General features: G+C 39.2%; 1 protein-coding gene across 1 annotated transcript; it reads right to left on the reverse strand.

The window, feature by feature from the left end:
- Positions 1–17,248: 17,248 nt before the first annotated feature.
- On the reverse strand, positions 17,249–56,859 carry SEC11A (SEC11 homolog A, signal peptidase complex subunit). The gene is made up of 6 exons (XM_036737045.1): positions 56,737–56,859; positions 44,638–44,747; positions 34,637–34,786; positions 25,528–25,647; positions 18,060–18,117; positions 17,249–17,781 (listed from the first exon to the last, which is right to left on the reverse strand). The coding sequence occupies exons 1-6, from the start codon at positions 56,785–56,787 to the stop codon at positions 17,731–17,733; spliced, it is 540 nt and encodes a 179-aa protein (XP_036592940.1). The 5' UTR covers positions 56,788–56,859; the 3' UTR covers positions 17,249–17,730.
- Between the last annotated feature and the right edge of the window lie 880 nt (positions 56,860–57,739).

Here is a 57,739-nt window from a genome sequence, read left to right on the forward strand (position 1 = left end):
TCTTTTCCATTTGATGAAAGGAGACTTCCTAACAATTGGAACCATTACAAAATGGAATGAGCTGCTTCAGTGAGCAGAAGGATCTCATCATTAGAAGTTATCAAATAGGCTGGGTAAGTACTTACCTAGGGATGTTGTAACGAGGATTCCTGTTTAGGTTGGTTTGGAATAGATGACTTCTGAGGTCTGTCCTACTCTGAGACTAATCATTTGGATGAGGACTGCATCAGGGCCAATACCGTCTCCTCTGTTACCTGTTTCTGCTATCCCATCAGCTGGTAGCCATTTCTCTTTTTGATCAACTTTCTCTCCCCCTCCCCATTCTCTTTTCTTGTATTGAATTGTTTGATCCATTTATATAAGATTATGATGGTTAAATTTGTGTTTTACTCTATGTATTTATTTCATATTGCTTTTTATTCTCTTCTTTAAGTCTCAGATAAAATCCCATCTTCCACAGGAAGTTTTTCTTGACTCCTGTTGATTATTGTCCTAGGCACATTAATAATACATTTTTAGTGGAGCTGTGAAATGGTACAGTCATTTTGGAAAGCAATTTAGAATTATACAAATAAAGTGACTAGAATGTCCATACCCTTTGAACCAGAGATGCCATTAAGGTTTATACTTTAAGGAGGTCATTGATAAGAATATAGTCCCCATATACTCCAAAATAATTATGGTAACACTTTTTGTTACAGCTAAGACTTGGAAACAAAGTAGAAGCTCATCAACAGGGAAATGTCTACCCAAATTCTGGCACATAACTACATTACTCTGTATACTATTGTGCTATATTACTGTGTACTCATTCACCTAAGAGCAGCAAAGAAGAAACACAACAGAGAGGGAGGGAACAACAGGACCATGAATCAAAGGCCACATATTAGCCAAGATGAGGAAAGTAGGCTGCTGGTCTACCTACCTCTCTTCCCCACTTAGATGCTTACCACTAGTGGTTCTACCCTCGATCTCCACCGAAGAAGAGGCAGATGGAGTTTCTCAGTTTTGAGCCTTTTATATTCACTCTCAGTTTGGACTCATTACCCAGTTAAAAGGCTTTTCTATACCACCCAGCAAGAGCACAGGAAACAGTCACAGTATGCTCTCACATGCTCTGAATTGAGGGTAAAGCCCCTCTGTTACAGTTCATCACACTTTCGGAAGCTGGTTCACTAAACTCCCCACAGGGGAGAGGAGCAGACAAAATCCGCTGTTCATGCTTTGAGGACTAGACCCTCATTGGCCAGTTCCCAACCCCCTCCCAACAACTTACATATCCCCTCAAAACCCAATACTATGCTCTGTACATAGTAGGTGCTTAATAATGTTTTTTGAATGGATGAACTATGTGGATGATCAAAAACCCAGCCTTGTTAGGTGCCCTAGAAGATACAAGAGAAGAAATGGTCTTGATCTCAAGAAAATTACAATCTAGGTGAAGATGTGACACTTATGCAAATGAAACCATTAGAAAACAATTTCAGATAGTATATAAGCAAAGGGCTAATTTATATGCAATTAACTATACTATAGTGCTAAATTAAGAGGTGTTAGGAACACTGGGAAAGATATAAATAACACCAAATGGACCAAAAAGAGAAAAAAAATATGAAGAAAAAAATGTGAAGTGGAGGCAGAGGAGGGATAGGAAGAAATATCTGGATTAAAGGCAGAGAATAAAGTTTCTGGTTGTAAAGGAAAAGAGGGATGAGGAAGCAGAAAGTTTTAGAAAGGTGGAAGGAACCTGAGGTGGGCAAGGGGAGGGAGGAATCTATCTAGACATAAGAGGCCGAGAGGCAGACAGGCAGGAAGAAGCCTGAAAGGAATATGCTTTTCCAAGAGGGAGTGCGTGGACCCAGATTACAGTGAGGGGAGGAAAAACATGACAGGATAGGATTTAGGACTAAGTCTATAGACTGGGAAAGCAAGAATCCTGAGGGAAAATCTTAGGAATACAATATTCAGAACATGGTGGATATTCAATAAATATTAATATCTGACAAATACAAGCTGATTAGGAAGACAAAGGAACCAGGAAGAGAAGACTAAAGAGCCAGGTGAGAAACCAAGAGAAAGAAATTAAAATCAGAAAATGGGGCTTTCATGAATAGAGAAGAGGTGAGGAAGAAGAAAGTAAACAGAGGGTGAGAATGGGTTTCAAAGATCTGGGAAGAAAAAACACCCCACAAGGAAAACATTCACCAAAGGAGAGAAGAGAAGAATGAAGAAGAGAAAGAACTGAACATTTCTTTAATAGAAAAATAACTTCCTCTCTCTGGGCTAGTTTTCTTATCTGTAAAATGAAGGAACTGGACTAGGTGATCCCTAAGGTTCCTTCTCTTCCACTTTCTATATTCAATGATTCTGTCAATGATGAGCTCATAGGACTACAGATTTTAGAGCTTGAAGGGGCCTTAGAGACCACTGAACCAAGCCTGTCTCATTTTACAAATGGGTAAATTGAGGCACAGAGAGGTTAAATGACTTGGCCAGCATCACATAGCTAATTACCATCTGAGGCAACATTTGAACCCATGTCCTCCTGACTCAGTACAGTGGTTAGAACTGTGGACTTTGATGGCCTTTAAGATCCCTTCCAGCTTTAAACTTATGATCCTGAGATCCTATGACTCCCACTCCAGCCTTCTGTCCATGACAGCTTGCTGCCCAATGGCAGCACAGTAAACAGAATTAAAGGAAGGGGGCTGACAAATAGCCAATGTCCATAAACAAGAAAAGGAGCCCTGTGGTCAACCTAATTGCTCCCACAAAACTTCTGATCCCCAGACTAACAAACTCTAGTTTGTCAGGGACCATAAAGTGATTAATCCCATGTGAGTGGCCCTGATAACAAGAGATGGGCTGGGACTAAAACTTCAGCTGTAAAATTTTATTTTAACAATTTAATTTATTATTTTTACTATCTACTCAATATTTCCAAAAGACACCAGTTAACAATCCAACACTAAATATTCAATCAACCTTCAAATCTGAACTGTTTGCATCTTAATCAGGTTGAAAGAGATTAACCATCGTCAATATTGTCTTGTACTGGTATTTTAATATCCTTAGTCACATGATCACTTGTTTTCCTCCTTGAGAAGGGTGGATTAAAGTATTAGATCACCGGTCCCCTTTCAAAAATAGGTCCATTAGGACCTAGGAAACACCTTAGTACTAGAAGGGCAAGTAAGGGAACTGTTAAGGTTCATGGGAACTTTCAGGAGCTCTCTCTATCACTGGAAGCACTAACTTAAATAAATACCGGACCTAAACACTTAATTTTAGGTTTATAAAAATGCATGTACCCAGTATTCCTAATTCACAAGGGCATACACAGGGTTAAGGCAGCACATATAGAGCCAGAGAGAGAGAGATATAATTTTCAGTGAATTATGGAATTTTATAATTAGAAGGGACCCTAGAACTATTCTCCTCATTTTATAGATGAAGATATTCCCCTCTTGTGATAATCTCCAATTCATCCTGTATATATCTTGTTTCTACATAGTTGTGTGCATGTTGTCTCCCCCATCAGTGAACTCCTTGAAAGGAGGGATAGGGAGAAGATTCTGGGAAGATGGTAGAGTAGGTCAGAAATTTTTCAAATTTCCTCTATAGAAAAAGACAGAACATTGCCTCACAGGGCATGTAGAGCAGTGGAAATAAACAAAAGTCAGAGTAAAACTGTTGTTCCCCATCCCTGTCCTAAGTCAACCTAACAAGACCCCAGGAAAGACCTGACCTCCAGGGGCAGAGGTTCAGCCTGAGTGAGGTGTGAACACCTCCAGGCCAACTCTCAGGAATCAATAAACAACAGACCCTGGGGGCAGCTGGGGTCAGGAGGCAGTCTCAGCCTTAGAAACTTTTATCTCAGGGACAGCGTGGGGGTCTGAAGGCTGAGGAGAAGATTGAAGGACCTTCCATTGTCAAGGGACGCCAAGCACAGCTGTGCTAACAGATGCATCCTGGGCTGGGCTGCTGCTGCGAAGGAGAAGGAGCTAACACACACTTGGTGAGTGCAGTAGCAGAGGCGGAGGGGACCCTGTTGGCTATGGGCACTTGCAGGAGAGCAGAACCCCTGGTTTCAGTTCTAGGGCTGAGAGGACAGCTGTAGTTTGCAGCCACTGGAGGGACTGCAGGTAACAAGATCATTCGTGGGACAGAGTGGCTGGGGGCCCTAGCTGTGGCTTAGGAGTGGAGAGATGAGCTCAAGGTTTAATCCTGTGACAAGCCTCAGAAAATAACAGTAAAGAAGGACCAGAGGCTTAGGGCATTATTCCCCATATCTCAGGCCTAAAACTTGATCACACTAATAGCTGCAAAAAATAAAATAAAACAAAAATAAATAAATGAAAATGAGCAAGCAAGGGAGACAAAACCCAACCATAGATAGCTATTATGGGGAGAGAGAAGATCAGGGTTCATATTCAGAGGAAGATAATGGAGCTTAAAAAGCCACTCTTTTTCAAATGGTCCCAACTACAAAAAGATTTCTTAGAAGAACTTAAAAAGGACTAAAAATCAAATGAGAGAGATGGAGGAAAAATTAGGAAAAAGAACTAAGAGCAATCGAAGAAAATCAAGAAAATTATAAAAAGAAAGTCAACTAACTTGAAATAGAGAAGCAAAAACTTAAGGAGGAAAATAATTCTTTGAAAACTAGGATTGGGCAAAGGGAAGCTAATGATGTTCTAACACACAAAGAAATAATAAAACAAGATCAAAAGAATGAAAAAATATAACAGACTATGAAACATCTCATCAGAAAAACAACTGATCTGGAGAACAGATCAAGAAGAAATAATATAAGAATAGTCAGACTGGCTGGAAATTATGATAAAAGGTAGAATCTTGATACAATATTATAAGAAATTATCAAGAATATTGCCCTGAAGTTCTAGGACAAGAAAGCAAAGTAGAAATAGAAAAAACATAGCGATCACCACCTGAAAGAGATCCCAGGAAAAAACTTACAGGAATATCACAGCCAAGTTTCAAAGCTCCCAGGTTAAGGAGAAAATATTAGAAAAAAGAACAGTTTAAATATTGTGGAACTACAATAAAAGATCACACGAGACCTAGCAGCTACTACATTGAAGGATTGTAGGTCTTGGAGTACTATAATTCATAGAGTAAAAGAGCTGGGGTTATGACCAAGGGTAACTTACCCAGAAAAGCTAAGTATAATTTTGAATGGAAAAAAATGGATATTTAACGAACTAAAAGTTTTTCAGGTATTTGTGACAAAAACAGCAGAACTTAAGGAAAAAACTGACATATAACATGTAGCAGAAATATAAAGTAAACATTAAGGACAAATTATAAGGGGCTCAATAAGGTCAAATCATTTACTTCTTATATATGAAAATACTATCAATTCTATTATGACTGTAATTTTTATTTGGCTAGTTTGAAAGAAAGGCTTGGGCTGAGCTGAATATGATGGGATGATTCTAAAAAAGATAAAACTGTAGGGAGAGATAAAGAGGAACAGTTATCTCACACAAATGAGGCAAAAAAGGAAACATTGATTCTGAAGAAACTAGTAGGGGGGAGGGTGGGTAGTGCTGAAACCTTATTCTCATTGGGATTAAACCCATTCTCATGGGTTAAAGAGAGAACAACATATATCCAGAAGAGTATAAAAGTCCTCTATATTCAGAAAAAAATAAGAGGGCAAGGGGATAGGGTTGGGTGAGAGGATACCAGAGGGATTCTGGGTAGGTTAAAGAATAGGAGGGCAAGGTAGCGGGGTAGAAGTAAAGCAGAGGAGTGAGAAGGATAGTGAGGAAAAACAGAAAGAAGGAAAATAGACAACAAGTAATTACAGTTTAGAATGTGAATGGGGTGAATTTACCCACAAAATGGAAACTGATAGCATATTAAAAACTTGAATTCAACAATATGTTCCTTTCAGGAAATGCTATTAAAAATGAGAGATACACACAAACATAAAAGAGGTCAGGAGTGGAATTTATTATATAAAAAAGCAGGGGTAGTAATCATGATTTCAGACAAAGTCAAAACTAAAATAAATTTAATCAAAAGAGAAAAATAGGGAAACTACACTATGTGTCAGCCATATTATTCAATATTGTTTTAGACCATTTAAAATAACTAGACAGTATAAAATACCTGAGAGTATACCTGCCAAAACAGACACAGGAACTATATGAATACAAACATAAAATACTTTTTATACAAATAAAGTTACATCTAAATAACTGAAGTAATATTTATTGTGCACAGGTAGGTAAAATCAATATAATAAAAATGAGAATTTTACCTAACTAATCTATCTATGTAATGCCATCCCAATTAAATTACTAAAAAAAATTATCTTACTGAGTGAGAAAAAATAATAACAAAGTTCATTCAGAAGAACAAAAGGTCAGGAGCTTCAAAGAAACCTGGGGAAAAAAGAAGTAAAGGAAGCAGATCCAGTAGTATCAGACGTTAAACCATATTATAAAGTGAGAGCATTGTTGAAGTATGAAATGGATAATTTTGATTATTTTAAATTAAAATTTTCTTATATAAATAAAACCTATGGAGAGCCAAGAATAGAAGGAACGCAGAAAATTGGGAAAAGAACTTTCATAGAAAATTTCTTCGATAGAACGGGATTGGGTTGTAACATTGCTGTGGTATAGGAAAAGTTGGTTGATTTAGAAAAACATAGAAAGATTTGGACTTATGAAGGAAGATGCTATTCACACTCGGAGAAACAGCTGACAAGTAGAAATAAGCATAGTATGGTCTTACATAGATGTGTATGAGTATCTATGTGTATGTTTATAGGTATCTATGTATATGTATAATATATTTTTATATATACATACACACATACACATACACACACACACATATATATATACATATATACATATTTATATCTGTGATTAATTGTAGCCTTCTGCGGGGGGAGAGAGGGATGGGAAAAAATAAAGTAAAAAGTGCACAGGAGAGAACAAAAGAAAACCTACAAGGAAGCATAGGAAAGCTGGACAACTTTGAAAACACTGTGGTATTTATTATATAGGTTTTCTTGAAATGGAAATTTATTGCTTTATATTGAATCCTCTCTTATGTTCTTCTGTTTACATGGCAATGCTTTTTTATTCCTTTTCCTATTTTGTACTTAAGTTTAAAATAAATTTAAAAACTTAAAAAAAGTACGCAAAAAAGGAGGCATAGTTTTGTCTTTCTTTGTATTCCCAGCACTTAGCACATTGCCTAGTATATAGTATGTGCTTAATAAATGCTTGATTACTTGACTTGAGGAAACTGAGGCTCAGAGAGATTAAGTAATTTGCCCAAAGTCACTCATTTAGGTCATGGCACAGCCAATTAGGACTAACACCTAGGTCTTCTGATGCCCAGGCCAGTGTTTTAACTCAGTAACATATGGGGAAGGTCACATAATGTTCATCTTAAATGGTAATTCCAAGGGCCAAGGGATCGTCTAAACCAACTGAAGGGTTGCCTTGACTTCCCAATGTGTTTTTCTAGGCTGCCTTTCTCTGAATGAGAGAATGGGCTGTGGAACCACTATATAGACCCCAGTAAAATCAACCCACAATTTAAAATTGAAATTCTTCATGGTAGGAAAAGAATATCCTAGAAAACAAAGGTGAACCCAAAGTAAAGTTAATACAATAGTTTAAGAGCTGATCAGATCCTCTGACCCATACCATCCCTAGAATTCTTTTTTTAAATAATATATTATTTTTTTCTCAATTACATATAAAAATTTTTAACATTCATTTTTAAAAATTTTGAGTTCCAAATTCTCTCCCTTCCTCTCTCCCTCTCCTCTCCCCTCCATGAGATAGTAAGCAATTTGATATAGGATATACATGTGCAATCATAAAACATATTTCCACATTAGTTATATAGTGAAAGAAGACACACACACAAACACATCAAAAAATAAAGTGAAAGAAAATTTGCTTCGATCTGCATTCAGACTTCATCAGTTCTTTCTCTGGAGGTAGATAGCATTTTTCATCATGAGTCCTTTGGAATTCTCTTGCCATCTCTAGAATTCTAAGGAAAAGCCTTCAAGAATTTTCTGAACCCAGCTAATGATATCCCCATTCTCATAAACTGATACATGAGAAAAGAGGACTGAAACTGTATTTTGACAAACGTTTTTAGCTTGCTAGTTTGCTCTCCCAACATAATCCTTTCACTGGAGACAATGACGAGACATCCTCCAGTAGTACATTAATACTGAGCTTCCCAGGCTGGGGAAATTGGCCAATTTACAGATACATCCTCTAGAAAGGTAAGCTGGAAGAGTCCTAAGAGATTGGTCCACTAGTTCGTTTGTTTTTTAAGTTATGTAGATGTATCTGCTAAATCCTTGTACTTTAAATCTCTCTAAGGCAGGTAATCACATCAAATTCCATCTCTCTAAGGCAGATTTGGCACAGGTAATCTTTGGTTCTGTGGGAGGTTTCACAGAATATAACCTCAGGCAAAACCTTCAATTGCCTATGAGGAATTCTTTTTTTTTTTTTGAGGGGGGCCTATGGCCTTTTTTTTTTTGAAGGAGGAATTCTCAAAATGACATCAAAGTATTGTTTTATTGTTGTTGTTGTTATAGAGCAGAATTTGGCATCAGGTGGGTTATTGTGGACCCTACCATGTGAGTGTGAGTCCTATAGTCTCAAAGGAGCCTTGTTCGTAGGCAGTTATGCCATGATCCCTAGAGAAAACATTATATCAGACCTCTGGCATGTTATCCCCTAAAGCCTTCAACTAAGTAAAAATCTAAAAATGGCTGATAAACGTGCATACTATGAAGTATTAAGAGACCAGTATCTCTCTCTCTCTCTCTCTCTCTCTCTCTCTCTCTCTCTCTCTCTCTCTCTCACACACACACACACGCATTTATTTCCTGGAAGAATTGTCATCATAGTTTCCCTAAGGGTCTCTCCATGACCAATTCCATTCCCTTCCCCAGAGCTCAGTTTTGGGTTCCTGTTTATGTGTTGAGAAACATACATATGATCTATGAGAAGAAAAAGAACCAGGACCATCCAAACACGGTCCCAGAGCTCAGCGAGGAAACTGCAAATCGCCAAATACTACACTGACAGTTGGGGTGCCTCGATCTGGAATAGCAATGCAGTCCCAGGGTCTGATGAGCATAACCTTGGCATGTGCCCAGAATGCAACCACAACAAAAAGTTGATGGGGCAGCAAGGCCTGTGGGCACACAAAATATCATTCCATTTGGGGCTGATTTATTTGATACACTTCTGATCACTAATTACTCAGAAATAAATAAATGGATGAAAAAGCATTAAAGTGCTTACTATGGGCCAAATACTGGATCAATTGTAAGGGATACAACTACAAAAAGCAAGATAGTCCCAAGACAGTCCTTGCTCTCCAGGAAATTACATTCTAATAGAGGAAGACAACACATATAGGAAGGTGGTAGCTAAGGAGTAGTATTTTGGTCTGTAAAGTTGCAGGAAAGGTGAGTTAAGTCATAGGGCGATTGCTTGAGTACTCCTTTCCAGAAATGGTAATATTGATTTGATGATTGTTGCCATAGAGATACAAAGAAGTGTGTCAGTGACCAACCACAATTCCAGAGACCACATGATGAAACATGCTGCCTACCTCCTGATAAGAGAAGTGATAGACCCACAAGTGCAGACTAAGACATAATTTTTTTTGGATGTGGCCAACACAGGAATTTATTTTGCTTTAATATACATGTCTGTAAAAGAGATTATATTTTTCTTGCTTTTTCAATTGAGAGGGGTAGAAAGAGGGAGGGAGAAAAGACAGATCTTTGTGAAAACTAAATCTAATTTTTAAAAAAGGAAGAGAGGAGGGAGGCATTTGAGCCACAACATGGCAGGAAGATGACCCTGAGCAGCATGGTGGGTCTAAGGCAGGCTAGATATAGTGAACATTTTCCAATCAATCCTCATCTTCCCTCCCCCAGATCTCTCTCTTTCCTTCCTCTGCCCAAATCCTGCCTTTTTTTATCTGTTATCCACAATCCACACCTTTAGCAAAACCCCTCTGCCTAGCTCCCTCCCCTCACAATTACATCTCTATCCATTTTAATACTAACCTTCCCAAGCCTCACAGTCCACCTTACCGTCATGCCCTTCACAACCTGTCCTACTGTGCACCAACTTTGCACTGTCCTTCAGTTTTTCCATTCCCTTTCCTTTCCCCACCTCCCTTTTTGCCTGAAGTGAAGCTTCATTTTCCCTAGATGGTGCCACTTCCTTGACAACTCTCACTCATGAAGGCTGCCATTTCCCCCACTCCCTTTGACTCTTTAGGTGAGAGAGAAGCTGGAGTGAGGGGTAGGGACATACTTACTCTCTACTGCTCTTTCTAGAGTATTGTACTTCTACCATCTTGCAACAACTTAGCCTCTTTTGAGGCCCACACTATCTGCTTTTATCATCCTCTTCCCATCTGGTAGTTTCCCATCCTCTTCAATGAGGAAGTGTGAGTTTGAGTTGATTTTATCCTGAAGAATGATGAGTTTCTGGAGATCATGAAAACCAGGAGAGCATCTGGGTGGAAAATGATGAGATGAATTTCCTGGGTGCCCTCCTTAAATGGTGGAGGATCGGGGAAGCCTCTAATGCCACTCCTTTATCTTCTCCCATAGGAAGGAGGAGTCTCAAACAAACACTGCTTGTTTTTCTGGGTTTAGGATTTTGATTTGGGGTATTTTAATATAGTACTTCCAATTTTCCATAGCATACAAAAATGGATATACTAGATCAGACTCAAAGTTCTTCCTGTCTAGGCATTATTTAGTCTCTGAGAACAGCATCAAGGGATGGGTTTTGGAATATCATCACTGCCCTCCAAATATACCTCAAAAATTAGGGGACATAGTCTTAAACTTCCTTGTTTCCTTTAATAACCGATTGTGGCCAGGGTATAGCAGTGCATGCCTATAATTTCCTCCTACTGGTGGTGGGGGGAGGGGGGATGGGAAGGCTAAGGCCAGTGAACTACTTGAATTTGGGGGTTTTGAGCTGAAGTAGGGCTAGAGGTGATCAGGTGTCCACACTAAGTCTGGCACAAATATGGTGACCTGCTGAGAAAAGAAGACCACCAGGATGCCTAAAAGGTGCAAATAGACTGAGGTTGAAAGAAAATGGAGGTTTAAGCTTCAATGCCAATCAGGATTAGGATTGGGTCTGTGAAAGGCTGCTGCATTTCTAGTTTGAGCTAGTTAGGGACCCCCAGTCTCAACCTCCAAACTCTCTCCCCTACACCCCACAAAAGATTATGGCACTGTTTATCAGTAGTATTTTAGAATTTATAGCCTGTATCAGCTATCAGGTCTCCCTACAGGCTACGTTGTGGAAACATCCTGGCCTTGCAGTCAGGTCTGGGTTTGAGTTCTGCCTCTGCCTCTTGGGGGTGGCATTGGTAGGAAGGAGGGGGATGATGGGAACATATAACTGAATTCATCTGAGACATGATTGTCATGGGGAAGAGAGATCTGTTATGTTTTGTCCTAGAGGGAAGAAAGAAGTATAATGAATGAATAAGAAGTGCCAAGAGGCAGATTTCAGATGTTTTGACCCTTAGAATTGTCCATAACTGGAAAGGGCTGTCTCAAGGGTAGTGAATTCTAAAGTCACTGGAGGCTGTCAAACGGATAGATGGCCACTTGCTGAGAACATACATGGGATCCATACTTTGGGTATGGGCTGGACTCCATGGCTTGAGGTACATTCCTTTTTTTAAATTTACCTAACTAATGCTCTCATCCTAGAATTTGGTGAACTAAGTGGTTTTTTGTTTTGTTTTGTTTTTTAACCTCACTTAAGGATTCAAGGCACGTGTTAACACAGAAGAGCACTGGACTTGTGAGCCAGATGTCCTAAGTTTGGGTCTCAACTTTGAAAAAGTTATGTCACTTACTCTGGGCTTCTTCTCCACCTATAAAATGGAGATTACATCTGCCCAAATCACCTCATGCAAAACGTTGCCAGGATCACAGCAGATAATGCAGTGCTTTGTAAATTGTGATTATTACTTACACGTTTTCGCCTTCCCTTCTCTCCTTTTCTCAGCCTTCGTCTTTCCAGACTTGAGGAAAGAAGATCTTTATCTTTTTGGTATGCCCTTACTTCCGAAGCCCTCTCTGGACTTCTCCCCTGGACTTTTTCTATAGCCATTACCTTTTGTTAAGAGTTGTGGTAACTGTACCTGCATACAGCATACCATTGCCTAGAGATGACGTGGAAATTTTATACAGGGAGAGGATTAGTGCTTCCCATTTTGTTTCCTGTAGCTAAACAATGCCTGGTATTTTGTGGATCTTTACTCGAAAATGCCATCAAGGGCAAAAGAAGAGGAAGAGAGATATTTATGACACTCAAGCAACACCTTGAGGATTATATAATTAACCTTTAAAAAGGGACCAAATTAGTACACAGAGAGGTGTTTTTTAAATCACGGAACAGCAAATAAAAGTTGTAGGTTTAAGTAAGACTGCAAGAAAGGAAGGGAACTAGTGTTTAGTATCAGGAAATGGAAAGGACACAGTATAGAGAGGGTATATAGAGTGGAACCAGTACACACACACACACACACACACACACACACACACACGCACGCACACGTGCGGTATAGCTTTTCCTTCCACCAATAAGAACCTGTTTCTTACTGGAGAGCTTTATTATGAGTTGCTATGGCTAAAAAAAATTCTTATTAACGCTTGTGCTCAGGTGACACAGTCTTGTTGGTACAGGCCTATACTCAAAGCCTTCTCAGTCTGGGCCTGAGCCTGGGCCTGCCAAGGTTCATACTCATTTGACGTAGCTTCTTGAGAGCCCATGATCATCTCTATGGCACAATGAAATCATATATCAGATGATGAACAGTTAATTTTGATGACTTGCAGGGACTGGTTCCAGATTGCTAATTGTTAAATTAGTTTTTAATGATTCTCATCTCTAACAAACACTTAATGAACACTTATGTGGGAGGACTATGCTATAGGCTGTTATGCAAAGGTACTTAAAATCTGAGAGGGAAAGCAGGACATATACATGAAAAGTTGACAATATAAGGTAAATGATGATATATGCAATAAGGGTGAATGCTGAGGAAGGAGTGTCACAAGAACTGGTTAGCTAGGGGAGTTGGATTTGAGATGAGCCTTGAAGAATGGGGTATCATTAGACAAGCAAAGATGAAGAAGGAAGGGAAAGAAGAATGCATTCTTAGCTGAGAAACAGAAAGAAATGCACCCAACACATTCAGAAGAACAAGAGTGGGAGAGGGCTTGTTCTGGGAAGTAACAGGAGCTAAGTTTGGAGAGGTAGGCAGGGCCCAGATAGTGGATAGTCTTAGATGCTAAGTTAAGGATTTTATCTTGGGCATGGGAGGCAGAGCAGACAGAGCAAGCAATCCAAAATGTCAAGTTTTGGTCACCGAATTATAGTACCGTTGGTATAGATGGGAATTCCTGTTTTTTGGAGGGGTGCAGTAGTGGTGGAATTTTTTGTTTTAGACATTGAGCTTGAGGCAAATAGAAGTGGAGCTGAAAATGAAGAGCACAGGCAGGCCTGCAGATGGAAATTTGGATGTCTTCATTATGGAGGTTATAGATGAAGGATGGAGGAGAGATACTGCTCAGGAACAGCAGTGTGGCATAGTAAGAAGAGCCCTGGTTCCAGAGGCAGAGGACTAGAGTTTAACTCCTGTTCAAGGGAGGGGATGAGATTAGATGGCCTCTGAGCTCCCTCCTTTCTATCTCTAGATCCAAACACCCAAGGAACATGCAATCACTGAAACTGCTCTCTCAGGTTATCAATGATCTCTTAATAGCCAAATCCAATGGACTTTTCTCAATCCTCATTCTCCTTAATACTCTCTTCCCTCTAGGTTTTCAGGACACCCCTCTCTCCTGGTTCTCCTCCTGCCTATCTGACTGCTCCTTCTCTGTCTCCTCTGCTGGATCCTCATCCAGATCACGGCCTCTAAGTCTGTGTCCCATGGGTTCTGTCCTCGGCCCTCTTCCTTTCTCTCTCTGCACTACTTCACTTGGTGATCTCATCAGCTCCCACGGATTTAAATTACCATCTCTATGCTGCTGATTCTTAAGTGGACCTATCTTGCCCTAACCTGTCAGCTGACCTCCAATTATGTTTCAGATATCTCCAACAGGATGTTCAATAGATATCTTGAACTCAACATGTCCAAAACTGAACTCACCATCTTTCCCCTAAATATTGCCCCCCACCCAACTTCCTATTATTGAAAAAGGACAACATCATCTTCCCAGTCCCTCAGGCTTGCAACCCAGGTGTCATCATCAACTCACCATCTCTCACCCCCCAAATCTAATCTGTTGATTTCACCTTTGCAACATCTCTCAGATACACCCCCTTCTCTCCTGTGACACTGCCACCACTCTGGTGCCTGGACGACTGCTGGATCTGCCTGCCTCAAGTCTCTCCTCACTCCAATCCATCTTCCAATCAGCCACCAAAGGGATTTTCCTAAAGCTAAGGACCTGGCTATCCCATCCCTTCTCCTAACTCAACAAAATCCAATAGCTCCCTATTGCCTCCAGGATCAAATACATAATCCTCTGCCTCTGTTCAAAGCCCTTGATAACCCAGCCCCCTCCTACCTTTCCAGTCTTCATATGTAACCTTACTTTCTGCCACATACTCTTCAATCCAGTGACAATGGCCTCTTTGGTGTTCCATGAACAAGACTCCATCTCTAGGCTCTGGGCATTTTCTCTTGACAATCCCTCATGCTTGGAATGCTCACCCTCCTCCTCTCTGCCTACTGCCTTCAAGGCCCAACTAAAATCCCATCTTCCACAGGAAACCTTTCACAGCTCCCCAATTCTAGTGCCTTCTCTCTCTCAGTTGACTATTCATCCTGGATATAGCTTGTTTGTGCATATTTGTTTGCTCATTATCTCCTCCACTAGATTATAAGCTCCTTGAGGGTAGGGACTACCTTTTACCTCTTTCTATCTCCCCAGTACTTAGCGGCACTGTGCCTGGCACATGGTAGGCACTTAATATTGACTGATAATCATCAAAGCCAAACTCTCCTTTAAAGTTTCTCTAGCTCTGCTGCCATTTCCTTTATTCTTAATAAATGCCAGCCCGGAAACACTTTGTCTAAGCCTTCAAACTTTCCTGATAATAACAAGCTTGCATTTATAGAGCACTTACTTTAAGCCAGGCACTTTGCTAAGTGCTCTACAATTACTAAATCTCACCGGATTCTTGCAACAACCCTGGGAGGTAGGCATTATTATCATCTCCATTTTACGGATGAGGAAAGTAAGGCAAACAGCTTAAGTGACTTGCCCAGGGTCACACAGCTAGCAAGTATCTGAGGCAGGATTTGAACTGAGGTCTTCCTGACTCTAAGCCCAGCCCTCTATCCACTGCACCACGTAGCTAAAAGACCATCTTAAATCTGTAATGTATTCTTCTTTTCAAGAGTCTTTTTTACATCCATATTTACTCATATAATCTCTTCCTTCACCTTCTACCCCCTTCAATAGCCTTTATTTAGTACTTCTACCAGAAAAAGAGAAAAGGGGAAATTATGCAACTAAGCTGCTCTTGGTAGAAATTATACCCCCAAGCCTGCTGTATTTGCCCAGAACCCGATTCCCGCCTTCCCACTCTTTCTTAAAAACTCTTACTATCAGCAAACTGGGTCATTGTGCCTCTTTGTCTGCCCTGACCAGGCCTTTAGACTGGCTCTGCTGCTGCTAACTAGACCAAGAGAAGAAAACAAATGGCGCAAACGCATGAGATTTTCTCCATAAAAATGAGGCTGCCGATGGAGAGATATGTAAGGGTGGGAAATGATGCCAAGTATAGTAAGTTTATCCTTGTGGCATCTTTGGTATGGGTTTCACTTTCCTCATTTTACAAGTAAGGAATAAAATGCAAGAGACATTAAATGTTTCATCCAGGGTCAATGAGGCCAGAACCCAGCATGTTCATGGCACCATAGCACATCCCAAAGCACCAATGGATTATATGGGATTCCTAAGTAACTTTGCTCAGCTAGGAGCTTTGATCCACTGGAAGGAGCAAGAAGTTCTTCTACTTGGGGAAGGATGGCCTTCTTTAGTTCTAACAGTTGACCCAGGGGCTCATGGGAGATTGTATCTAGTACCTGCATGAGATTCATAGCCGAGTTCAAAAATGCATTTATTGGCAACCGTCTGCCAAGTACAACTTCCAAACTCTGCTGATGCCATTAAAAGCCCATGCCCAAGGGTTGGAAGGCTAGCCTCTTGTTAATGGATTTCCAGTGGTGTGGTTCCCTGTAATTGCAGTACTTCAAGAGGATGGACTATCTCACCCCTCCCATTCTCACTCCACTGCAGTTGCAGCAGAGATGGCCTTTTCCCTGCCAGCATCGAGCTTCTTGGACAAATGATCCAAAGTATTTTTGAGCTGAGATATACAACACTGGTCCACTGCTTTCAAATTTCTCACTAAAAAAATAGAGTAGGCTGATGATGTTTTGCCCTAGAATTACACTGATTCAAATGACCTGAATTTAGATACTGGTTCTATTTACTATCTATGACGCATGACAACCTTGGGCAAATTTCACCTCTCTGGGTCTCAGTTTCCTTATCTATAGAACAAGGGAGTAAGATCAGAGGATCTCTAATGTCCCTTTCAACTCCAAAATCTGTGATCTTATACTTTTTCAAGTTTTCTCCCCACTCCTAAATCCCTCCATCTGTCACAACATATTAAAAAGCCTCTTTGCTCTGAATATATGCATGTATATCTTATCATCTTGCAGACTGGACTGAGGAAGGCAAAGTCCAGAAGCTTTGAGTGGGTAAGAGCAGACACCTACACCTACCTAGCAGCATTGGCACTACCTGCCTTCAGGTCTCTAATCCTTTGATGAGAGTTCAAAGGACTAATATAAATAGTGGGTGGTTCTGAGCCTCTCCGGGAAGCCTGTTATATGTACATTGGAAGATGATCTAGTGAACAAGTAATTTTATTTGTATGATGTTTTCTTTAGAGCTAAGTGAATCCTTTTGCTCCAAAAGGAGAGCAGTAGAAAATACAGTTGCTAAACTTTGGGCGAAATGCTTTAACCAATGAACTGTTTACAATAAAGCTTCCACTCTCTTGAAGATTTCATAAAACAGCACAAGAATGCAAACTCTGACAGTTCTTCCCGACAAACACAAGTCAGGGATAAGGGGTTCGATGTGCAAAGTCTTTTATTCAAAGTTTTGTAAAGTTAAGACTTATGATGACCTCAATGTACACCATTCCTTTTATCAAGAGGAATGGCAGTTTCAAACTCATCCAGAGCTGTAGCATTATTTACAGAGTTCTGTAGGCACTTTAGAAGTGAAGCTTAGCTTCAAAATACAAACACTGAGGGCTTTGGCTCAACCTTTTAATATAAAAAAATTCACTGATGTACAAAACGCTAAAATGTGACATGAGAACATATGAAAACCTGTGGCTGAATTTCCCTATGTGTGTGCACACAGGCACACATGCACCCACCCGCAGTCACCCACACTCTGCAGTGGAAACACAAACTAATCCAAACCGATTTGACCAAGAAGCGCTGACATCAGCATTTTTTGCTTCCACTTTTCACAGGCCAGGATCTACTCCAAACATTTTGAACAAAAAGCATAGTATCTTCCTCAGGAGCTATAAGGCAGACATCTTACTCCCGATGGACCAGCACAAATAAACCCAGTAAAAAGAGGACTGCATACTGGAAAACAAACAAAGGAACAAACATCAGACTACTTGTAGATCCACATTGAGTTTCCCCTCCACCAAGAAACTTAAACTAACTGTCAGGGATCAATTTTTGTTCTCATGTAATAAATTCGATTGATCAGTTATTTCTCTTTCTTAATTGTAATTATTTTTTGCATATATATATGTGTGTATGGTGTGCACATAAGTGTGTATGTATGCACATATGTCCATCCCCCAAATTGGAGAAAGGTATTAATTTTCTAAGTAAACAGTGAGGCGCTTTCTTACCTTAAATTTAGGATAGTCATTCATAAGGATCGTCACAATTCCAATATATGGAACAAATCTAAGAGAAAACATATTTTATCACAATACATCCCACATAAAACAATCAACAAAGAAAATATTCTCTAAGCATCTCTGTGTAAGGAACTAAGAATACACATTCAGGCCCTAAGCAGCTTTTGAATCTAGATGGGCTAACAGGACATATACAGGATTTATAGGGCAAGGAGGCATATATTGAATCCCAAATGAACCCCTACCGCCTTGAAAACCTCCTTTTGTGACAAAGAAAAAGTTAAGTAAACCCATCTGACAAATCGACCAATATCTTATGGTGTATGCAACACCCTGCTGCTACAATCCTCGGTTCTTTACCAATAGTAGGGGAGGGAATTTGATCCTTTCTTCTCTAGTATTCACTAAAATTGCTCTCAGTTTAGCTCTTTTTCATTTACATTATTTTAATATTGTGTACACCGCCATCCTAGCTCTGCTGGTTTCACTCTGCGGCAATCCATACCAGTCTTCTCATGTTTCTCTCAATTCCTTATGTTTGTCATTTCTTATAGTGTAATTATGGTCGTATACTACAATTTATTCAGCCATTCACCAATCACTGGGTATATACTTTATTTCCGGGTTTTTTTTTTTGGCTAGTACAAAAAGTTTTATTACAAAAAGTTGAAAATATCTAAGATCTTCCTTTATGTTTGATCCTCTTGTGGTATATGCCCATAGTGGGGTTACAGGGTCAAAAGGTATAACAATTTAATAACTTTTTGCATAATTCCAAATTCTTTTCCAGAATGGTTGGTCCAATTCACAGCTCCAGTAATTATACTAGTATATCTGCTTTCTTACAATTCCTCCACCATTGACTATTCAGTATTTTATCAACAGGAGCATAGGTTTTACAATTATATCTATGCCAATGACTCCCAGCTCTATATACTGAGCAACATTCTCTCCCGTGAGCTTCAATCTCACATAGCTGATTGCCTTTTAAACATTTCGAAATGGACTTCTCAGAACTCAGTATGTCTAAAACTGAACTTATTATCTTTCCCCCTAAAATCTACCCTTTTTCAAACTTCCCTATTTCTATCCCAGGTAGTCCCATGCTTCCAGTGTCTCAGGTTTATAAATTCGGCATCATCCTGGACTCCTTACTCTCCCTCATCCCAAATGGCCAATCAGTTAACAAATCTTGTCTTTTCTACCTCCATATTATCTTTTGTACTGGACCCTTTGCTCATACAGCAACCATCTTAATTTAGACCCCCAATCCCTCTCAATTAGATTGTTATAAGAGCCTCCCTAACTGGTCTCCCTGCCTCAGTTTCCACTACAAACTGCTACCAAAGTAATTTTTCTTTCTTTCTTTCTTTCTTTTTTTTTGGAGTTGTGAACTGATCCAACAATTCTGATTTATTTTATTAATTTTGTTTTGTTTTATTTTTATTTTTTTAAATTGAATTTTATTTTACCAGAACACAAATACAAAATAGAGAAAAGAAGCAAAACATATCATAAACTTAAATATTGAAACTTAAATATAAAGTAAGAAAGAAAAGAAAGCATGTCATGTGCACAGCAGAACATAGGAGAGGATTCAAAATATGTAACAATAAATTTTCATTTCAAGAAAGCCTGTATGATAAATGATACACCTTGTGTTGAGAACTGTCCATCTTTTCTTTGCTTCCTTGTGTTTTCTTTTGTTCTCTGCTGTGCACTTTTTAACTTTGTTCTTTTTTCCCTCATCCCACCCCCCAGAAAGCTACAATATAATTTAGATATTTCTTGATATATACATATACATACAGATTTATACATATAAACATGCATATATAGACATATACTTTCCCAAACATAATCTACTCCTGATCTTTGTTTTTTATGTTTGCACATATCTTTTGCTTCTCATCCTTCCTGCCTCCTCTACTTTACTTCTACCTGCTACATTGCCTTCCTATTACTTGCCTAGCTCCCTCCTCCATCAACCACCCTGCCCTCCTATTACTTGCCTTCCCCCCTCTAAGGATCCCTCCCCTATCCCCCCATTCCCATTAATCTAAACTCCCTTTACCTATTCCCTCATTCTCCCCTCTAAAAATCCCTCCCTTGTCCTCTCCCTCCTCACTAAACCCCTACCATTTTATTTCTTTTAAATTTAGAAGACTTTTATACTCTTCTAAATATATACGTATTGTTCCCTCTTAAACCCATTCCCAATGAAAGTACGTTACCAGAACTACCAGCCCTCCTCCCCATCTAAGTCCTCTGTATCCTTTCTTCTTCTTCTTACACCTCTCTTGTATAAAACAGTTACTCTTTTTAGCTGTTTCTAAATGGTTTTACTTTTTGAATTCATATCATAGTCAAGTTTATCCCCCTCTTTCGTATAAGCTCGACAATTATTAATAAGAATATTAGACATATGTTTTACATTATATAAAAGGTAAGCAGTCTGTTCTTGTAAATCCCTTCTAGTCAGTCTTTGGTCTGTTCCTTATGTGTCTCTTAGTTCTTGTATGTTGAATCTTCTGTTAGGTTGAGGATTTTTTTTTAACAAAGTCTTGAAAGTCTGGGGTTTTGTCAAATGTCCATTTTTTTCATTCAAGATAATACTGAAATTTGAAGGGTATGATATTTTTGGCCGGAGCCCCAAGTCTATTGCTCTTCAATATATTGTGTTCCAAGACCTGTGGTCTTTTAATGTTTCTTCTGCTAGGTCTTGTGTAATTCAAATTGTGGCACCATGATATTTAAATTGTTTTCATCTTGATGCTTTTAATATTTTATCCTTGATCTGGGGATTTTGGAATTTCACTATGATATTCTTATGAGTTTTCCTCATAGGATCTTTTTAAGTGGTGTTTGACGGATTTTTTCTATGTCTCCCTGCCTTGTTCTAATGCTTCTGGACAATTTTCTTTGATTATTTCTTGTATTATTGTGTCAAGATTCTTTTTTTTGAACATAACTTTCAGTTACTCTGATTATTTTTATATTTTCTCTTCTTGATCTATTCTCCAAATCTGTTGTTTTTCTTACAAGATGTTTCATTTTCTCTTCTATTTCTTCATTATTCATGTTTTGTTTAATTATTTCTTGATCTCTTATAATTTCAGTGGCTTCACTTTGCCCAATTCTAATTTTCAAGGTGTCATTTTCCACCTTGAGATTCTGTATCTCCTTTTCTAATTGGCTGACTTTCCTTTCATAACCTTCTTGTTTTTCTTGGATTATTTTTATTTTTATTTTTTCCTTCATCTCTGTCATTTGGTTTTTAAAGTCTTTTTTAAGATCTTCTATAAATTCTTTTTGGGCAAGTGACCATTTAACGTTGCTCTTTCAGGATTTCTTTACTTCAATGTCCTCCTCTGAAGATGAACCCCGGTCATCTCTATTCCCTTAATAGGTTTCTATGGTTGGATTCTTTCTCCTTTGCCTATGCATTTTTTTTTGTGGTAATAACTTGATTTTTATAATCACCTCTAGCCCTGGGGTATGGGAAATGGTGCCTCTTGCCCCAGATCTTCAGTTCCCTCTACCCTGGAACCAAAGCCAGACCTCCAACCTCCTATAAGTGTCCACCAAAGTAATTTTTCTTATGCATCGATCTGACCATGTGATTTCTATTGCTTCCTATTGCCTCTACAATAAAATACAAAACCCTCCTTTTTAGTTTTTAAAGCCCTACAAAACAAAGCCCCAACCCATCTTTCCAGACTCACTGGATGTCAACCTCCATCTTTTCCTCCCTGCCTTCTGCAACCTAACTAAATGAACCTTCTTTCTGTTCTTCACAGATGACACTCCATCCCATCTCTGCCTCTGTACTTCCAATCTGAGAATATGTAACATATGCCTGGAATGTGATCCTTCCTCAGAGTCCCTCTCTTAACACACACACACACACACACACATGTATATGTATATGTGGATGTATATATGTACTTGTCTTTTCTATTAGGATGTAAACTCATGAGTAGGGATTGTCTTCCTCTTTGTACTTGTATCACCAGCACCTAGCACATAGTAGGTACCTACTACATATTTATTGATTGATTTTTGATCACTGTAAAAAGCACTGTTTTAGGAAGATTAATTTGGCCATAGTGAGCAGGATGGAGTGGAAAGGAGAAATAGGATGGGAGAGAAGGAAAGGAGAAATAGAAACACTTAGGAGATTAATGTCCACTCAATTGTGAGCAGAGTCAATCATGACAAACTTGGACTAGGGTGATGACAATGGCAAAAGAAAGAAATCTAAGCATTCGAGAAGATTATCTCAGTTTGGCCTGCAAAGCACAGGTGGGGCAGAGAAGATTGTGAACTAATTCTAGCAAATCACTGCTTTCACTTCTAGACATTTATACTACACTTTGTGCTTTTACTTGAAAAAATATGTACATCTAAAGATAGAGATTTAAAATCATAGCAGGAGTAACAGGGCAATACGTTCTATCTGAAAGACACTAGAACAAGTTAATAAGGGAAGAGAAGGATCCTTCTTTGCTAGATTTAAAAAGAGAATAACTTTGGGCTCAAAACAGGGTTATGCTATCCTGCCTGAAACCAGGGGATAAGACAATAAGAAGAGTAATTTCAAGACAAAGGAGGAAATTAACAACAAATTTTGCCTTGAAAAACATGGGATAAACTTTTAAACTAGAAGAGACCTTAGAGATCTCATATCAACCTCATTTCTTGACTAATGAGGTTTCCCTCCTTTTCTCCTCCCATCCAAGGCAAGTGCAGGTGAGGGAGACATTTACTGGAGAGACTGGTCAGGAATTGATATACAGACAGGGACTGGACCTGGGATGTCACTGGGATAGGGAACTATGCCAGTTATGAATGAGAAAACTCTCTCTACCAAGGGCATGTTAGCCCACCTACAGTGTGCAGCCTTAGAGAGTTGCCTAGAACAGAGGTGTCATACACTCTCTGTGGAACCAGATTAAAATGTAATTAGGAAAAGTTTAACAAAATAAATAAAAAGATAACAGAACCTGTGGTTTTCTAAATCAAGATGCCACCTTCAGTAGCTCCCTTTCTATTTGAGTCTGACATTACTGGCCTAGAGCACCAAGGAATTCAGTGTCTAGTCCAGGATCACACAACCAGTATGCGTCAGAAGTAAAACTTGCATCCAGGTCTTCCTGGCTTGGAGGCCACATTTGGAATGGGGATAATGGGCTGAATTTGGGAAACTGGAGCTCTTCAATTTTTCAAACTAATCCTAATGTATTAACTCAGGCATCCTAAAGAAGGAACCAAAGGCATAATTATCTGTAATATATTAACTGCTACCAGGTCGATTTATCTCCTGCCATCTTTACCTTTCCTAGCTTCCTTGAGGTATCACTAATGCCCTCAGGTTATAGTCTGCCCAACACCAGGCCTTAGCTGCCCTCCCCACCCCACTTCAATAGAAACTCTTTTTGTAAGAGTCAGGAATCTCGGTAAGGTATTTATCTGATTAATCTACAATATTGTGGATGAATGACAGGTTTAATTATTTTTTAATATATAATATTTTAACTTTTCCCCAATTACACGTAAAACTATTTTCTAACTTTTTAAAAAAAGTTTTGAGTTTCAAATTGACAGATTTAATTCTTAATAGGGTTTCTGTACTTTAAAGGAGAAGCTTAATAACACAAAAAACCTTTTAATTGTTAGAATATGTGGGTCAGAGATTTTTTGAGGGGTAGTGAAGCCTCACCAATTTCAACTCCACCTTCAATTTTTCTTCTTTATTTAACTACTTCACCAAGGAAAAAAATGCAAGGAACAAGCATTGTGGCAACACATCATCCGTTTTCCCTTAATGCCCACTTTCTGCAAAGGGCTTTGAGGTGCTCAGTCAAACAGAGTGATACTTGGGGAGAGAGCTGGCTGGCATAGCTCTTCACTGGGAATGTTAGAAATTCATGACTCTGAGGAGAGGGGCTATTGTATTTTTAACACTTACTCTTTGTAATTCAATTACACCGCTGGCATCTTATTGTTGCACTTCTGCTTCATTTCAACACCCACATAAAAGCAACAGCTTTGAGAGAACCCTCTAACTTAAGAATAGGAAAGATTTCAGCTTGGCACTAAATGCTTCAGTATCATGAAGACTAAGAACTACGACATCTTCAGTAAGAACGCTCATTAGATTGTCCCTTGTGCACTTTCACTAACACCTTGATGGTCACCTAACAGAATCTGGCGAGAGGCTTTCTCTGCTTGATCCATGCAGTCGCCCCTCTGCCCAAAGATCTACAACCACGAATGCCTATAAAAATGGTATCATCTTCTCTGGCTTTTCTGGGTTGCCATGACTAAGCAATTCACCAAGTGGCAGCTGTGAGAAGGCAACAATACTTGACTAATTAAAAAATCGCATAAATGAAGCAATATAAGCACATCACCTGAAACTTGACTGAAGAGGGATAGCTGGTCATGTCACAAGAGCAAGAGATAACTCACCAACAGCTGTCTATTCCACTAGTATGCAGAAGCATCATAAGAGGAAGGCCTTCCTAGCATGTTGGCAGTTAGACATATGCCAACGAGAAGAATCACACCAGTAAGAATGGATGGGCTGTGAGCTTAACCATTGGAGGTAGGTTCACATCAATGAGGTAAAAGATCCAAAGTAGCCAAAAAGTGCTATAAATGGTAAGATTTTAATGCAAGGTTGGCCTTTCCTTTCCATCCTACAGATTTAGATTTCTGAGCCAACTCCTACTGTCATGGGATGTCAAGGGAAATTTTAACATTGATATTAGCAAATACAAGGTAATCTTGCTGCTGGAAAACTGGTAAAAACTTGTAATGAACATTCTCTACCCTACTGCTTCCCTTTAGGAGCAGAAGTCTTTCAGAGCCAAGTGCTATGTGACTCCATCTGATTAGGTCCTGCAGGTACTCACTTTTAGGAATGTGATGTTAGTAACTTCATAACTAAATAGTTAAACACTTAGGTTAGGGGTAGGAAAGTGATAACTCACTCCACTTGAATGGCTTACAATGCCTGTCTTTCTATAGTACTCTTCTCCTGATATAATTTGAGATAAACTGGCTTCACATCATTTCACAGTCTTTTCCAGTCTTCTATAGAATAAAACTACCTGATCTGTCAATAGCAAGGTTAAAATGGTCTGGGGGAAAATAATAAGAGAAATGTTTTTTAAATGATCAGTCAGTGATCAAGAGATTAATCCTTCAGTTGCTGAGAGTATATTCTAGAGAGGAAGAGCACATTTTGCCACATCTGGGATTCTTTGTTCTATAATTCTTGATATCTTTCTCCTTATACTAGTTTCCTTGTATGCAAAGTGGGATGGAATTCTTGGATTCTCTAAGAGGTGCAGCTTTCCTAAAGTCACCAAGGGGTGGGGCAAGGAAGAGACCCTTCTTGGGGTAATATTTTACACTCGTAACCTGACAAACTCAAATTGTTACTTACCCTCTTGCTCGTCCTACTACATCCTTTTTCTCTAGCCAGAGCTGCCCTTGCTTATACAGCCCTCGATCATCAACAGCATTATTGTCTCCTTTGGTCAAAAACTTGACGTGTCCATCTTGCCTTATAAATAAAAGGAAAATCTCAAATCACCAGGTTGCAAGCATGCTTGAAAACACAAAATTTGCCATTTGAAAATAAAAAACTCTCATTGTCATTTGTCAATGTTCCTATGGAGCTTAATAGCTGGAAAATACTTTGAAATAATTTCCTAATATTAAAACTAGATTTTAGACATATTAAAATGAAGTTGTTTAGGGGTTTTTCTAAAATGACTGCTTGTTCGAAGTCAGGAGAACTAACAGTTATTTCACAATTTGAAAACTGACTGCTTTAATCCTGTTAAAGATATGATAGGTTTCTAATAATTTTTAAATTCAATAGAAAATAAAAGGCTCTATTGTCTTCTATCAAAGTTTTACTTAATTTTGTTCGAGGGAGTTTGGAAAAACTGTTATATTAGGGAGAAGAAAGATGACTTCAGACCCCTGTATATTCTACTACTCGCTTTAGAGATTCCATATCAAAAGCTAGCTCTCTGGGAGGAGTTAAAACTGCAGACAAACCAAAACTGGAAGGTGTTGCAAACACTAAAGACAGAAAAGTGCAAACAGGCACAGAAAGGAAAAGTGATGCCACTTATAAAAATGCAAATAAATACAGAGAAAAATCATCCAGAGATGGTTATTCAAAGGAGGTGATAAAAAGAACATCTGAAAATATGTAGGGGGTGAAAACAGACAGATGCCAAGAAAGGGCTGGTTCCAACAGAGACGACTAAGGTTGCTGTAGCAATAACAATATCACCAACTCCACGGAGGCAGGAAATAAAGGGAGTTACAGGAAGGCAAAAACTGGGAGATGGAAAGGGGTTAGGGTTTTTTACTGGAGGGACAGGAGTAAGAAGTTGATCCTGACTGCTCTTACAGTAGAGCTCTCCCTAGTAGTATATGCAGTATACAGAACTTACATAAAACATTTAAAGAAACAAGTAGGACAGTAGCATTCACCTTATAGGAAAAACTTCTGTAGTTTTATTATTTAGTCTGACACTGGAAGAACAGCTTTCTCTGATTTATTCTGTGTAACTGAAGTGAGTAATTATTCTCTCAGGGCAATGAGCTCTTATAAGAACGTACTCAAGCACTTCATGCCTTATGGGAGGTCAACTATTGATGGATGAAGATGCTCTTACACAGAGCTTCGTCAAGGTTTTTACTGACATAACTACTAAAATTTAATACCATCAAATTCTGAGGAACTCAAAGCACTTATGATTAGTCTTTCATCTTCCAGTGATGGTGGGTCAGAGGGAGGAGACACAGAACACCACTCTCTGTTAGATAGGGAAAATAAGATGCAGAAAAGCCAAGAGATTCAGTCTCCTCCACTAGGCTGCTATCAAAGTCTAATTAGAACTGAAAATGCATGATCACCAGACCATCACATCTCCTATAAGCTTGACTTTTTAATGAAGTCTCTGCTTTGGATTAAAAACTACATGGGAAAATGTGCTTCAAGTTGTATTTGTGAAAGCTCAATACAAAGAGGCCAGAAACGTCAAACTGAGTAAAGGGATTACCAATGAGAATATAGCTGAGGGAAGATTTCTATAGCTTATTATACCACACACATTTCACAAGTATTTTCTACAGCAGAACACATCTTTAAATTAATTTTTCCCCCCAATCAACAAGCATCTATTTTTTTCTCCCACCCATCCCCTCCATCCCCACTGGGAAAAAAAAAAAGAAAAACAAAAAGCTTTGTAGTATACAGAGCAGAACACATCCTCAGTCATACAAGTGACTAAAAAGGCATAGAGAAAAAAAGATCCCACTGTTTGCTGAGTATAAAAAAGCATTTATACAGCAAAATGCAGCCTTATAGGCTCTCCCCCGACAAGATGCAAATGTTAAGTTCATATCCATCAATCCATATGCACTTACTGAGCAGTTCCTAAGTACCAGGCACTGTGCTAAGTAAGCACTGAAAATACAAGGAAAAAGTAAAAACAGTTAAAAAAAAAAAGTGATGAGCTCCTACCCTCAAGGAACTTACATTCTAACAGGGGAGACAACATACAAAAATCAGAAAAACAAGATAAATAGAGGGTAGATGGAATATAAACCTTACCCAGGGAATGGTACTAACAGCTGGCAGGGAAAGATCAGAAAAGCCCCCATGAAGAAGGCAGGGATTCAAGGAGGGCAGGGATTCTTTGAGAGCTACCACAGAGGAAGCTTTGTTTAACAATCAAATATCAATTGTAAGCAAAGCATAAAACAGGGAGATACATAATCACCAAAAGTACGCTATACACTGATACAGGGGATGCTGTGCACGGAGTCCCAACGGAAAATGGATTGTGGGGTCCATTCAGATAATAAGTGGCACTATATCAACAAGATCAAGCCCCAGAGCACTACAGGACCGCCTGGATGAAATCTACAACCACTCAAAAGAAAGCAGCCCAAAAATCCTCACAGGAAAACCAAATCACAGGAGAAAGTCCACATATCTTAGTCACTATAGAAATAGCTTAGTAAGAAAAAGGGGGAAAGTTTGATAGTAAAAACTGCAACATTTAGTGGGCTCCTTAAGATGATCAGCTAACTCAAGACATCCTTCACAGAATGCTGAAGCATGGACTAGGCTTTTTTTTCTTTTAAAATTAAACCATTTCTAGCTCTTAGAGTAGACAACAGTCTTTGTGGAACAACAGATAAGATCCAAGAAAGGCTTCATGATAAAGGATAGAGAACATAATGCATATGAAATAATATAATACATCAGAAGACTGACTCTTGGCTTCACTTATCTTTCTGGTCTTGGCCAACTTACAACCTCCCTGAGCCTCAGCTGATCTACTTGTAAATTGGGGATAACATGATTTATCCTATCTATCTCATGGAGGGGGAGGGGCAGAGCCAAGATGGTGGAGTAAAAGCAGGGACTTGCTTGAGCTCTCCCCCAAATCCCTATCTGTCTCATGGGACTACTGTGAGATTTAAATGAGATAAAAACATATAAAGTACTTTATGGTGGAAAAACTATATAAGATTGTTAGTATTAGTCATTCAACTATAGCCTGTTGAATCTCTGCTGTGTAACAAATACCAAAAGAAGTAAAAACTAAGACACAGTCCCAACACACATGAAGCTTACAATATAATGAAGAGATAACACAAACATACAGCTCTATATGACAAATTTAATGCAAAACTGACCAAACTGGGATGAACAAAATGCTAATTCAGGGTTCCAGGAAAAAGAAGGTGATAGAATTGAGTTAAAAGGGATAGCCTTGGTAAGAATCTGGACCTCTCATTTCTGCATCTGAGAACTAAGATCAATAAAGAGTAGAGAATAGGTAAGAAACTGAGGTGTGTGGAGGTTGGAAACTGAGAAAACTCATGATGCATGGTCCTAATCTTAGTGAAGAAGGAGCGGCAAGGTATTCTGTAGATGAATATAGAGGACAGGAGAGGGACTTAAGGAGAGAAGAAAAGTTATTTTGGGGAATGAAAGCAGGATTTGATAAAAGAATGAAAGGACGGTTCAGTAGTAGTGAAAGCCCAGCGAAGGCTATGAAATACAAATTTAAAGGGAATGAAATCAGTTCAATTTCAGTATTTTCGTCAGCAATATTAGACTAATGCCTAAAATTTTCCTGGGAGACCTAAATACCAGGTTGCCAACATTTAATCCTCTAAAAAAAAATTCTTCTAACCAGCTCTTCCCAGTTTGCTTTTCTTCTCTCACATTTACCGAGCTCCATTCTAGGTCAGCAGTACAACAGAGGGTAGCCTGTTATGTGCAGATAAGAGCACCAGGTTCCTCCTTCTTCTGTTGCCCAATCAGGGAGCTTTTTTGTGCCTATCTCAATCTCACATAGAGGACAGGCTGCAAGACTACACTGTTGACTGGGCTAGGAATACAAGGATGCTACTCTATGATTCCAAGTTATAATCATAGCAGAAGGTGACAATCAGATGACTTCTTTGTTTTGGCTCAAAGCTGATAAGGTGATGAGCTCTGTATTTCTCCAAATGGCTTTTGAAATTACTAACCACAACAACTTTGCAATATATAGCATTATTCAAAATTATAAGTGACCAAAACCTAGGAGTGGAATGAATTAAGGTTTGGAGGACTTAAGCTATATGATAGGTTGCCATGGAAAAATGAATAACGAGCACAAACAGGCTGTGGCATATTTCCAATGATGACTTGTATGCATTAAGTGTCATAAAAAAAGACATCATATATTTCCTGGAAGACTGGAAAAGGTGGGCCTGTTGGGTGAGACCTAGTGATAACAGATGTACAGTCCAAATGTACGGAAACTCACAAAATGCTAAAAAACCTAAAGCAGAAGTTCTTACCTTGGGGTACTTAGGAACTTAGATTTAAGTTTTTTTAATTTTGTTTTTATTTTTTCTAATTTCTAACATTCATTTTTGAAAATTTTGAGTTCTAAATTCCTTCCCTCCCTCTAGATCCTTCCCCACCTGCTGAGAAGATGAACAATATATCAATTATACATGTTAAGTCATACAACCCACATTTCCATATCAGCTTTGGAGCTGTCTTGAATCACTGTATTCATTGTAACAGAGTAGCTGAGTCTTTCACAGTTGATCAGCTTTACAATATTGCTGCTATTGTGTACAATGTTCTGATTCTGTTCACTTCATACAAGTCTTCCCAGGTTTTTCTGAAACCATCCCCTTTTGTCATTTCTCACAACACAAAATCACAAACATATACCATAACTTGTCTAGCCATTCCCCAATTGATGGGCTTCCCCTCAATTTCCAATTCTTAATCACCACACAAAAAGAGCTGCTATAATTATTTTTTCCTTTTTTCTTTGATCTCTTGGGATATAGACCTAGTAGCAATATTGCTGGGTCAAAGGGTATGCAGTTTTATAGCCCTTTGGGCATAGTTCCAAATTATTCTCTAGAATGGCTAGACATGAACTTGAAAAATATTTTGATAACAATATGACTGATTTCCTCTGTAATCCTATGTATTATATTTGACGCATTTAAAAACATTATTACAAGAAGAGGTCTAAAGGCTTCATCAGACTGTTGGAAGGATCCATGACACCAAAAAAGGTTAAGAAACCCTAACCTAAAGGAAGGCTTCTAACATACTAGGTGAATCCTGTACATGGGATTCATGGAAGGATACAGATGAGAATCACAAAGGATGAGAAACGTGGAAAGACTGCCATTTGAACCAACGAAGGTAATATCCACACAGATGATATGAATGTAACAGTCCATTTACAAATAGGATAAAATAAAAGAATAAAACTGTATTTATTGTTTGCATATATAAAAAGGCATTTTATATTAATGGAAAGGGGAGGAAAGTAGGAGAGTTGAAGAAAGGGAAGAGGAATCCTTCCTTAGCACCTTGTTCCCCATCCTTATTCCTAGCCTGACAACCTCATCTCTGTTCTAAAGTAGCCCCCCTGCCTCCACCTGTACCCTTTCATCCTGCCTAGTCTTCTGTTTAAGGAAGATAATTTAATATCGAGACGAATGTCTATACTACTAAAAGTAACTCGTACGAATTTAGAAGAGCCAAAATCACAGCTCTTTAAGTTGGACCCCTCAAGATTACAAAGTAAATCACTAAAAGACCAAGCTTTTTGATACATATCAGTGTGGGAAAGGAAAAGGTTTATTTAAAAAATAAATTGTGATATCTCAACATAAGAATTGTCTTTCAAACAAACGTCTTAAACTCAGCAAATTTTGAAAAGTTTGTGAAAACATATTTCTGACAGTAGGAAATAGAGAACTTCTGGCTAGGCCAGATCAAGGCCCTGACAATTTTATAGTGTAAACTAATGCCATTTTGTCCACAGTAATGGAACCCAGAGAATACCGGTTACAGATAAGATAAGGTGGCAGCTTTTGAATGTCAAGGGACCTTTCAAGTATTGTAAAAACTTTACACTGTAACAGTTCCAAAGACAATTCACAAAAATCTAAGTTACTCCCTAATTAATATTCAAGTCCTTCAGAATTTTATAGAAGAATAAATCTTTACTTCCAATATTCAAAATTTATTTTGAAATAAAGGCAAAGAAGCTATTTCTTAGTAGAGAAAGAAATGTTCTAAATTACTAAAGAGTTAAAAAAGAACTTCCAAGTATGGTGGTAACAATTTGATACTCACTGAAAAAGCAAAGAATTGGGTATCAAAAGTTACAAGTTTGAAATTTATACTTATTAAAAATAGGCAAAAGAAAATCCTAACAGATTGAAAAAAAATTTAAATAGGCTTAAATACATATTGTATTCTAGTTAATGGCCAAGAGGGATGAGTTGGAGAAACAGAGAAAATGAGAGGCAGAGAGCTGGAGAGAAGGAGGAACGATATAGGTGACACAGAAGAAAAGAGTATGGGAAAGACAGAGATACAGAGGTGAGCATGTTGATCTAAAGTAGCCCAAGTGATCAGCTGTTACTATTGTTTTAAAAATTCTAATCAGGCTTCCAGAAGTATATAACAATCTTCTCTGTGATGAAAAGAACTTTATTCACTTAAAATTTCTCTTTGAAATAAAAGCTCATTTCCCCATAATATTCTAAAGGTTTTGTACAGAGTTCAGTCTTAGAAAGACAGGACTGTGTGGAGTAGAATGATTAGATGTGTAAAACTGATTCAGGTTTTAGAAACTCTTTGAACTTACACAAACTGATGGAAGTGGAGTCAGGAAACTACTACACACAATGACTACAACGATACAAATGGAAAGAACACCAGCTACACGATCATCCTAAATGAATGATGTGAAATTAAAAGGAACAAGTCTGTCCCCAAAGAAGGGATTGCTCCTTTCCTTGGATGTGGAACATGGCATATATAACAGCAGATTTTCTGGATGTTCTGATTGGCTTTACTTATGTTTTTTTCTTCTTTCTCTGGAAAAAAAAATTCTTTGTTACAATGGCTAGCTCTCTACAAGGGAGGAGGAGGAGGAGGAAGGAAAGGATATAGAGAGAAATCCAGGCAATGTAAAAACAAAAGATGTCAATCTCAAACCAAGGAAATTGTACAAAATCTTAAGGAATTATCATTAATTTAACAGCTATTCCTTTGTCAGTATAACAGGGAAGATGGAATATTGACACACATAGAGGCAGAGAGAGGACCAAATGGACTTTACACAACACACAGGCCACTCCCCTGAGATGTTACTTTGGTGCAGGTGCTACAGCAATGGGAAATCAAGTGCCCTGGAGGAGATAGGCAGCAAGAGAAGCTACTTCTGGAGCAACTATGTCACCATTTCCAAAGTACAGAGGTGGCAGTTAGCCAGGATATTTAAGGAGAAGAGAGGGCAGTTACTATTCCAGGAGCAAATAAGACTGGCCTTAACTGTTGCCCTTGGGCTGAATAAGATTAACAGTAAGGGAAGAATTGACCCTTGTAAGCATTCAGCAAGTAGGGAAGGATACAGCTGCAGCTGTGTGGGTGGGTGTTGTTTGTACTCCACCTGTGTGTTGACTAAGTTGGGGGGAGGGTGCCAAAATCCCTGGAAGGGGAAGTCTGATGACACAGTAATTGGTATTCAGCTTGGGCTGAGAGTAGAGAATCCACCCCACCCTATCCTTCTAGGGGCCAGTTGGGGAAAGTTTCCCCTCAATTGTTTAAAAGGGTAGGACAGCCTCATCCCACAATATCTGAAGGCTATATATGAAATCAGCATTTATGTCACTTGGCAGAACTTTTATCTCCTCCCTTCCCTCCTCCTAATCAAATCCAGTTTTTCGGTGTAGTTCAGGGGTCAGTAACTAAGTACATACCCAAGGCTCTCCTTGCCAAAATAAATGAAGAGTCTGTACTTGTGTGCTGATTCATCTCATTAATACTCAAACACATTACATACTATGAAGGGCAGCTTTGGAGGCAAGTGAACTCAGGATCCTCCCCTTACCCTACCAATGAGCTCCCCGGCCCTGGGTTTGTCACACTTGAAAATCTTTTCCTTAGTCATTACCCCCCACCTTTAGAAGTCCTTCCCCACCCCTACTGTTATACTTCCTTTACTTCTCCCTGAGCTAAGTCACATATCTTATCCTCCCAGAGCTAGATTTCCCTGCGTTCCATTTTCAATATGATAAAATAAGCTAAACTCATGCTACTGGGGGCAAGGCTGAAATACAAATATTTAAGAATACATATTTATACCACTACTCTTCAAAGAGCTATAGGCTAAGAATATTAGCAAATATGGCTCTTCTTTCTATAATGCACATTTTAAAAGCACCTACTATGTGCAAAGCACTGTGCTAGGTACTGGAAAGGCTGCTGATCCGTCATCTAGCTAGATTCTGGTATACTTGTGGAAATCAGCAAGCAGGGAGGTGAAGAGATAATCTGTCCGAAAAAACTGGAGGGTTTAGTGGACCACAAGCCCAGTGAGTAAACAGCATGATATGGCCAACAGAAAGCTAACATGAGCTGAGGCTTCAGTAAGAGACAGTATCTAAGACTAGGGAGGCATAAGGATCATTTCTGCCCTAGTCATTCCATATCTGGAGTACTGTGCTCAATTCTGGATTTCAAATTTTAGGAAGGGCATTGATGCCCTGGGGAGAGAGTCATCAAGAGGAAGGTACCCATAATGGTGAAGGGCTGGCTACTAGATCCTGTAGACCTGGGCAGGTGGAAAGTGGTACAGAAAACCACCAGATGAAAGGGGGGCTGTGACTTATTCTCTTGGGCCTTAGCAAAACTAAGGACAATAAACAGAAATTGTAGAAAGGCAGGAACAATGCTCAATGCCAGGAAAAACATAACAGTGAGCGCTACCCAAAAAGGGGAGGGGGAGTGGACTTCCTGAAAAATCTCAAGAGAAAGGTGGATAAAGTGAGGTAAGGTGAGGATTCCTGCTCAAGTTTGACGAGATGGCCTTTTTAGTACCTTCTGATTTTGTGATTCTGGGAAAATAAAATCCAATACCACAAAAGACACTGAAAATACTTGAATAACCCAAGCATCCATGCTTTGCACATACCTTTCATGAATTTTCAAGACCCGGTGAACAATTGGAATTTCCCTTCCTTCTATCTTAAAGACAACAATCTCTCCTACTCTTATGGGATCTTCAATTCGATTGGTTAAAAAGAGAAGATCCCCTCTGTGAAATGCAGGTTCCATGCTTCCACTGGGGAAAAAAAGAGCAACATCATTAGCAAAAAGAAATACTTAGTTGAGCTTAAACATATTTCAAAATTAGATGACATAAAATTCAGCAGAACATCTTTGGAATATTCATCCTCTATAATTACAATTGTAATAATTTGATTAAACATGTCTTTGGCTTAAAATATAGCTTCCTCTGGCTCCCATCTGATGAGTTTTACGCTAAAGGTTTGTTACATTATTAGTCCTCATTCGAACTAGCCTATTTCAAGCACTATTATTTGGAGCTTTCTTATATCTTGAAAATGGCACAATGTTACTAATTTCTTAACCTTTCTAAATTTCAAATGAATAACACAGTAGGAAAAGAAAGAACGAACTTTAAAAACACTGCCTTTATTACATCTGAAAACCCCTAGATATATTCTGGTATTCAAATGAGCACTGGATCATCTTTTACTGCCAATTAGGAAGATATGGCTAAGATGACCTTATGGGTTTAACTCAAGTGCTCATCAAAGCAAAAGAGCAGCTCGCTTAAGAAATCACATCTTTATTATCTCTTTGTCCCTGTTTTGCAAAAAAGCACAAAGGTGGGAGAAAATGAATAAGGGCTCAAGAATAGGGAAGGTGGAAAAAAACAGATTAATAAGAGAAGGAACTGGATTTTCAGTTACTCCATGCAAATGACTCTTACCGGTTACTTGAGACATTATGAATTTACCTATGAATTATGGTGACAGGAGTGGATTTTCAGGTCATTACAAATGTACTTCAAAGAGCAACATTAGCTATTAACACAATTTAATTCCATAAAGAGAACTTCTGCTTGTTCACCATTCCCTTAACCTAAATTTCTAGGTAAAATGTCTAATATCCTTAGTTTTCCTCAGTACCGATAAATAAATTCTCTCTTAGACCCATCCTATGGATTGGTATCCCATTAGCAATTTTTTTTTTAAAGTTCCTAAGTCTTCCCTCTAGTATCCTAAAAGTCAAAGAAGAAGTGGCAATAGATTTGTCCAGGGGGTAGGATCAAGTAGATAGAAAGGGAACCAAATTCATGAGGAAGTTTGACATGCCCTCAAACAGCAGCCCTGGCCTCCTCATTTGCTGTGTATAACTTTCCACACTACCATGTAAGGGGAAAATGGTTTTGCTTCTTGAAGATGTGACACCCTACTTCCCCTTTCACTTCTATCTGGTCCCCCTTTTCCTTCACAGCAATGACTTCTCTGCAGATTACTAGCTCAGTTAAGTGTTTACATTGAACAAACTAACCATGGAAGAAATCTCTCGTTTAACTTAAAGGGATATTATGGTCTCTTTAAATGTGTTTGTTACAGCTTATCTGACTCATTTATCAGGCTCTGGATAAGCTACATTTTACACCCAAAAGGAGCTGGTCCACATCTTTAGATCAGACCTGGGAGACTTTTAGTTCTGCTTTATTGGTTTTCACTTCTTATTTCTAACCCCTAGAGCTAAAAAGACTTGAAGGGAAAAACATTAGAAAAGTAGGAGAAAATAACTGTTTTTACCTGAAAAATAAAAACATTTTAGAACATAAAGCTTTTAAAAATTATGCATTTAAAAAAATTATGCATTTAAAATACTTAAGATAAGGGATTCCTCCATGGCTATTAATTCAGGAAGAAGCAAAAGGGGGGGGGGGCGGGGAGAGCAGTCTATGAGAGCAGCAAACACATATTATCGGGGCAGGCAGTTGTGGGAATCTTCAGAAGATCCAGAGGATGTGAATCCAGAGAACCTGGGGTCAGGCCCTATCCCAGGGTGTTATTTCAGGTCATTTGTTGTGATTGTGTTCTATGAATATTCCTGCTGGAGACAATCACCACCTCTATATGTATTTTAAATGCACTATGGTGTGCTTGCTAAAGGAAAAAGCAAAAGGAACTGAGGAAATGTGACACTTTATTCTTGCCTAATAGAAAAAATGAAGAATTTCTAGACTGCCTGGAAGAAATAGTAATAAAAAAAAAAACTAGGAAGATATTTCTAGATAGGAGGCGGAAGGAAATTAAACCAATGCCATTTAGTTGTATGACAGAAGGATGTGTCACAGAGGAAAGATGTAGATGCTAGAAAAGCTGAAACCCTGAAGAGTACCGCTGTATAAAGTCATGAGGTTCTTCCCAAAGAGGGTGGACCTGGACCTTCTGAGGAAAAGGCATCCCATGCTCCCAAGAACAGCAAGGAGTATTCACTGGAACCAGCAGGTACAAACCCAGGATGGAACCACAAAGGAAACTAGTGATGGAAGTTTTTAGGGAGCCCAAAGAGAGAGAGATTTGCCTGCTACAAGGTACAGAGGGAGCCACATGTACACATGACAAAATAAAAGATATGCCATCTTTTGAGGAGTATCAAACCCTGCCAACCACTACTTCTTGAATACATGTTGGAATGAGGATAGTGCTAGAAAGAATATTTAGGGATTCTAAAGTTCTTGGTAAAAAACTGCTGCTAGAGTTGGAGCATTAATCAACTTTTCTCTTTGGAAAGGAGGATATTGGAATTAAATAGCTGTTAAACAAAAATAAAAAGCTGTCAAACATTTATTTTTTGTCTATGCGTTAAAAACAAATCTCTCTCTATAACTGTTATATATAGAAGACAAATACCTCTACATAACTATAACTGTTGGATGGCAACAGATACAACAAAGAAACCAGAGTAATGGTAGAAAATATGCCCCGTAATTTGTAGAAGGTAACTGGAATAAAGTACTGAACTTGGAATTAGGAAAACCTGAGTTCAAATCCTGCCTTGGCAACTTACTTGCTGTGTGACTCTGGGCAAGTCACTTAACCTGTTAGTCTCAGTTCCCTTGCTGGTAAAATGGAATAGTAGCACCTCCCTTACAGGATCAAATGAGATAATAAATGTAAAGCACATTGCAAATTTTAAGGCCTTAGATGTCTACATACCAAAATAGAGCAGATGGATAATTTAAAAAAGTGAACGAGAAATTTTAACACAAGCAGAAAAATATGACCTCTTACGACTAAGACTTAATGAAGACTCACAACCAAAACATGGCAATGGAATGGCATAGTTTATTCAAAAGAAACAGATCTGACAGAAAAAAAATGAATGTAGGATTATATGTCAAAATATATGCATATACTTGGACAGAAATCTATGAACCTGAAGCAGGGGAGGATATTTAAATACAGATAAAATGAGAACTACAGGAATATACCACCTACCTTATGACCACAAGGGGGAAATGGATGATGAGTTCTCAATTCATGATGGATGCAAGATATAGGCCTTATTGGGGGCTTTCATTGCCTAGACAACTAATGAAAGTTGACCATTCAATTATCTGATGACCTTCTCTATTGACAATTTCATTTTTCAAAAGGAAGAAACTGCAACGAGAACTGCTGATTGGATCTAATTCTCATCTACAAGAAAGAACTAGGCTGATTGTGGGGATTAATGGAATTGAGGGAGAAAGTGACCCTGTTGAGTTAGAATTGTGATTAGCAAGGAGGAGAGCTCCAGACATAGTCCAAATTATACCTTAAAGTTTAAGAAACCAGATTTCAAAAAGTTCAGGACAAAAACAGGTCTGGTCTGATGGCCTGACCATAAAACAGGAATCCTTTAGCACTTGTAGGTCTGTATTCCAAAGAGATCACAAAAATGGGAAAAAGACCTACACGTACAAAAAATATTTATAGCAGCTCTTTTTGTGGTGGCCAGGAATTAGAAATTGAGGGGATCCCCAGCAATTGGGGAACGGCTGAATAAGTTGTAGTATATGAATGTAATGGAACACCATTGTTCCATAAGAAATGATGAGCAGGCAGATTTCAGAAAAACCTGGAAAGACCTACATGAACTGATGCTGAAAGAAGTGAGCAGAACCAGGAGAACATCATATACAGTAACAGCAACAATGTGCAATGACTAACTTTGATAGACTTCGCGCTTCTCAGCAATGCAAGGATCCAAGACAACTCCAAAAGACTCATGATGGAAAATGCTATCCACATCCAGAGAAAGAATTATGGAGTCTGAATGCAGATCAAAGCATACTATTTGTTCTCTCTCTTTTTTTTGTTCATCTTTCTCGTGGTTCCTCCTATTGGTTCTAATTTTTCTTTATAACATGACTAATGTGAAAATATGTTTAATATGAATGTATATGTAGAGCCTATATCAGACTGGACACTGTCTTGGGGAGGGAAAGAAAACTTAGAACTCAAAATCTTATGGAAGTGAATGGTGAAAACTAAAAATAAATTAAAAAAATTTTTTTTTAAACCCAGGAATTCTTAATCTTTTATGTCATGAACACCTTTGGTAGTCTGATGAAACCAACACATTCTTTCTCAGAATAACATTTTCAAATGCATAAATACACAGGATTACAAATGAAAGCAATAAATTTAAATATATATATATATATGTATATGTGTGTATATTTATTTCATGGACCCCAGGTTAAGAACTCCAGTTTTAAAAGAAAAAACAACTGCCCAAGGGGGATAGGAAAAGGAGAGCGATAAGAATGAAACTCTGATGGCATGATCCCAATGAGGAAGGAATGGGGGAGGGGAGGCAGTAAAAGAGATAGATGTGGTTGCACAGGGACTGTTCTCTGGAGCCCCGATATTAAAAGGGATGCACACAAGTTATGGAAACAATTTACATAGCCAAGGACAACTACAAATGAATGACACCAAGATAAGGCACTTGAATTGTGTCAGGAAGACTAAAGACAAAAATGAGTTAAGACTTACAGAAAATGTTAAGAACAGAAAGGGCTTAGTAAAAACAATGTGTGAAGAAAAAAAAAATAAGGAAAGCCTAAGTCCAATTCATCAATGAGAAAGAACTAAGTCTACTCCTAGTCTGTTTCTATATTCTGTCAAGGAGAATGATCTGATTTTTAAAAGACATTAAAGCTAAAGATAGGTGAGGCAACAGAGATGAATTACATTAAAGGGTGCTGAAAAAAACTGCACAAGTAATCCATGTACCAACACAAGCCATCTTTAACAAATGATGAAAAGAGGGGCTGGACAAATGTCCCAATCTTCAAAAATAGTTAGAAGACAGATTATACACACTATAGGTTGGTAAGCTTAATATTCATTCTCAGAAGAATTCCATAATTAAGCATAAAAAGTGAAGTAGTCATAAGAAAACAGTATGGGTTTATTAAAAACAAGTAATGTCAATCTAACCTCCTTTCCCTTTTTGACAGGGTTACTAGACTGGTAGAACAGGAAAATCTGTTAAGATACAGTATGTCTAAATTTTAGCAAGTCAACTTAACAAAATCTCTTATGATCTCCTTAGAGGAAAAATGGAGAAACATTGGCTGGCTGGCAATGCTGTTAGATGGAATCATCACAGGTTGAATTAATGGACTCAAAGAATGGACAAGTGAGCTATCTGGCTCCGTTCTGTTTGTTTGACATTTTTGGCAGTGCTTTGGGCAGATCCATTTGGCATGTAGATCAAAGTTACAGATGACAAAGCTAAAAGGGACAGCTAATATGGTAGACAAAAGATTCAGGGGATAAAAGACTCAGCTGACTTAATAGACTGTCTCTAACAAGAGCTCATTTAATAAGGATAAATGTAAAGCCTGGCACTTAAAGTTTAAAAACCATTTGCAAAAAGATATGGCTAGATAGCAGTTCACGAGCAAAAGACTTAGGAGTTCTTATTGACTCCATGCTAAATTGGAGTCAATAGTGAGATAGATCCACCAAAAAAACCTAATTTGATCTTAGGCTAGCTACATTAGTAGAAGTATAATGTTCAGAACAAGAGAGCATTTATATTCTGATTAGATGATATCTGGATAGTGTATTCAGTTGAGTACCAAATAAGGGACATTGACAAACTGTAATATGTCTAGTGGAGGATAACCAAGATTATTGTAAGGGGACCAAAAACCATTCTATATAAGGCAGATAAGGTGAAAGAAATAAAGATGTTTGACTTGGGAAAAGAATGATTTAACAGGAAAATATATCTGAAGGACCACGAAATGGAAGAAAGATTAAATTATTCTCCATGGTTCCAGAATGCAAACATAGAACCAAGAGTGGAAGTTGCAGAAGCAAATTTCAGTTCAACTGACTAAGGAAGAACCTCCTAAGAATAAGAATTGTTCAAAAACAGAATGTGGTACCTCATAAGGTAGACAGGGCCCTGTATGTAGAAGTGTTTAAGCAGGGCCTAGATAACCATTTGCTCAGGATCTTGTAGAATGGAGGCGTCAGACATGTAGACTGTAGGCTGCATGCAGCCCACAACGCTCCCAAGCGTGCCCTAAACCAGATTAAAATGTAGTTCCTTTTTGACTTTAATGTGCTGATATAGTGTAATAAAAAAGGAAATCTAGAAACATGCATGGTTTCCTAAGTCCATATGTGGCCCACAGTGATGCCTATGTATGGTTCAATAGCCCCCATTTCCATTTGAGTTTGACACCACTGATACAGGACAGATTAAATTACTTGTAGGAATCATTCCAAATCTGGCTTATACCTAGCTTAGAAGAAAAGTTGGATAGGATCATCACAGGTTTCCCCCAAATAATTTCTAAAAACAATAAAGGAAGAAAAGTAGTTATGGTATTAGATTTTTACATTTCCTGCACATTAATGACAAACAGACCATCTTAAGTCCAAAACACAAAATTAGGATATGGCTCAGTCCACCACTGTCAACAAACATTAACTGTACTATGTGTATTTATATTATTATGAGCAATAAGCTCTGCGAAAAGATACAAAACCAAACATTACATAGTCCCTGCTTCCAATAAACTTCTATTCTACACATATGAATAAATACAAGGTAGTCTAAGAAGGGAGAGAACACTAATGAGTGGGAGTATCAGAGAAGACTTCATGGAAGAGGTGGAATTTTCACTGAGCCTCGACAGAAGACAAGGATTCCAAGAGGCAGAGATGAAGAGATCAGCCAAGGCCGCGGTGGGGGTTGGCCTGAGGGAAATCATGGAGACGAGAGATGGAAAAAAAAGTGGGGAACAGCTAGTAGGCTAGTCTGATGGTAATGTGGAGTGAGTGAAGGGGAATAATATTAATCAACAAGCATTTGTTAAGTGCCTTGCAGGAATACAAAAATAAGTAATATGAAATAAGTCTAGAAAGACACATTGGAGCTAGACTCTGAAGTATGTTAAATGCCAGAGTGAGGATTCAAAAAAAAAAATCTAGAAGAGGCAATCTGGGAGCCATTAAAGATTTTTCAAGGTAGGGAGTAGTAATGGTCACACCTATGCCTTATGAAGACTATTCTGGCATCTCCGTGAAGGACAGATTAGAAGAGGGAGAGACTAGTAGCAGGGAGACCAATTAGGAAGCTATCATAATAATCCAGATAAGATATGATAAGGGTCTGGACGAGGATGGTGTCATGGGGCAGATATTTGAGATGTTGTAGAGGTAGAATCAACAAACTTGGCAATTAATTAGGATAGAGAGTGAGAAAAATGGAAGAGTCAAGCATGACTGAGACTGAAAACCTGGGAAGATGGAATGGAGGAGGGAATGACTGGAAGGAAGCCCTCTACACAAATAAGCATTTATAGAGGAGAAAATAGTCCCAGGAGAATCCATAAGATGAATTGTGTTTTGGACAAATCATAGCAGAAAGAGTTGTTGGTCTTGTTGACTGACAACTTTCTGACTTGGCTCCAAAAAGAAAGGAAGTAGTTGAAGCAATCTGCCAGAGTATCCATATGTTCAAAGGCAAAATAGTAAGTAATAATAACGTTGCTACAGAATTTGACAGGAATACAAATAAAAACTAAACCAGTATGATCCAGTGTCTCAAAAAAACCTTCCCTTTCTCCATTTCTGTTCATGTGTTCTGGTCTCTGCTGACTAGTTTGTTCCCTAACTCTCTTGACACACAATATTTAGTCCAAAGTCAGCCAAAAAGAATTACTCTCAAGGCAACCTACATTTGGGAAAGAGGGAGAGACAATGGAAGATGTGAGTTTCACAGCAGGGACAGTGCCTGAAATAGTCCTAGAAGCCACAAAATCTGGGGTTACCTCTCTACAAAGAAGTTTCTGTGGCTTCATCCCTTTTTCTTCTCATTTCTGGAGTATGTACTGTTTACAAACTTAATCCTTCTGCTTCATTCAATTCTCTGTCTCCTTGTTGTTAAATCTACATACAAATTCTTAAACTTTTACTTAAAATCAGTATAGGTCACAACTAGGAAGGCAAAACTCAAACAGACAGCTAAGAACCTAGGAATCTATTGGAAACTTCTGCTTCCTAGTTACCATGAGAGCCAAATTTGCAGTACACTAGATGGATAAAATAAAAAATTTCGTTATAAAAATATATACTGCCCCCATACCCCAAGGAGGTCACTGACAAAAAAAAGGCTCCACATACAACAAAATACTTATGGTAGCACTCTTTGTGGTAGCAAAGAACTGGAAATGAAATAGAAGTCCATCAACTGGGGAATGGCTCAACAGAGTGTGGGACATGAATGTAATTAAATATTATTGTGCTCTACAAAACAACACATACGATGAATATGGAGAAGTATACATAGAAAGACTTCACAAATTTATGTAAAATGAAGTAGGCAGGGCCAAGAAAACAATATTGTATACACCATGAGTGCAACAATGTAAATAGAAAGACCAATCACCACAAAATAATCAAAACCGAGTATTTCACAATTACAAAGAACAAGCTTTGCCCCAGAGAAGAGATATAAGAAGACAAACCTCCTCACTACCTCCTTGGCAGGGTGAAATAGCCACAAGTCTGGATAACTGCATATAATGTCAGATTTTTTTCAATATATAATTGGTTTTGCTGAATTTTTTTTCTCCTCTCTCCCCCTTTTTTAAAAAAAAATTCTTTGTTACAAGCATTGGCTCTCTAGTAGGAATTAGAAGGAAAGATATAGGGGGAAATTTAGGCAATACAAAAACAAAAGATATCAGTAACACGTTATACACACATATAAGATTTTTATTGATATCTTTCATTTTTACATTGCCTAATCATAGGATGTGTACTTAATTAAGATCATAAAGGAAATAGTCTAGAGAAAAAATTCTGAATAAATAGCAGACTTGGGTCCACACCCAGTGATGTAGAGTAGTAAGGGGGACAGATTTTGAGGCAGAAGATGCAAGTTCAAATCTTGCCTCTGACACTACCTGTGTGACCTCAGAGAGGGCAGGTATACTTCCGTTTCCTCTTCTGTAAAATGAGGGGTTTGGACTAAATGACTTCTAAATCTGTCATCCGATGACCCCCACTTAACCATTTCAAGGCAGTGTTGGATTTAACAGAGAACATGGATTACTGTTGAAATCATTATCACTGAAAATGGAAATGGATTGACCAAAAGCTCTTAATTCATAAAGATCTAAATAAGATTTCCTAGTCCAATCTATCAGAGGGCCCAAGGGAGCTGAGGACAGATATAATATAAATTTTTAAATAAGGGAAATAGGAATAAGAGAGTCTATTGACAATAAAGCATTATGAAACATCTTAATTAAGAGTTCCATAAAAATAGTAGTTTTAGGAGACATAGTAATCAGAAATGGAGAAGAATAAATTTGAAGTAGTAAACTGAGAGGCACCTGAGAATCCTCCCTGTGCTACGTGGCCTCTTGGAGACTGTTCTTAAAGACTTACTTTAAAACCCAACACAGCAGCAGCCTATATGTAGAAAAGACACAGGGCCTCTGGGGCTCCGGAGTGAAATATGTGTTAGTTATTTAAAATCTCTGGGTTTTTCCCCCAGTAAGATTATTAGTTCAATCCAACTCCAGACTTTAAAAAAAGAAAGAAAAAGAACTTTTACCTGAGCACCACTACAATTGGGCTTTCACTTCCAGTTACTACCATGAGTCCTTTCCAGATCATTAAAGCTGAGGAGACAATCATTCCAAAGTTGAGGACTTGATAATATAGCTGTAAAAACAAAAGAGATGAGATTAGTCATAGCTGTGCCTATGAAGGAAGATTATCTAGTATCCAAGATACAATTTCAGAGTTCCCAAGCAGTTGCCTTCAGTAGGCCCCTGAAGATCAAAGATTTCCCTAAAAATGGTTAGTACCACATTTTTTTGGCCTATAGTTTTTCTCCCAGAGGATTCTTTCTTTCTAGTCCTACACGCCTCCCTCCACTTTTTATTATCCATTTACAACAGCAGCCTTCTAACCCAGTCTCCCTGCTTCCAGTCTTTGTTCATTCCAAAATTTTCCTGCAAGATTAAACTTTCATCAGGTCACTGATGGATTCTAGGACAAAGCTTAATAAAGTTCAGCATCCACGACCCTCCTGAACCCTACCATTTTAACATTATATCTCCTACTAGTACTCTATATGGACTTTTTTAGGTGGCTCAGTGGATAGGGCATTGAACCTTTAAGTGAGGAAGGCCTGATTTCAAATCTAGCCTTAGACACTTACTAGATGCGTGACCTTGGGCAAGTTACTTAACCTCTCTCAGCTTTACCCTCTTCATCTGCAAAACGGGGATAATAATAGCACTTTACTCCCTCAGTTGTTGTGAGGACAAATTAAGAATATTTGTAGTTTTGTAAACCTTAAAATCCTTTATAAATGCTAGCTATTATTACTTCAAACAGATTGAGCAGCCATTCCCTATGCCCCAAGCATACCCCAAGTACGTAGCTCAAACTCTGTGCCAATTATCCTCTAACGTTGGAATACTCTTCATCCCATATAGCTTATGTCCATGACACCTGACATTTTCACAGTGCTTTATAGTTTTCTAAGTATGTTGAGATGTATCATCTCATTTGAGTCCTACGACAATCAGCTACTTCTGGGAAGCCTTTTCAGAACATTCCAGGCCAATGATCTTTCCTCTCTTGGCCATTTAATGTCTACCACTTCTTTCACATTTAATCTTAGAACTCAGGAGCTGGAAGGAACCTTAATGATTATCTAATTCCCTTAGACAATTAGTCTCTGTCTAGCTCCCTTAATATTAAAAATAAGGAAACTGAGGTCTGGTAAGTTAAATAATTTGCCCATAGTCCACAAAGCTATTTAGTAGTAGATCCTGAACTAGAACCCAAGCATCCTGACTTCCAGGGTAGTGCTTTTCTTTACTCATTGCACCACATATATAACTGCTTCATTTTGTAGGTTTAAAAGGTGCAGGGACCACATGTGACTGACTTGTTACAGGGCCTGGGGAAGCACCACGCAGGCCGAGGCAGTAAATGCTCTGTTTATGATGATGATTACTGACTATATGTTATGGATGATATATGCATTATTGGTGTTCTCATAAATGCTAATGATCACAAAGCACTCGCTAAGTTTCTTCTGTTCTTAATAATACTATTTTCATAAAGAAGTGTTGAATAAATGAATTGAACAATGTATAATTTATAATATTGCCAATTTAAAAAAATCCTGATTTGCTAAGGTTGGGGTTCTCAAAAAGAAGCTCCTGTAAAATCACAGATACCTTCTTATAACATCTCTTGCATAACTGTCTTTTACTGTCATTTAATTTTTCATGAACTTACGTGTAATCTCAACTGGATCCCAGGGTCAGGCAGGGACTATGCATTTTCATTCTCTATAATTCCTCCTACAGCACATGACACTAGCACAAACATAGCCTGCACTCAAGTGGTACTGGAGCTCCACTGCTCAGGAGCTGGAAGGAATCTTAGGGACAATCTTGTCTAAGCCCCTTGTGTTGCAGGAGAAGAAACTGAGACCCACAAGTTAAGGGACTTGCTTAATGAAGGAAGGATGATAATGAGAATTGGCAACAAGTGGCAAGGCAGTCAGGCGATTTCTGGGTGATTACCATTATTTAATATTAGGTCACTTTTTAGCCCAGATCACTTTCCTTTGCCTTTCAGGCCAGTCCACCTATGAATTCCCAGAACATCTTCCAGGCCTTATACTTGTAGTCTGTCAAATCGAACAAGTATTTATTAGCCTCTATCATAGTAAGAGATGTAAAATATGCATAAAAGGGACAGCTTACCCTCAAAGAGCTTACAAACTAGTTGGGGAGACCATCTATAAGTCATGAAATAATTAGGGGAAAAGAGACCACATAAAGGTCTAATTATATAGCACAGCCATTAAGTACAAGTAGATGTGGAGAAGGGAGAATTCAACATCAGCTGGGCAATCAGAGTGGGAGTTGGGACTTGAACTGGGGCCTAAAGAACTAGGAGACTTTTCAGATCCCTTTATACTCTAAACTGTTGATTCTGTGCTATGTATACAGGCAGAGAAAAAGATAGAGGGCATTTCAGCATGCTATTGGATGAGTATACTGGAGGAGTGGGAGCAGGGTGAGAAGAAAGGACAATAAGACAAGCCTTATTGGAGTAGAAGGTTTACACTGGGGAGCAATGGCAGACAGATTTGGCTAGGTAAGACAGGGCCATGATATAGAGATGACCTTAAGTGCTTGATTAAACTTGGACTTTACTTAAAAGGGAATGAGGAAGCCATCGCAGGTTTCTGAATAAGGGGATAATAGAATGAAAGTGACTTTTTATAATTAGTCTGGCAGTTATAGGCAGGACAGATTTGAATAGGAAGGTATTAGAGGCAGAAAAACCAGGTAAAAAGCAATCCTAGTAATGCAGGGGGTGACAAGATGAAGGTCTGGGAAGAGGTGGTAAATATGAGAAAGAGAAGGGACAAATCTGATTTAAGAAGGAGATAGATGGGAATAGGCCAAATATATGCAAGTAGGAATATGTTAAAAGCAAAAGGAAAACATTTGAGTGACAAAGCACAATAAACCACTATAACTTAAGTTCATTTACTTATTCATTCATTCAGCATTTATTAAGTAACTAATATGTAACAGTCATTACGCTAGGAGCCTGGGATACAAAGACAAAAAGAAAACAGTCCTTGTCCTTGTCAAGGAGGTGACATTCAATTGAAGAGATCCTAGTTGAGAAAATATGTGTGTATTGTTGTTTATCGTTTGTTTTCAAAGAGGACCAATGACATCACAGGGAAACGTCTTGACTAAGTGAGGCAGAGCTGCACAGTCATCAGCCTCACTCTCTCTTTCAGAATCAATGAAGTCCAGTGGCAAGACAAAAGTCAAGATGACTGGTGATGGCCCGGGGTGCAGTGGATGATGGCCCTGTTTCTCCATGTCTGACCAAGCTCTAAGTGCTCCACATCACCTGCTTCAGTTGTCTTCACAGCTGTTGGAACAAACTGGTCTCACTTGCCCATTCTGCCAGAGGAAGTCTTCACGTGCTTGGGGTAGACACCCCTTAACACATTGATGGACCTGAGGCCTCGTTTAGCTGGTCTGGTGAGACAGTTTTATTGGGATATAGCTGCTGCACATGCTACAGCTTCTTGGTGCCATAGGTAAGTGTCAGATAACTGGAGAAACTCAAAGGTGGACGGGCAGCCCTCACACCAGAGGTGCTAGTCCTCCCTGAACTATCTATCTACTAATATATAGATATAGATATATACACATATGTATGTATGTATGTGTATATATATGTGTATGTGTATATATATGTACACGTATATATATATATAGGAAAGAAGGGGGAGAGAAGGGAAGGGCAAAGAGAAAGAGAAAAAGGAGTACAGAACAAAGGAGAGGGAGGGAGGGAGATGAAGATTGAAAATTCTATCACATAGTATACTTTATGGTCATTTAAAGTACAGAACTGGGTCACTTATCTATCCCTAGGATGACCCTACCCATTCATAATAGAATCAAAGTGAAGGGAAGAGCCCAGGAACCCCATATTCTACAAATGTGACTTATTTTTTGTAGCAGGTGTTTTGAAAAAGTTGCATATAAACCATAGCCTGAACCAAAAACTGGAACAAAACACATTAACTTGGTGAGCCAAAGTCTTTATTTAATGGTTTAATATGAGAACTCTTTCTTTTTCCTCCTTCCTCAATATTCCCTCCTTTTCCTCAAAGCAGTCATAGGATACTGTAGTTCTAGAAGGCATCATAAGGGATAATCTAATCTAAACTTCTTAGCTTATAAATAAGGAAACTGAGGCCCAGAAAGGGGACATAGCAAACCAGTAACAGAGTCTGCACTTGAATCCTAGTCTCCTGGTTCTAGTTCTCCTTCTTTTCTCTCTTCATTACTATCATAAAAGATGTACTTAGCCACTATCCTTCCTTACTTCCTGGCTGGACCAGCATGGCAGGTCAGTTGCCACATTGTATAACAGATACAAACAATGTTTACCAATCTGTCTTATGCTGGGAGATGCCTTATTTACTATTCCTGGGGTTAACGCAAAAGAGTTAGGGGTAGTGAGTGGATAGCCTTTCACAGTTTAACATTTAATTTGGTATCATTAGCTTATGGAAGGCACTGAGGACAGAGAATTTAAGAGATAGGCAGAATGATGTGGTAAGATATGAACTGACATTTACATAGTTTTAAGGTTTATGATGCACTATACATTACTTATATTCCAAGAGGCAGGCCATGGAGCACTATCCCAATTTTACTGATGAGGAAACTGAGGCTCAAAGAACCTTAGTAATCTAGAGGGCCAGGTAGCAGGTTGGGACAGTGGAGAACAGTAGATTTGGAAGAAGACAGAAGTTCCAGTCCTAGCTGCTTCTTTCTGGCTCTCTGACCCAGGGCAAGTCAGCCTGGCTCCCTGTGTCCAATTAGCTCATCTATAACATGAGGGGCTAGACTTGACAGCCTCTGAGATCTACAGTCAGTTCTAAATCCAGGACTCTAGACTTCTTATAGTCACACAACTAAGAAGCATCAGAAGGGGGATTTAAACAAGTCTCTCCTAAATTTCAAGACCAGCCCTCTTTTTACTACAACAACCAGCTCTCTCTGCACTTGCCGTAGAGGATGTCTGAGTTAATGGCCCAATTTCACTAGAAATTAGTTGTGTGACCTTCAACGAGTCATTTAACCTCTATAAGCCTCAGCTTTCTCATCAGTAAAATGGAAATAATACTTGTACTACTCCCTTAAAGCTGTGGTGAGGACCAAATGAAAACATGGAGGTAAAGTGTTTTTTTTTTGGTAGTCTTAAACCACCAAGAAATTACAACTTAAATATGTAAATACTTCAAAGATCTGATTTTATTTTGTAGGGGCAGGTATTCCTTCCACAGACCACAAGCATTCTATAGCCAATTTAGTGTTGAGGGTTCTGAATATAGTGGAGGTGATCCCTGGACAAATATGTTCCTATTACTGTGATAAGGGCTGAGAGCGGACCATTGGTGAAGGATAAGCTATGCAACAGTATACAAATTATAACAATGTTGAATGGAAGCAATCCTATTGTGTTTCTTTGTGCTTTCTGGATATCGGATCAGCCTAAGCAGCTTTCCTAAGCACCAGAAAAGAATGTGTTTGTTGCACCAGTAAAGAGGAGTGTGGTCACAAATGCTACCACATAAGGCTCCTTTGGATTGTACATTTTAGGTTTTTCTGTATATTAATTTACTTAGTCTCCTTCTATCCCTTGCCCTGTGGTAGAAGAACAAATAGTACCACGAATGGACTATTTCACATATTCAATAAGTGACAAATCTACCACAAATATTTATAATGCAAACCTGGTTTTAACAGGTCTTATCAATATGCACTAAAACTATTCACACTAATTTAGAATTACAATATCTGTAACATGGAGAAAATCACCTTACATGTTTCATCCACTGTGATTATTGAATCGCCAAATCCAATGGACTTTTCTCAATCCTCATTCTCCTTGCCCTCTCTGCAGCCACTGTTGATTACCTTCCTTTCCTTGATACTCTCTTCCCTCTAGGTTTCCAGGATACCCCTCTCTCCTGGTTCTCCTCCTGCCTATCTGACTGCTCCTTCTCTGTCTCCTCTGCTGGATCCTCACCCAGATCATGGCCTTTAACAGTCTGTGTCACATGGGTTCTGTCCTGGGCCCTCTTCCCTCCTCTCTCTGCACTACTTCACTTGGTGGTCTCATCAGCTCCTATGAATTTAAATTACCATCTCTATGCTGCTGATTCCTAAATGGACCTATCTTGCCCTAACCTGTTAGCTGGCTTCCAATTATGTTTCAGACATCTCCAACTGGATGTTCAATAGATATCTTGAACTCAACATGTCCAAAACTGAACTCACCATCTTTCCCCCAAACACTGCCCCGCCCCACTTCCTACTACTGAAAGAGGGTAACACCACCTTCCAGTCCCTCAGGCTTGCAACCCAGGTGTCATCATCAACTCACTATCTCTCACCCCCCAAATCCAATCTGTTGATTTCACCTTTGCACCATCCCTCACATATATTCCCTTCTCTCCTGTGACACTGCCACTACTCTGGTGCCTGGACCACTGCTGGGTCTGCCTGCTTCAAGTCTCTCCTCACTCCAATACATCTTCCAATCAGCCACCAAAGGGATTTTCCTAAAACTAAGGTCCTGACTATTCCATCCATTCTCCTAACTCAACAAAATCCAGTGGGTCCCTATTGCCTCCAGGATCAAATACAAAATCCTCTGCTTCTGTTCAAAGCCCTTGATAACCCAGCCCCCTCCTACCTTTCCAGTCTTCATATGTAACCTTAGTTCCTCCCACCTACTCTTCAATCCAGTGACAATGGCCTATTTGGTGTTCAAGAACCAGACTCCATCCCTTAGCTCTGGGCATTTCCTCTTGCCCAACCACCATGCTCAGAATGCTCTCCCTACTTATTTCTGCCTATTGTCTACTCTGATTTCCTAAATAAAATCTCATTATCTACAGGAAGCCTTTCTTAATCCTTCTAAATTCCAATACCTCCCATTTGTTGATTATTTATCCTGTATACAGCTTCTTGGTACATACTTCTGTGCTTATTGTCTGTGAGCTCCCTGAGGTCAAGTACTGACTGTCTTTTGCCTCTTTTTTTGTATCATCAGTGATGGGTCTGGAGGAGAAAGTGAGGCTGGGGACCTTGCACAGCCCTCCCTCACTCAAATCAGAGTCAACTGCAAGTTATGTCATCATCTTCCTGATGTTATGGTCCTCTTTAAAAACGAAGAACAAACACAACAAGTATCCTCAGTGCTTAGTACAGTGACTGATACATAATTGGAGCCTCAAAAATGTTTATTGACTGACTAAATAAAAGATCATATTTCCTGTTCATACTGATACCTGAAATATATTGTCCAGATGTTGAGACCTTGAAGCAACCTCAAGTGACCACCACTGTGAACCTAGGGGTGGGTGAAAAGGGCATCTAACACCAATAAAATAGCTGCCAATGAACTTTGCTCCTAGAAGGCCCTCACTTAGAGCCTTACTCTTATTTAAAATACGATTTTAAATCATTATCTGGTTTCCCAATCCACTCTAGATTAGAAGTGGCAAATTAGTATTAGAGGTAGGAAAGGGAAGATATTAAAAAAGAGACAAACTAAACAAAGCAGGAAAATGAACTCAAGATGGTTATCTGTAGCTGTCTGGCATAGTGGCCAACAGCTCTACCAAACCGGAAAGTTATGAAATCACCATAGTACAATTAAATGCTTATAATGAAGAGAGCCTGAGACTTCAAGAAGAAGATATTTAATGAACAATAAAATTATTCTTAAAAAATTTCCATCACAAGTAGTTCATTAATAAGTTTTATTTTTTGTGAGAATTTTAAAATTTAAAAACACAACAAACTTTTGGTGCTTAAAGAGGTAAATATTACTTATTGAGGCACAAGAAATACCAGAACTTGGTGCTTAAAGAGGTAAATATTACTTATTGAGGCACAAGAAATACCAGAACATTACAATATTCTTCAAACTAAACTTCATTTTATTCTAATATGTTCAATCAATGTGTGTGGAGGATCCCTGTACTTTAAAGGAATCTTACCATGACTCCTTTGGGAAAAGGGGAAAAAAATGCATCAAAGGTTTAAATGAGTAAAGGTCTGAAGCTTTTTTATAAAAAATTAGATTTCCTTGCAGAAGAAAGAGACATAGCCACTGACTTGTTTCACAGGGAATTAAAGGATGGGATAGACAGTCTGGTGTTAATGTACCAGCAGAGGCAACTCCCAGTGTGGAAACTTCCTCAGCATGTAGACCAGCAACTATTAATTCAGTTCTGCTACTTGCTTAGGGTCACAAGGCTAGGAAGGATTTAAACTTGGTCCCCTAATTACTTCAGCACCAAATTTCCTTTCTTCTATGAGATGCTGAGATGTAATATTTAGGAAAAACTCTTCACTCAAAGGCACTAGAATGTGTCCTCAGAAATGTTTTGCTTTATAACCAACAGGAATTTTTTTTTTTTACCATCTATGAATATGCGAAACTTAAACCCAGTATTATAGTCAAGCATTCTAATGCAAAACTTTAAAAGCATATACACATTGTCACAAATCAGCAGGTTACAGTGGATAATTTAATATTAAATTATATATTATAATATAAAATACAGTGGCATTTAGGGTTAGGATTAGAGTTAGATTAGAGTTAACCCTAAACAGTGCCCTAGGTAATTCTCAGATGACGTAAGTCAAAGTAGACACTAATCTGCATGGGTAAGAGCTTCTAACTGGTGAAACTGCAGGTCCTGTCCTCAAAAGCATATCCATTAAGACAGAAAAAAATTCACCTGTATTTCAATTCACCCAGTAGAAAACAGGAAGAGTAACTGGAACGTCATTGCTTTTGTGTAAGAAAGATTACAGAATCCAATTAAAATCAATCTTTGGAATTGCATTTTACTAATTTGTAGATGAAATTCAAAATAACTTTTCCATAGCCACCTGGCAAGAGCAAATAAAGACCAAAAGATATTTTTTAAAAGGTGTTCAAAGTTTTTAGTGGTGTGATGCCAAGAGTATAGTGAGGGCTTAATTCTGTGGGAGATTCTGATTTGCCATTATGTACCACTAATCACTCACAGTGCAGAGTTGGGAAACAGTTACTGCCCAAACCACAACACCCTCTTTACTCCCTGCTGCCAGCTGAGTAGAGGTTACAAAGGGGAATATGTAATAAATGGCCTCTGTAACTCTAAGGGGATCAGGGAAATAGAGGATATTTGCTTCTCACACGTTAAAAAGGTGACTTAGAGTGAATAAAGAGGGTTAGAAAAATTATGAGCTACAGAATTCTGAATATACTTACAATGCTGATTTAAAAATATGTTGCCTACGTTTCTGGGAATTTCCAGGCCAGTTTTCCAGAAAACTTCAAATGAGATCACAGTATTTAAGTTGGAAGAAGCTTAAGTGATCATAGATAATATCTATGAAAGCACATGATATTATTAAGTAACACTTCTACCTAGCTTCTTAGGGGTAAAATTACAAGGTAGAAAGTATACTATAGAAAAAAGAAAAAAGTCTGGGAAAGAAGGGAGTGAAATACTTCTCTGCTCATTTCATTTCAACTGATTCCTTTACAAAAACCAACTGAAAAATATTTATTGAGCATCTACTCTTTTTAATGCACTGAATTCAGGGAGGTAGAAGAGCTGATCTCTACCTTTAAAGGAGCTAGACCAAGAGACAAAAATTAATGAAATAATATGGTAAAAATAAGTAAGTCTCACAGACAGTTAAGTGTTAGAAGAAGAGATCATTTGGAGCTCAGGTAGTCATGCAAAGTCTTCGAATAATAAGTGAAGAAGGGCAGAGAAGGCTTCTCAGAGGTTATCACATAGGAGACTGCAGAGAGCCGAGAAAGCACAAGAGATGATGTGACAGTAAGTATACTGTTTTGGCTATAATAGGAGATTCATTTAACAGGAGATAAAGCTAGAAAATTAGTATGAAGACATTATGGAAGGCCTTTAATACCAAACTCCTTCCTGCTTCCTCCTTGATATTATTGGTAGATCAATTTACTTTGTACACTGGCACTACAACCAGATTAATGACCATATTTCATTTTTATTTAAGTAAGCTGATAATCATGCTATATAAGCAAAGTGTGAGAGCTGAGAATAGCTTAGTGCAGTAATAACAAAAAAAAAACTTACATTCATTAATATGCCTATATTTAATATGTAAATAATTCAGGGTAATTAGGCAAAAGTTATGTAATTTACATAATTAATACAACTAAACAAAATTCTTTAGTTTTTCCTCTTCTCATTCAGTTAAGTTCTTCAGTATCTATCATCAGTGTCTGTTAACACTTTCTTCTGACTTCATATCAAAATATCTTCATTTTTCAGGTACTCACAAAAGTCCTGAATACAACCCAGACAGTCAGGATGCCATTTGCTCCTTGCCCTATAATGCCCTTCCCCTTTTGAGGGGTCCCTTTAGTAGTCAGCAGTATCAGCTGTTCCTTGGCAGAGTGTCCCTGGGTGCAACTGAAACTTTAAGCCAGGAGTCTATGGATGGCCTGGCTGAAAACAGCCCCACAGTCATTATGGTGTGACAGGAGGCAAAGGAAATCTAATCATGGGGTGGGATCAGTGGGGAGAAGGAAAGATTGAAAATAGGCCTTGGATTCCTAGCAACTGGAAGTCTCAGGGCAAAGAAAAGAGCAGGAGGTAGGGCTGGAATCTGTCCTAGACAGATCTGTGGTCAAGCCAGGGGAGCTTCTTTCCCCACTCCCCAAATCCAAGGAGATTAAGAAAAGCGTATTCCTACTCCTACAAACTGTAATTGTAGTAGAAACAAGAAAGCAGAAATGATTTCATTAAGAGCGATGAATCAGAGTACCTCAATGTTGAGTTGTACAACACAATCTAGAGATACATAAATAGGTTTGCAGCAAACAAGAGTTTGCCCTATTATGACCTGATGACTGTGTGCTTAAGAAACTAGCATTAATCTTCTTTGATAGCTGCATCTAGTATATATCTACCAGACCCAACACTGAAAAAAGCCTTATTATTTCGACAAAAAACGAAGAGTTTAAACTTGTAATTTAGAAACCAAAGGTCAAGATGCTTGGAAGCTAACACAGAACCTAAGAACTCTTCTATCACTAAATGAATACAAGGTCACACTTGTGATACTGTTCCAACTCTGAATCTTAAAAGCAACTGAGATACATGTATAAATAACTATACGGCATTCCAGATACTGTATCATGCACAGACCTACGGGGCCAATATGGAATAAGGTCTGCTACTTTGTCAGAGACGAAGGGTTTAAGTTCGCAGCTTTTGCTGCACCCAGGGGATACGGAGGCATCCCCTGAATCCTGCAGCTGATACCACAGAAGAGATGCTGCAAAACAGTTGGGCTTGGGGCCAGAGGTCCCAAAGGCCTCTACAAGGCAAAACAGCTAGAAGATCCTTTTATCCAATGACTCTGGGATCCTCTTGGGAAGGGGATTTGGAGACGGTCTAGATTGGCATATCCTGCCACTCCGCCACCCACTTGGGGAGTCTCTGGGCCAGCCCACCTCAACTGGAACTTTACTGGTTGAACTGACCCTCACAGGCCCTGAGCAAGCAGAGAAAGTTGGGTCTGGGGTAGGATAAACTGACCTCAGAAACCAAAACGATCGTATAATGTTAGAGGAACCTTAGAGATCACCTGGTTCAGCCCTCTCATTTTACAGATGGGGAAACTGAGACCCACAGAGGCGAAATGACTTGCTCAAGGTCACACAGGAGCAAAGCCAACATTTGAACCCAGGTCCTTTGCTGCCAAGTCCGGGACGCTATTCCACATCGTAGGTGCCTCTTAACAGTGGGCTGGGGGGCGGCGGAGAGCGGCCTCCCTCCCCCACCCCGAGGCAGCGCTGGGCCAGGCCGTAGGGAGCCCGGCCCCTGTCCCAGGCTCGGGGGGTTCCTGGCTGCCGCTCACTCTCAGGTGGCCAGGCCGAAGGTCGGCCCGGCCCCGGGGGGCCCAAGGGGAGGGGAGAGAGCGGGGAAAGGACAGGCGGCACGGCTGGAGCAGATGAGGGGCGGGAAGATGGGGAAGGCGGGCCCCGGGATGTGGGACCCGGCCGGCCTCACCTGCCGCTTGTTCATCCGCCGCACATCGTCCAAGAAGTCCAGGGACAGCATGGCGCGGGCGGGACGGAAGCGAGGGCAGCGGCTGGACCGGCGTGTAGGCGGTACACACTTTGGACCGCCCCCCTGGGTGCCTCACACTTCCGCTTCCGGGCTGCCTGGGCCCACCCCGCCCCGCAGGACGAGGGAGGAAGACAAAGGGAAACGGAGAGAACGTGCGACCGAGCCCTATGCAGGCCACGCCCACCCTTGGCCTCAAACCCACAGCCCCACCTTCCATTACGAGACCGCCCGCCGACTGGGAAAAGTTGGGTGCCGGGAAGTCTGTCCCACCTCCTATGGCTCCGCCAATTAGGAGGACTCATTTTTGACTCGGCTCTTCTTGGATTGGCTGAGGGGCGGGACGTTCCCCGCCCAGCCTGGGGCCACACATTCTTCGTCTCTTACTTTCAGGGTTGGGTCAAGATAACCCTGGCAGGATTTGGCTAAAGTTAGCACCTACGGGCTTTGGAGTGGAGGGGTAGGGGGTTGGAGGATGAATGTAAAGGGTGGTTTCCTGCGTTCGTGGGACAGAAATGTAGTTGGGGAGAGTGAGGATGCAGACACCATAGCTGCGGCACAGTACTGCGGCTCGCTGAACTCGGTCTGGAAGGCGCTTTACCCAAGTTTGCAATGGACTCAAGCTTCGCTCACCTCGCGAGTAGGCGGGCGCAAACCCCTCTCGCAGGCAACAATCTTTTTCAAGGAGTGGAAGTTGTCCTTTGCACTAATGCAAACGATGATCGTTTATGGTCTCCTAGGGGTAACTGTAGCCAAAAAGTCATCCCCTGCGACCAAACTGGTGATGAGCCTCTTCCCCAAACTGTGCTTGGAGGTGGCGTCCATCACCAATCAGTAGCCACAGCCTCTCCAGCTTTATGGACTCTGTAGTGGCTGCGCCGTGGACAGAGGGCGGGACTTGGAGTCAGCAAGATCTGGGAAGCAGGAAGACCTGGTTCTCAAGCTT

This window comes from Trichosurus vulpecula, chromosome 8, assembly GCF_011100635.1.
Source record: "Trichosurus vulpecula isolate mTriVul1 chromosome 8, mTriVul1.pri, whole genome shotgun sequence".
In the NCBI taxonomy this organism is placed as follows: Eukaryota; Metazoa; Chordata; class Mammalia; order Diprotodontia; family Phalangeridae; genus Trichosurus; species Trichosurus vulpecula.

What these genes read in the sequence shown, in the direction of transcription:
- SEC11A (XM_036737045.1), bottom strand. Translation starts at nt 56,787, where the DNA reads ATGCTGTCCCTGGACTTCTTGGACGATGTGCGGCGGATGAACAAGCGG. An exon ending in CCAATTGTAGTGGTGCTCAG is followed by an intron (nt 34,787 to 44,637) that starts GTAAAAGTTCTT and finishes TTTTTTCCCCAG; the next exon opens with TGGAAGCATGGAACCTGCAT. An exon ending in ATGACTATCCTAAATTTAAG is followed by an intron (nt 17,782 to 18,059) that starts GTAAGAAAGCGC and finishes TTTGTTTTCCAG; the next exon opens with TATGCAGTCCTCTTTTTACT.